This window comes from Peromyscus eremicus, chromosome 11 (assembly GCF_949786415.1).
Source record: "Peromyscus eremicus chromosome 11, PerEre_H2_v1, whole genome shotgun sequence".
NCBI lineage: Eukaryota > Metazoa > Chordata > Mammalia > Rodentia > Cricetidae > Peromyscus > Peromyscus eremicus.
In genome coordinates, this window is record NC_081427.1 from 38,201,696 (window position 1) to 38,273,784 (window position 72,089).

Sequence of the window (72,089 nt, forward strand, 5' to 3'; positions counted from 1 at the left end):
GCCATGTTTGGAATTACTGTACACATCTCCTTCCTGGCCTCTGGCAGGGGACTGTGATCTAAATAAGTTCATATGGCTGGCTGGAAAGGAAGAAGGTGTGTGTTACTAGAGCCAGTACATCAAAGGGTGTGCATGGTTTCAAGCAAAATTAAGAACAGGAGTACCTTTGAGAGACACTCCTGAGATTTTTCTGCAGATCGCAGCCTGCCTTGAGGAATGCTTTCTCTCCGGTTCATCCTCTTCCTTCTGGCCTCTGTCTCCTCCCAAGCCCATTCCAAGAATGTAGTGAAACCAGTGTTCACTATGACAACAGTCAGGATAAAGTTTAAATAAGAGGACTATTTCAGCAAATGTGCTTGCCCACAATTCAGACAAAACGCCAGCAGATGCTGATTTATAGATGCCTCCACGTGCCGCTGCCTTGTGAACTTGTCTCGCAGACACCTTCATGCCTCCCAACTCTGCTTTCTGTTTTTCTCAGCTATGAGACTAAGGCTTATAGAACGCTTTCGTCAACTCCTTCAGAGCTGACATGATGTGTGGTCTGGTTTGGGTGCCTGCATTTAAATTACTTTTTGTTTGTACAAGAAATTATCCATTTAAAAAATTCTATCTTTACAGAAAAATTGGACATGGAAGATGAAAATGTCCTCATCTTCATCATGATAGACAACCCTCAGCTTCATTACAACTCACTGTGTCCCCCAGAAAATATTTTCTACACATGTACCAAAGTGTATTATTATAGACTTTTTCTACAAAAAAATAATTTTGATCAAAATTAATTTTTTTTTAAATTCACCAAAAAAAGATAGAAGTCAGATACTATTTTTTACCCTTCTCATTCAATTTCCAAAGGCAAAAGAAAGAGAGAAAGAAAGAAAGAAAGAAAGAAAGAAAGAAAGAAAGAAAGAAAGAAAGAGAGAGAGAGAGAAAGAGAAATAAAGGAAGGAAGGAAGAAGGGAAGGAGGGAGGGAGAAAGGAGGAAGGAAAGAAAGAAAGAAAGAAAGAAAGAAAGAAAGAAAGAAAGAAAGAAAGAAAGAAAGAAAGAGAAAGAAAGAAAAGGAGTTCTAACATTCCAATATAAGGACACACCAACTGATCTCTCTTCTAAACTCAGAAGGTACCTAGCATTGTGCCTATTACAGTACTTGGTTGGGGAGGGCAAAAATTCATGCAATTCTTTCTTTTTGTGCTCTTTTCTCTGCTTTAAATCTTTTGTTTGAAAGCACTGAGCTGTTGAAAATAGGGTTTGCAGAAATTTCTCTAAAAGTGCTATTCATCTTTAAATTATAACATCCATAACTGGCATTTATTTTCATTTGGAAGAATTTAATAAATATATTCTAACATGCAAAACAAAAGATTAAAATTTTATGAAACCTTTCAAATTACTTTTTAAAAGGAAAAGATTAATTTGGTGATGGTGGCACATCCTTTAATCCCAGTATTCAGGAGGCAGAGGCAAGTGGATCTCTGAGTTTAAAGCCAGCCTGGTCTACAGAGTGAGTTCAAGGACAGCCAGGACTGCACAGAGAAACCCATTCTCAAAAAACAACAACAGTAAGAAATAACTGTATAGTTAACATAAAACAAAGTAATATAAAAATTATATATTGATTAGCTTAATACTATTAGAAAATTTAAGATTATTGTTGCCATTTTCTATGTAGTAATATTTCTGAAAGCATGACAAATAAAAATATTTAGAGGAAGAATGCCCTTTAAAATTAATCACCAACAGAAGAGAATTAAGCCAAAAGACAGAGCCTGCAAAACCTATTTACATGTGTGCATGAAAGTAATTTAACTTATAAGACCTTGATTTCTTCATCTATAAAATTTGATATATATGTTAAAATTTTTAAGAATATTTTAAAGACTTTAGCCTGCCTATTAACTGATCTTTATGAGAGCTATTATCCAGTTCTCACAACAACAAATATCTCCAGTATTAGAAAATTAAAGGTTAACACAGGAATTTATCTTGCTGAATCACTCTGCATTCAAGTCTAGTCGGCACATTATGGGAAACCCTCTTCCGGGTGTCCCCAGAGAGAGCGGTTTCCTCCATCTGTGTGTCCCCATTTCCCTAAATTTTAAGTTTCTTTAAACTTCACTCACAAGTGAGTGATAACAAAGGAAGACAACAGCCACTACGTTTTTGTTTTTGTCTTTGTTTTGCTTTGTTATTTTGTTTTTTCGAGACAGGGTTTCTCTGTGTAGTCTTGGTGCCTGTCCTGGATCTCGCTCTGTAGCCCAGGCTGGCCTCGAACTCACAGAGATCCACCTGCCTCTGCCTCCTGAGTGCTGGGATTAAAGGCGTACGCCTCCACTGCCCGGCTAACAGCCACTTCTTAACAAACCCTGCCAAGAAATATCACATCAATTTTCTGTATTAGTTTCTATTAACTGGAACTAACATCACAATCCCACCTATTGCAAGCAGCACTGGAAAAATCTAGTTCCACACTGGTCAGCCTCTTTGGAGTGACTGCTCCACCTTCTACAAGGTAGAACACATGTATTGGCAGATGGCCCCACAAACACCATCTCACTGAGAGTCTGTTGCTATGAAGGGAAGTGAAAGTCTTAGGGAAACTGAGTAGCACACCAATGTATCAAATGACCTCTAGTATCAGGGACTGTCTCTGCTGGAATTAAAAAAGTAGTTTATGCCCAGGAAAAGTGAAGGTGCATGAATAAATTGCAGAAATACAATTTGAGCAATATCCTTCCCTGCTCATATTCTAAGAGCAATCCTCTGTTCTGCCTCAGCTTACCCATCCAAAGGCCCCACCCCATCATCATTTCCAACAGCAGAGCCTGTTGACTTCATTTTCGTCCAACACTCTCATCATATGGCAACTATGATTTACAAGTTTCATTCCTCAAGGTAACATACATAATTTGTTAGCACCAGGGCAAAATGAAAAACTGGGGCCCCTTGTTTACAAAATGTTTTCTTCTGAAGATTTTTAAAGTTGATATTTATTATTTAATGTTAATCAAAGTAAAGAATATATTTTTAAAATGGAGTTAGTAACAAAGATTTTCACATCTATCTGTGCATTTTCTGGTGGCAATTTTAAATACAAACCGAAGGCTTAGCTAATAATTCTAAATTATTAGAATTGCCCAGTTAACACTGATAGTGCTTCATCCATGAAGAGCCTCTGAGCCAAGCAGAAGAGAGAGGGACAAGCTAGATTCTGGAAGGTCGGAAGAAGAAGGAGTGGGTCCCCACAAACACAAATGGACAAGAAAGCGACGCAAGCCACTGGGCTCTTCTCCAAGAACAAATACATCTACCTGCCTTCCTCTTCCTGGCTTCCAGGCTCTGGGAACCCAACCTTGCAATATAGAAGGTTTTGTGCACTCCCACAGGTCCGCTTTGCCGGGTTTCCCTCTCACCGGTTGCTGTGGGGTAATTCTTCAAGCATCTCTCCTGTGACTTGTCCAATTCAGACTAGATAGGCACCCACGTACCAGTAATCATTTGGTGTCTGGATCCAGGGCTGGCAAGAGGTTCCACCTTGCAGTACCGCTCCCTATTGACCCTCTACTGTGTCCTGCCACCAATCATCATCTGTCCCCAAGCACTAGTCTTCTTTGCCCAGCCTAAGACTGCAAAGCATGCTCCCTTGATCCATGAGATTTATTTTTATTTTTACAAACCATAAATTCACAGATACAGTTCTCAAGAGTTTTATCCCTGATCTACAGCATGTGACATGTTTCTAATCTTAAGACCCTCTCTGCCACTGTACTGGCCACACACCTGTTAGTCTCATACTCACACTTCTTAACAAGAATCAGCCTAAAGAACAGCACATCTTTCCTTTAACCTGGATCCAAATAAACCACAGTGTAGGTAGACTTTTCTTTCCTACCCACCAGTTTCCAAATAACCAACACAGAGACTTAATATTCATTGTAAATACTTGGCTGATAGCTCAGGCTTATTACTAACTAGCTCTTAAAACTTAAATTAACCCATTTCTATTAATCTGCATTCTGCCACATGGCATTACCTCTCTTTCAATTTGCATCTCCCGTTTCTGCTCTGTGTCTTGCTGGTGACTCCTCTGACTCCACCCTTCTTTTTCCCAGTGTCCTTAGTCTGGTTTTCCTGCCTAACCTTATCCTGTCCAGCTATTGGCCAGTCAGCTTCTTTATTAAACCAACCACAGCATATTTTACACAGTGTACAGAAGGATTATTCCACAGCACCGCAGAGCTCCAGTATCCCAGCCTTCCCAGAATGTTTCACTCAACTTAACAGTCCAGTAACCTAGCCAGAAATTATTGCAGAGAATGTTGGTCTTTGCTTGTCTGATTCATCATTCATAGCAACTCAATTCCCTGTTATCCCTAAAATTCTGTTTCATCAAGTCTCCTCTGGAATCCTTCATTCTTTGCTCCTGACTTACCAATTTGTAGCAAAATATGTTCTCCCTCATACCAAGCCCATCACCATCTCTCTTCCTTCATACTTTCTCAGCTCTTGAGTAAATCAACTAACTCAGGCTCTTAGATTTCTTTCATTTTTATCTGACTTGCCCATTAATTAAAGTCTCTGACCCAAAATGGAGGCCAGAAATTGATGAAAACTGCAAAGATCTGCCCTTTCCCTATCCCAGTGGGAGCACTGAGCAAACCATATGTAGTGGTGATATAGATCTGGATTACACATCGATAATTTTATCCCTCTTATTAGACAAGAGCCATCTAACCCACATTGATTTCACTCATCTTCCAGAATTCCTCTTGAATAGTATCAAAGCTGCTGTGGAAGCAATAAGAAATAAAAGCTGATAGAAACTCAAGCAAACTGAGCTCTAGGACCATGGGACACTGAGTCATGTAACCAGAGCCCTGCATCTCCTTTATGTTATATACAAACCATGATTTGATGTGATTTTAGAAGTCTAAGAAGTAGACTCTTTCTCACTTCCATGAATTAACGATTAATTATATATAAATCATGAATATTAATTGATCTTTTAAAAATGTGAGTGAAAGGAAAAAGGGTGATCTGAACTGAAAAATATCTTTTTATATAGGACATTGGGAAAGCCAAAATCTGTCAGAATTTTCTGAACAGAGGTAAAATATCTCTAAAAAAAATACACCCTACAGTTTGCTATTACATATTTCTAAATAATTATTTGGCTCTCAAACTTTTTGATGACTAATTTGACTCTCAACTTCCTCAATTCCAGGATGATGAACATAATTTTCAACTACCAAGTACACAGATGTTTTGGCAATTGGGAATAGGGATATAGCCTATGATTAATTAAAATGTCAGCATTCTTGATTTTATATATAATTGAAATACATATATACAATTCAGTTTGAGGTTTTATAGACTCTTGTGTTTATCCTGTTGGCACACAGTTGCTCCCATTGTATCATAAAGACTATAAGATCATATTTGGTTTGTACATCCAGAGGAAAGAACACAAAACACCCCTTGTCCTGTATGCTATCCAGGGAGAGGACGTCTGATCTAAATCACTGATCATGTCTATCTCTATGTCTTAATTTTCATTTAATTTTTTCAAAATGCAATTTTGAGTTCCTACTGGTTTTTTTTTTTTGCTTGTTCGCTTTGTTTTGGCACTTTTTTTCAGTGATAAGTCTCACACCAATGGTAGACTGCCTTCTAGACAAGGAGAGACAGGTCTGCAAAACATCAGTGCATTGAGGCAGCACTGACCCACAGCAGAAAACATTTTCGGTTAAAACATGCTCTATGATGTGATGAGTTAAAACCAGAAGATAAGGTGTTAAATTATACTATGATAAAAAGCAAATGGGTTTTGGGAGCACCAGAGGCTGGCAGGTGGAGTGGGGCCAGGGACAAGACAAAGGCCTGGCCCAAGGTAAGGAAGCTGTAGAGCCAGCAAATAATGTGGACAGACTGCAACTGTTCATGGATGTCAAAGAAACTATGGTTGAAGTTCTCTTTATTGATTTGACTCTTCATTAGTGCTGTGCAGTCACAGCCTTAGTGTGAGCAGAGAGTGGATGATTTAAACAAAATTTTCTTTTATGTGACTTTGGGTTTTTTTTAATATTTTTATTTTATAATTAACTTAATTTCACATATCAGCCACGGATTCCCCCATCCTCCCTCTTCCCACCCCCAGCCCTCCCCCCGAATCCAACCCCCATTCCCACCTCCTCCAAGGCAAGGTCTCTCCTGGGGAGTCAGTCCAGCCTGGTAGACTCAGCTGAGGCGGGTCCAGTCCCTTCCTCCCTACACCAAGGCTGAGCAAAGTGTCCCAGCATAGGCCCCAGGCTATGGTTTGGAGGCTTGAAGTCCAAGATGAGAGTTCCACATGGTTGGGGATTTGATGAGGATGCTCTCTACTCCCTCACTATGTCAACACATGGCCTCTCCCTAGAGCATGTACAAAGAGAAGCAAGCTGTCCTGTGTCTCTACTTTTAAAGACATAGTTCTATTGTGAAGGCTCCCGCCCCTGACTTAATCATCTCCTCGAAGCCTCATCTCTCCAAACTATCACATGAGGGCGTAGGGTTCCAACATTTGAAAGGTGGGCAGACATAAGCATTCAATCTATAGCAATCATCCTCAAAATCTGAGTTCACACCACACCCAAACTCAGGTCATTAGCATTTTCCTAAAAAGAAACAATCAGGGCAAGTGGGGAACACTGGGAGCATGTGGTTTGGAGAATGGAGAGAACAGTCACACAGGAGAAAATCCAGGGCAGAGACTGGGGACGATGAGAAGAAATAACTCGGAGACACCCGAGAGGCAGAGGACCCAAGCTTCTGAGTTAGCACTGAAGCCAGAGATGATTTCAATCACTGAGAAAGATTTCAATAGTTGAGAAGATTAAGAAAGCATCCAAGCAGCTGAGATTTGTATCCCATCATGGAACTCAACATCCCAAAGGGCACAGTTCCTTGGCTGTATGTTGGTAGTGCTTGTCCTAACAATGAAAGTGATAGAGCCACTATCTTATCTATGTGTCCACCTCTCCAGGACCTTTGGTCCTAAACCATAAATGCACACACACACACTAGTGCGGACACTTCTAGTATATCCTAAGAAATACTCTGTTGTCCATCATCTTTCTGACATATAAAAACTGATTAAAAAAAACAACCTATTCTTGTCACTTTTTTTTTCTGAGAACTTAATGCACAGTACTACACAGCAATGTGCTATAAGGCTTCTCCATGTTGAATGTTAGGAACCATGTTTCGGTATGTCCCCTTCCTCAAAGCTCTCTTGCTTTTAATTTAGATCTGAAATGTTTGTTAGCATGGTATGGTGCCTATTATAACGAATGTCACCCAAACTGAATGAGTCCATGTGCCAGACGTTGTCTCTTCTCTGGCCTCCTTCTTACCCTTCAGATAGCTTCCCTGCCACTCATGTTTTCCAAATGATATCTAATGATTTTCCAGGCTTCTGCATTTCACTCTTGGTTAGCTGTTCTTTCAAACTCCAATCTTAATCTTTTCACCAAACGCAGTTCTCAATATGTAGAGCTTGGTGCAAATAGTTATCTAAACTTAGACTAGCTGGCCTGATAGATCAAATAGAGAACAAAAGAGACTGTCCCAACCAGTGTGGAATATCACCTGAAGTTGTTCTCTGACACCACATGCATGTGCACATGCTTACACACACACACACACACACACACACACACACACACACACACACCCTCCCCCTCTCCACTTACTTCCCCCTCTCTCCCTTCGCATCCGTGACTCCTCCTCCTCTTCCACTCCTCCTTCTCCTCCTCCTTTCCTTCCTCCTTCTTCCATCCTCCTCTTCTCCTTGTCCTGCATTTAATTTTTTCTTATAAAAGGGATGAAAAGGATCATGTTGGGCAGGGTAGAAATTAAACCCTTATTTTTTTCTTAAGAAATTTTGTATCCATTTTTACATACCAATCACAGATCCCCCTCTTCTCTCCTCCCACCCCTCCAGCTTTCCCTCCCCCCCAACCTATCCTCCATTCCCTCCTACAGAAAGGTAAAGCCTCCCATGGGGAGTCAGCAAGCCTGGTACATTCAGTAGAGGCAGGACCAAGCCCCTCCCCCTGCCTCAAGGTTGTTCGAGGTGCCCCACCATAGGTGGTGGGCTCCAAAAAGTCAGCTCATGCACCAGGGATGGATTCTGATCCTATTGCCAAGGGGCCCCTTAAGTAGATCAAGCCACACAACTGTCTTGCCTATGCAGAGGGCCCTCAGGATTAAAAAAAAAAAAAAAAAGTTAAAATTCTTTACATAATGTACTAGAAATCTTTTTAAAGATAATCTATACACCTGAAGTTTCAAAAATGATCTTAAAAGAGAGTAGAAAGTTGGGTACTAAAGTATTCAACTCTGACATTTAAATTTTTTCTCAAAAAAAAAATCCATTCATTTGATGGAAAACAAAAGGCTACCCTTAACGTACCAAAGCAACTCATAGAATAGAAGACATGGATTTACTATAGATAGAGTAGTATTATTTTTGGTTTCTCGTTATCTTTACTGTTACCTAGGGTACATTTCTGTCTCTGTGTATGAATCTTTATTACTATACATACCTACCTACATTTTCTCTCAGATCTTCTCTCCCCCAAGTCATCTAATCACTTGAGATGACTAAAACATGCTTACTGTGTAACCAGATCAAGACAACGGTAACATGAAACAAAATGCTTAATGACCTGCCTGTCCACAGCTGAAATGCTTGTGTGAATATTTACACATACACACACCCACCATACACACGGTGGGGTGAGGGACTTTTTGCATCCTAGTCTTCCCCTGCACTAAGACCTAAAACTTTATTCTTTTGAGTAGGCTATGGGAAGTGAGGACATTCTGAGACGACTTAGAAATAAAGTTCCAAATCATAATCTCTGGCTCTTTGTGCCCTGGGCTTGGCTAGACTAATCAGCACAAATTAACACAATTTTTCAGTGTCTAGGCAAAATTATAACAGTTATAAGGTGCAGATTTCTATGAAATTATCACTAAAATTGCACATCTTACATTAAAGTGTTTGGCTTCCAGCAAGTGCATGTAGACACATGTCCCTCTGGAATTCAATTCTGTCTTCCTTTTATATTATCACGATATTTGAAATACTCCCTTGTTTAGTTACTTTAGATACTCAGGCTGTTCCTCCAACAATCTTTGTGAACATGGCCAGCTCCATGATCTATGAGGCCCACTACAAATGAAAATTCAGGTCCCTGGCTCCAATATTGTAAGAATGTTAAGACAATAGCACCTGAGAATTAAGTCACTAGTGACGCCTGATATTTTAAGTGGTGCATTTTGTGGGGATTGCTGTATCCGTATCCAGGAGTCCTGCACTCATTTGAGAGCATCCATCTACTTCCTGTTCATATTTGTGACTCCAGAGAATCATAGTACCTGATAATAAACTGTCATTAAATAAATACCAAAAGACTGAAAGAATGATTAGGCCCTCAGTCTTTACAATATTCTATAGGGGAAAAAGGTAGAACTTGTCCAGTGCCAAAGAAGAGTGTGCCCTCATTAGAAAGCTGTTTACTTGATTCATGTTAGATAAAATAAAGGATGTGGTGGTTTAAATGAGAAATGTCCCCCACAGGCTCACATATTTGGACACTTGGTCCCCCATTGGTGACATTGTTTGGGGGAGGTGTAGGAGATAAAGTCTTGTTGAGGAAGTACATCCCCGGGGGCGGGGTTTGAGAGTTCATAGCCTCGGCCCACTTCCAGTTCACTCTGCTTCATGATTGCAGTTGTGGATGTGATCTCTCAGCTTCCAGCTCCTGTTGCCATACCTGCCTCTTGTTGTCTGCCATACCTCCCATGTATGATGGACTCTTAGTCCTCAGGAACTGTAAGTCAAAATAAATTCTCTCTTCCATTAGTCATTTTGGGTCATGGTAAGTTATCACAGTAACAGAAAAGTAACCAATACAAAGGCTGATTCGATTAGAGGATATTTTCTCTCTTCACAATTCTATTTCTTTTCTTGAGATGTGTTTCTTTAGAGATTCTTAGAAAGATTAAAGTGGCAAAGGAAATCCCAACAGGTGCTGATCTCTAGAGAATGGAATCTGGTATTTTTCTAGGAATCCAGAGGCTGATGATCAGTATAGATGCGCTTCACACACACACGCACACACACACACACACCCTCCCCACCAGCATGGTCTCTGCATTCCCAGACATATCTCCCTACTCAGCAAAATGTTCCACCATCTTGCCTTGGTTCATTTTATTATTATTATTATTATTATTATTATTATTATTATTATTATTATTGTTATTGTTACTATTGCAAAGTTCCACACTGCAGACTTGGTGATTGCCTCCTACTCTGAGAGACAATGTCATCTTCAGCTATGGGTTTGTATTAAACTAAGGATGTGCAAATGTCTCGGTCAGGTGAGATTCTAGCACCAAGCTTCTAACCTTGTCCAGTGGAGACTTACTTCTCAACAGATGGGCAACCCTAGCAGAGGCTGTCAGTCAGATGTTCATTAGAGCTATCACTTCGGTTGCTAGAGGAACTAGAGAACTCATAAGTTGTAACAACCTCAGCATCTCCTGGACCAGATCCCCCTGGAGCTTTCTGGACTCCTCTGATACAGCAATTACCTTCTCTTCTGCCAGTGCTTTACCCTCTGGAATTTTTGTCTTTGGGACTCGGCCATAATTAGAACTAGCAATCCTAAAATATGGGGTTTTTTTTTCCAATTCTGTTGTCATGGCATTTATGACCTGGTGGGAAACATACAGTACAGTACCAGACACTTCATGGGAAATCATCTCATTGTAAGATTTCCAGTTCAGATTGGCTGGCATTGGAGAACACATGGGGTTTAGAGAAGTGTCTGTCCAACTAGGTGCTTCCATAGACCTGAGCACCAAACCTTTTGATGTCAGCTTATCGTTTGCCTAGATCAGTCCTTGACCGGGTTCCAAACCTCCAGCTCATGCTGCATGACTCAGAGAACAGGACCCGGGTGAAGCAAATAGCCCTGTGAGCCATAGGGAAAGCCTGCAGCAACCATCTTCCAAAATGACATTTTCTTGGTCAGGTCAGAGAGTACCACTCCAGCAGGAAGAAATCTCGGGCCAGTTACGTATAGCTGAACTTGGTAGGGTCAGAGCTGCTGCTGGATACAAGGTTCCAAAGGCCTGAAAGAAACCCCAAGGGTGCTTAAGGAAGGGGGGAACCTATGAAAATGCAGCCCGCTGCTTCTTATTTGTGTTTCAATTTTTTTCACCTGTCCAGAACAAACAGTCAGATATTATTGTAGCTCCCCTTTCTCCCGTGAAGTCTTATTTATATTCCAAATCAGCCCTTTTTTAAATTCTTGTCCTCACCCAAAGTCACTTGATAGGTAATCCCTTCAAGGGATTTAGAATATCCCTGGTTTCACAAAAAAACTGCTGGAGCAAACTTTTATTTATTATTAGATAATATCAATTTTCTAAGTTTTCTTTTGATATTTTTAGCATTTCAGAGGTCACTGACAAGGCCAACTTCAAAATTAAATCGTTAATGAAACTAAACCAAATGTACTAAAATGTTGGGCCAGAGTCACTCTGACATTTATCAAATATTTCAATAACTACACATGTGGCTCCAGGAAGGCTTCTAGCAGACAAATAAAGTGGGCTTTTAAATTTTTATTTGGGGGTGCTCTGTGGTCCAGATCTTCTGATCTAGAAGTTTGTTCCTGTTCCAGTCGCGTTTCGTGTAAGTCATTGAACGGACTTTCTCATCACCATGACCTGCAAAGTGCACACACATCTCTGTCTACAGAGAAAATGATCTTATCTCTCCTTTTTCTCTTTCAGCTATTTGTAAATTATCATCCCAATGTAATATTTCTAACTGTAAAAATCCACTAATAGTCAAGTTCAAGGAATTAGAGCCAAGCCTAACTTAAAGGTCCCACTTTATTGCCTAAGATTAAAAAAAAAAAAAACTTCCTAAAATACATTTTTAATTCCAAAGTGTTTCACCTGTGATCTACGCAACAGCCTGTATGTCTACTGGTTCTTCTCCAAGGCATGTGACTGAGTCATACATTCATCCCAGGCACTCCCAGGCAGGCATACACCACATGCCTTTCCAATGAAATGCATGTACCCACAAGTCACTGAAGCAGGCATGTCCATCATGCAGGATTTGAAGCTTTATTTTTCCTGGTTGAAAAGATTTCCAGCCCATTGATGAGGATGGATGGCAGAAGTTGACTTACTCATTAAAATATACAATATATGTGTGGGCATGTATCTGCCTTTACTGAGAAATCCATTTGACTATAAATAGTTGTGTTTGGGATTCATACCCATCAAGATTCTTGGAAATTTGCTTCATGCCTCATCTTCACACAAGCTCCCTAGAAACAGAACCTGGGAATACTCTTGTGCAAGGACTTTTTGAGAAAACGACATGGGGGAGGAAAATAGGAGTATATGCAGCAGACGATTTTTATCTCTCCTTTTTGTTTTGGCTATTGGCAAATTATTATAGCATATAATATTTCTAATTGCAAAAGGCAAGGGTGGAGAGGGAACGTAAACAAAGATGCTATTGAGATCCGATACTAGTTTCTACCTGATCCCATGGGAAGCATGATAGTCAACACCAAGCCACAGTTTTTCCCATCTCTAGGCAAGCAAGCTGCAGTTCTTTACCCTGGGTCAGCTTCCAGATAATTAAAAAAACAAAAACAAAAACAAAAAACATCTCCCAGGAAAGAGGCCTTCCATTGGCTGAGCACAAGACTCCAGAGGAGAAGATGGCTATCTAACATGCACATTCGCTGTGAGTTAGGTACACCTTCCTTTAAGGTGGATTTGAGCAGGACCTCAGCAACTTCATGGCCGTCTAACTCCCATAGTGCTCTGAGTCACACAAATCTCACATTAAGTTCCCTCCTCCGAGGTATAGCTTCTCTCCAACACATAAAACATTCCAAAGTTCTCCCTCCCTCCAGCGGCATCCATGCTAATCTAGGTGGCTTATCATTTCATTTACCACTGAAAAGTCTGAGACCCTTGAAACTATACTATTGACTCCCCTACACCACTGGTTAATGTGCCCACCACATCCTGTATGATAGCACCATCACCTTGTAAGTGTTCTTTCAAGTTGGTGGGAAGAAATTCCATTCTGTTTTCTATCAGGTCATCTAGTTTGGGGATGATGTGTTGTGTAGCAAGACTAGTAGGTTCCATGGTTGTGAGATCATCATCCCATCTCTTCTGCCATAACACTGGTTCCTTTGTTTAGGCAATCTAGTGTGAATGCCCATGTTAGTAGATACTTTGTGAGCCCTTCAGCTAGCAATGCTAGCCAAGGCTCAGAATCTCAACCCTTTATGTAGTACAAGACAATCTTGTTAGAATGAATTACTTTTCCCTTTAGTGCAGAAAGGGAGCCAAAGTAAAATCTTGGTCTTCTTGAGAAATAGTTCTTGGTAGAGATGCAGCATTGGTTTGAGCACCAATACACTCAGTATCAGTAACACCAGTAGTTTGGTCAGCTTTTATGAATGAGAGAGAACCCATGTTGTTAGGCTCATACAAAGCCTCCTTCTCTCCTACCATGTCCACATCATTCAAAGGCCTAGTCATTGAATAAGCCTGAGTGGCTGGGGATAGAGGCAGGTTGAGATCATGTCCACATAGTTATTTAGCCTATTAGCAGCCTCATACAGCACAGAGTTATGTACATTTTATGCTAGGTGTTAGAGGCTACCCAAACATCTCTTTCATAGACCTCTTTATCCCTGGTCTTTCAGTATTGTTCATTTCGTGTTTCTAGACAACCAACTAAATCATTCACTGTTGTCTGTTAGTTTATGTATTTGCATTCAGCTAAGTTAATTCACCGTTGCACACAGGTCTCAAAATATCTATCTTCATCTACTACCCATTCCAACAAAATGACTAAAACGGATTATTGCCTGAAGAAAGGCCCACTTTTCCTTCAGTTTCCCTTTTCCACGTGATTAGTGGAGCAGCAAGCAGCCCTTTCCTAGCTTTCACAGAGGTACCAGGCTGACTAATAATGAATCAAGCCCAGGCTTTTGTCTCTCCCAGATCCCGTATCTGAGAGCCAAGGGAGCGGCACTAATGAAATCTTGGCATGTGAAATAAGAATAGGTGGTACTCACCTGACATTTGCTCTAGGCTCATGATGGATCTACTAATTCCACTTTGTAATGGATTTGCTGCTGGGCCTAAACTCACCACTTATTGTGGTGGCATCCAGCTCAGAATGGTAAGGTATGACTGACTGGTCACTTGGTGTTATACTAATAGATGCTCAAATTCTACCATGTGCTCGTGCTTTTAAAAAGTGTCTGATGTTCTGTACCACAGAGCAAGGTCTTGTTTCAGGTCTCCTTGGCACAGTTCTTTTATTGAAGCTTTTCAGAAAGAGTCCAAGCAGTTCTCTCTTCTAGGACTACCTCCAACATCATTGGCTTTGCAGGCTCAATAGCCCAAATGGTAGTGCTGCTTGTTACACAGCCTGAGCTTGCTACAACACCCTTTCTTGTTCATAGATCCACTTCTCACTAGTAGTCTTCTAAACTATCCATAAGTAGGCCACAGTGGTGCTCCCAAGTACAGAGATGTATGAGGGAAAGTATTTCTTTCTAAGGTTAGGAAGAGTTAAAGTTGAGTGAAGACTCCATGGTGTGCCTTCCAAAGCTGAGATCTGCTTTTCAAAATTACGAATGTAACAGGATCCTAAATCTGTTTGTAATTTGCCTCGTTTCATCTGGAATGTACGTGTCCGGTAAAGGAAGGCATTGGCTGCCTTGGCTTTCTATCACATCTAATTAACAGTGTTGTGATACAGAAAGAATTCTCACAGGCCAGGGCTGACTGTCCGATAAATACTATTGTCCAGCCCATGGGAGTGTGAACTTCTGATACTCGTTCCTGGTGGCTATTGAAAACAACGCGTTCATTGGTTCAGTAGCATCCTACCAGCTCGGGAGAGTGCTATTCTGTGCTGATATAGAGGCCACATTTGGCACAGCAGCTGTGACTAGTTAAGTTTTCATTAGCCGACTGTCATCCTGTCACACACCATCAGTTTTTGCAGCAACCAGACTGGTGCATTAATTGGGGATGTAATGAAGATTACCATCCCTGCACCACTTACATTTTTAACCCTCCACCATCTTCAAAAGTGGCATTGCTGTCTATTACTTTTGGAGACAATCTCACAGAGGCTTCTTTGATACAGTGGCTTTTGCACAAAGAGTAAATGAGTTTAAATTCACGAGCCCTGAATGTGCATTCACAAATAGAGGAGGAGACTGCTGGGTGAGTCTCTAAGCTCAAGGAACAGAAACAGACGTACCAAGACGTCATTTTCTTACCTAACAACAAATATCTCTGCTCTAACAGGGGGTGAGTGAAAGACTTTGAACTTTAAGTATTAGAATCGGTAAAGACAGATTCATTAGCCCCTTGAAATGTGAGGGTTTATCCTTTTGCAAAGAGTAAAGTTGGCCCTATGAATTTGTAGTAGGTCTCTAAGGGGAGGAATCAGCATATTTACTTGCTAATTGGTATTTACAAGTCTTTTCCTACAGATTTCTGGCCATAACTTCAGTTATCCTATAACTTCAGAAATCCCATGGATTTCTAGCTAAACTTCTGTTGCTGAGTTTTATGTTCAAGCATGACCTCCAAATGAAAACTCGACAAGGGGGTGTATGATTTTCCGTTAGGGCATTGCTCACACACTTAGGTTTCACTTTGATCATATAAGTTCATTAATAGACTTTCTGCACTCACAGTTAAAAATGTAAAGTTGTCTCTGCGTTTCTAAGTTTCCATACGTGGTAACTGGATGCATGCTGTAGTCACTACATATCAGCTGCTGGCACTGAAACAAATAAGCCCTCCCTTCCAAGGATGACTTACATCCTTGCAAACAAACAGACTTGCACTTCATTCTATATAATGCAGGTCACAAGGAACACTGGTAGGCTCTCCAGAGGGCAATCTAAGGCTCTCATCACATGCACTACATAGCCACTTTTTGTCTGGCCCCTGGATTTTCCACAGATTAAGTGGTCTGGAATGTCAGCTTTAATTCTACCTGAGCCACTGACCAAATTTGGGGAATGATGGGACAATCTTGTTACCACATGGTGTTTCCCGAAGTGTAAAATAAGATGAAAAATGCAGAGAAAATACATGATTGTACAAGATTTCTTATTGATTATCTAGAATTTTGACAATTGGGTGCCAAATCAGTTGCTTTTCGAGACCATAAAATACATTTCAATGCCTGTTTTGTTCCTTCTCATAAAAGAGCAAAAAATGGTTCAGTAGGCTTCTCTGTAACAAAGCAAATGTCTTCTGTCTGTACTGTACCACATGAAAGCCACTGGTCACATGGGCTACTGAGTACATGCAATGCATGTAATGCAGCTAGTGTGACTAGGCAACAGAAGTTTTATTTTACTTTTTAAAAAATTGTGTTGTGCATTTTCTTTCATGCACATCTGCATGTTTAAGTGTGTGTCTCTGTGTGTGCGTGTATATTGGGGAGGGGATGAAGTATATACACATGAATGCCAGAGGTCAATCTTGGATGTCATTCCTTAGATACCATCTGCCTTGGTATTTTTGTGTGTCTGTGTGTGTGTGTGTGTGTGTGTGTGTGTGTGTGTCTGTGTCTGTGTGTGTGTGTCTGTGTCTGTGTGTTTTTAGACAGTCTCTCATTGGCCAAAAGCTCAACAAGTAAGTTGGGCTGTCTGGCCAGCTAATATGCCTCGGGGTCCCACCTGTCTCTGCTAGTACAGTGCAAGGATTACATATATATACCTCCAGGCCCAGCTTTTTTTTTAATGGGAGTTCTGGGGATCAAGCTAAGGTTTTCATGCTCACATAGCAAGTACTTTACTGACTGGGCTGTACAAGCAACCCCCTTTACTTTATTTCAGAATTAGGAGGTCATACAGTAGAACTGGTAGTTACTGCTCCAGAATGTACAGGTGCATGGTTGGTTTATGTTTTGAAAACTGCAGTAGAAGCACAAAAATTTATTTGCTTACTATAAGTTCTTAATAAGGATCTGGATCATTCTTTGATATTTTTCAGAGGGGAATAATAATAACATAAAATACCGAGTCCAATTCAAACATTTCACAGAACAAACCAGAAAGATAACATGTGAGAAAGATAAAAGCTAGACAACATTCATGGAGTCATAATGGATATTACTAGGAGCAAAAACAAAACAAACAAAAAAAACACTGCTGTTTCAAACCAACAGACTGCTAAGAAAGGAGCAAAGTGCATTCAGAAGAACTTACTGTTTGTTGACAAAAAAATTTAGACAAATTTTTAGGACAGAAGCTATTGTTTTCCTTTTGGTCTCTTGAGAAGTATCAAGATTTTGTCTAGAAAGCATCTGGGACTAACAGAAAGGACTTTAGATGTTGGGTTTGCATTCTTGACTTTCAAATCCATGATGCACACATGAGCTGGCCTTTGATAAACAGGATTATAACTTCCTGAGGTTCCACTGTATCAAGAGAAAAACAGCAAATTACTTTTATGTGTTGAACCAGAAAACTGGGACAATGCCTAAGTGGGCAGCAGGGGCACTAAATTATGTTGTGATCAGCTAAGAGTCACGGCACTAGGAACACAGAGAGTAAGAAATAGTGTCACACTGGGGCAATTTGGGCCTGGACAGGTCCCCATCTCAGCTCTCCATTTTGTCTCCCTGCACATGAATGAATGAACTCATCTACGGCTTGCATGTGATATACCTGAAGAATCACACGTGAAGGAAAGTTTTAAAGGGTTTCTCTTCTGCTTTCTGCTTCTCTTTCAGCAAGAACTACCCACAACTACAAAACATCATTAAATTGATTATTCCCTAACCAAGAGAGGGTTCGAGCTCATTTGGCTGGCAAATATTTTGCTGAGGATAATACAATGTGGATAAGTCTGTGGATAAGTCTAAATTAAGAAGGTACTCTTTCTACATTTTCCAAAATATTGCCAATCATTTCTATTGGAGAAAGAGTCTCATGGTTAGTGTCTAAAGTGCAGCCCCTGATATTTTTAACTAACTCTCAAATGGAGCAGCTAAGTCATTATTCTACGGCATGCAGATGGCTATCTGAACACCACAAAGTACTTTCTCTTTGAGATTTAGTTCCTTGTAGTCAGGTTGTGGTACTTCCCAAATTAGGTTGGCAATCTTTTCGAGTAAAATTATTCAATTCAGGAAGAAGTCTGTTTCCAAGAGTTAGTCATTTGCTGCTTGTTCAATTATATTGGTTCAGCTTAGACAATTGTATCATATGTTGTCTCCATTTGTATTCCCAGAGATGCAGACATTGTTAGGATTGGATTCTTATTTTCACTCAAACCCAACTAAATCAATCCTCTGAAAACCCTCAGACCAAAGGGATTGCCCAGTCACATTCCTGAGACATTGAAGACGATGCTCCCAATTGTGACATGTGTTGGAAGACGATGCTTTATCAACTGGAATAATTGGATCACAGAAAAGCTCTTAAAGAACTGTTGACTTGTCTGAAATACTTTTCACCCACTTCTAAATCTTTAATAAAAGTAAAATCTGTGGTCCAGGTCAGGAGATCAGCAGGAATGCAGAGGGAATTCAAGGGAATGTGGTGAGGGATGATAAAGAATGCAGCTTTAGGATCTCTGTATTGGGGAATGTGCCTATATGTGAATCTTTTGGCCAGAGGTACATGGCAATGTAAGCCAGATTCATTAGTGAATTCCAAAGGTAGGGGAAATGTCTCTGTTTTATATTGAATGATGCTTGAAACAAATGGGCCATCAGCCAGGGGTGTGGACATCTCTTTCACTACAAACCTTTCCCTTTTAATGACATATTTTGTAATGGGATTTGACGTGTAATACAAACATCGTTCCCAACGCATGTATTATCCATCTCAGTTCCTAACAATACTAAAATTAGTTTCTCTGTTTTTCCCATTTTAAATCTGTACTGTCTTACCAATAGCCACCCACTGATTTTCAAATGTTAACGATATGTGTTGGCTGACTGTATAATATCAATTTTCATTTTTAGTACCTAGGGACATTTTCATTGGAGTGTAGATTGCTCAAAAATACTTGATGGACAATAAAACTAGATGTCTACACATAAGATTTGGCAAGCTTTTCCTGAATGCATAAAACAATGCAGATGGAAAATTTTAAGTTCTACTTGATTCATTTAAGAAAATGGGGTAGTGGAATAGTTTACACATACATTTAGGATGTTCGAATTCTTCCATTTGTTTGTTTATTTACTTTGGATTTTTGGTCTAGCTCTATAAACCAGGTGGGCCTCAGACTTCTGCCTCTGCCTTCCAACTGATGGAATTACAGGTGTGTACCACCTTGCTTGCTCCAGAACTTGCGTATTCTGACTCGAATTTTGAATGAAGGCTTTGAGTAGACAAAAACCCTAAAACCCTAATTCATAAATTACTGAGCTGATATTCTTATGATTTTATTCAAGAACACAATTTATTAGCATACATGATTTATCCACAATGAGAATGGATTTTATCGTACTACCTTCCTGCATGTATACCATATATCTTGATTGAGTTCCTCTCCTATTACCCTCTTGTTCGCCTCCTACTTCGGCTGATCCCTTTCCTCTTCCCAACCAGTCTCCCTTCCACTTGTATATCTAGTTTTGCACATGGGACACAATGAGGCTCATTAGGTTTGCTTACAGGAGCCTGGGTACTTTACCTGCCACTGGAGGCAATATTCCCCTTTTCCCTGTAACATGAATCTTAAAATGTCTTATTAATAAAAAGACCCAGAGCCAGATATTGGGGTAAATTCCGAAAGATCAGAGAGATAGAACAAGCCACAGCCAACCTCACCTCGCCAATTCCTCAGCTGATCTTGTTTCCTGAGACTGGAAGCCTCTGAGTCCTCGCCTGAATGGATCTCAGCTGAACTGCTGCTCAAAAGCTTCTAGTTCCTGGTCCTCACACCTTATCTACCTTTCTGCTTCCTGCCATCACTTCCTGGGATTAAAGGCGTGTGTTTTTCCCAAGCAAAGACATGAGATCCTCAAGTGCTGAGATTAAAGGTATGTGCCACCACTGCCTGGCTCTGTTCCCAGTTTGGCCTTGAACTCACAGAAATCAGGATGGATCCCTGCCTCCAAAGTGGTTGGATTAAAGGCATATGTGCCACCACTGTCTGGCCTCGATGTCTAATCTAGTGGCTGTTCTGTTTTCTGATCTCTAGATAAGTTTTCTTTGTTAGAAAACAAATAAAATATCACCAAAGTTCCCCAGAAACCACTGATTTCTAGTAAATCCTAAGGGAGCAGTGGAGACTTCTGAGTCTCCCTGCTCCATGACAGCATATAGTTGGATACAATCTTGTGGAGGTAAAAAGAACAGCTGCTATCAAAGAACATAATTTTTGAACATGGATGCATTGAATTATATATACTTTTTACACAAAGGTCATAATTTTGTAAGGAAATAAACTGGTATTACTATGTAGCCCTGGCTGGCCTGGAATTCACAGAAATTCACCAGTCTCTGCCTCCTGAGTGCTGGCATTAATGGTGTACACCATCACACCCAGCCTCAGAAAACTTTTTGAAGGGACCAAGCACATAGCTTTACTTACCCTGTCATTTCAATGTTTTAACATATGAAAAGAGGAGATGATTAGCCATGCAGATACTATGAAAGTCAAATCTTAGACATAAAGCCTTTCACTCTTTTGTAGTCATAAGAACTTACATTAAAATCACCAAGTAGAGGTGATGATGTTCTGTTACCATTATCTGCCTTCAATAGTTCCTAAAATGAGATCCGGGGCTCACATTGGTATGGAATAGTCACCTTCAACAGATACTCAACCAAGAAGACCTACAAGGCTGGAAAGTTCATGGTTCTACACATCCTACATGGAGACTAATCTATGTACTATGCCAGGGTTTGAGGAGATAACTCCATAAACTCTCAGCTCGGCATAGGCGCCCAAAGCCAACTAAAAGAAATCAGAGGAGATGCAGAGGAAAAGCAACATGGAAGCGGATGCTGGAGAACATGACTTCCCTATGCCACCACATCAGCTTCTTAGTCTGAACTCCAGAATTTCACAGACTGTAAACCTGCATATCTGATCATAAGACAAATGGCCTTTACATCAAATGGATAAAGGGTAGAGGAAGGTGTATTCTCTGCAGATAGGCGGTTCTCAAGACAGATGGCCAGCTACTTCATCCAAATTCACCAGTCAGATTAGATAGGCATTTCTCCTTCCTTGGGGAACCAATGATTAAAAGGGAAAAAAAGGACTAACATTATTTTAATAGATGATTCTTTAATATGAAAAAAAGTAGCAAGAATTAGTAGATCACCCGTAATGAATCCCAATGCAGACTCCCCAGTCTCTTTTACTGAAGGATTATGTATAATATCAATGGATGAACTCAGTTGAAAAGGGGGCTGGGGGATAAAGGAGACACAATACAGGTAAAGTAAGATTGCCAAAACTCAATTCATAAGTCATTTGCGTGTGACTTTGAGGTGGAACATGAGGGCTGGAGAGATAGCTCAGTAGTAAAGAGCACTTCCTGCTCTTGCAGAGGACCTGAGTTAGGGTTTCAGTAATGATATCAGAAGTTAATAACTACCTGAAAACACAGATCAGGGAGAATTCAGTGATATTCTGTCTTCTTCAGGCACCAGCACACATAACATACACTCACATAGACTTGTAAGTAAAAAAGAAAAAGTAAATAAATATGTTTTAGCAGAGTCTTGGGCCAGAGGATATAGCCCAGTAGCAGAGTGACAGACCAGCATATATGAAGTCCTAGGCTCAGTTCCCAGTCTCAGCAAAATAATGATAATAAAGACTTGGACTGGAATTTATGGCTCACTAAGTAAACTTTCCCAGCACACACAGGGCCTGGGTTCAATTTTAGCACAAACAAAAACAAATATGAAAAGTAAGATTATAATATTTTACATGGATCTCTTTTCCCTTGCTAATGCTTGTATTAAATGGTTAATGGTAGTGGTTACATAAGAATGTGAATGTTCTTAATTTCAAAGAAATATGCACTTTAAATTTTAAAACTGATAAATTTTATGTTTTGTATACGCTACTTCAGTAAAAATAACTTTGAAAATAAATGAAATGAAAAATGATTAATAAACAAACAAAACTGTCTTCATTCTACTGGCTAAACACTCAACAAATACCCCAGCTTCAACAAGCAATGACTGTAAAAGCAATAAATGGAAAAAGTGATATTCTAATGATAATTTTGTGTATACCTTGGCTTGTGCCTGGATATTTGTTAAAACGTTATTCTGAAAGTTTCTGCAAGATCGCTTCTGGATAAGATTGACATTTAAATTGGTGGAATCTGAGCAAGGCAGATTGCCCTCCAAAATGTTGAGTGGCCTTGTCCAATCGGTCAGCATTAAGTAGAACAAAAGGTTGCCCACCCTTCTGTATGAGGGCATTCTCTTGCAGCGAGACACTAGCCTCAACTACAATCTCTGGTCATCATGGTTCCACAGCAGACTGTCTTTGAAAGAGAACTACAGTTCTTTCATTCTTACAGTCTGTTGGCTCCCCCATCATATGTGAGACTCACCAAGCCTCCATAGTCAATTCCTTAATGTAAGTGAATGAAATACATAAGCCAGTATATATCACATTAGTTCTGTTTCTCCAAAGAACACCAACAAATACATGTACATGTATGTGTCAATAGACACAGATAAAAACATACTTCATAGTTTATGCACAGATTGTCTATTCTACATCGTGTGTGTTTGTGTGTGTTTGTTTATACATATTCATGTGTAATAACAATTAACTGGAAAAGAAGTCATAGATTTGAGAAAGAGCATGAAGGGTTGGAGGGAGGAAAGTGAAGGGAAAATTATATAATTATTGTAATTATTATTATAATCTCAAGAAGAACAAAACATAAGTTAAGGAAAGCTTTGTTTTAACTCACAGTTTGAGCATACAGGCCTTCACTGGAGAAGTCATGGCAACGGGAACTTGAGGCAGCTAGTCATATTTGCATCTGCAATCAGGAAGCCAACAATGATGAAGTCTCATGCTCAGATTGCTTCCCCCTTTTTTTTTAATGCAATCTGAGACCCAAGAACAGTGAATGGTGCTGGCCTCCTTAAGGTGAGGTCTTCCACTTTAGTTAACCCAGTCAAGCAGGTGTGCACAGAGCCTAATATAATCTAAATAACTCTTCACACTGTACCCAGAAGCTTGTCTTCTAGGTGATTCCAGATTCTGTCAGGTTGAAAATAGCACTAATCATCATGATGAATATAAATTAAACTTGGTTTGCAAAGAATGTAGACTATAGCAATAAACACATTTTGGCATTTTTAAAGCAACTGTGGTTGTTTGTTTTTGCTCTCTTGGGGGGCTTGCCACCAGCTCCCATATAAATCACTCATGGAAGCTTTTTTTAAATTATAAATCCTGGGCCTTAGCTTGCCTTGTTTCTTGCCACCTTTTCTTAACTTTAAATTAATCCATCTACCTTTTGCCCCTGGGCTTTTTCCTTTTCTTACTTGTGTATATCTTCCTTTCACTCCTGTCCTTGGCTGGCTGTGTAGCTGGGTGACTGACCCCTGGAAGCCTTTCTTCTCTGGCTACTTCTTTTTTTCCTTTCCTCCCAGATTTTTCCTTCCATATATTCTCTCTGCCTGTCACCCCTGTCTATCCTTTCTCCTGCTTTGCTATTGCATGTTCAGCTCTTTATTAGACCATCAGGTGTTTTACACAGGAATAGTAACACAGCTTCATAGAGTTAAACAAATGCAACATAAGCAAAAGTAACACACCTTAAAATAATATTCTACAAGGAGCAACCGTCCAACCTCTTGTGATATAGTCTGAGAAAATTTTATTTCAATGGTTACTCAGCTTTAATTGCTTTGATCAAATGTATAGATATATTATTTGCATATACAATGTACCATTTTAAGTGTATGGATTAAGTATGACCAACATACTTTGACAGATACATTCATATAACTACTACTATAATCAAGATACAAAATGCATTAAATATAAAGTTCTTCTATAATAATTTACAGTCAACCTCACCTCATCACTGATCTGTCTATATTAATCTCATTTCCTTTTCCTAGAATTTCATAGACATGGACTCCTACACATGTACTCTTTTGAATCTAACTTCTTTCACTCAGCACAGTTTTGTCATACAACTACATTATTATATTTGTCAGTAGCTCCTTTATTCTTTCCACTTATTCCTACTCCATAAAATTAATGTACACAATGTTCATGCATCCATTTACCTTGCTATGGAAATCTGAGTCACTTCCAGATTGAGCCATTACTCAAAAATGTATTTGCTCATATGGAAATCTTTGTATACTGTCTTAGCCAAGTTTCTATTATTCTGATAAAACACCATAACCAAAAGCAACTTGGTATAATAAACCCCCAGACCTTATCACAACTGACATGTTGAAGGCACCATTCTGACCTTAAAACCTAGCTTATAGGCCCCAACGCTTGTCAAAACTCAAATAAATACCTAATCCATCAAAGACCTAGTCCATGGTTCCAGGATCAAGGAAACTCCCTACATGTACTAAGCTTGCTTCTAGGCTTCTGTATTGCTACCTGATCTTGCTAACTGAAGTGTGCCAACCAGGACATAGTTTTGCACATTAAAGACAAAAAAAAAATAGGCTCAGGCAGCATGACTTGGGCAAGTTCCCTTTACAGGCTAGAGTCAGCAGTAAAAACTTTCTATTCTGCTTTAACAGTTTCTGTGTGTGTTCTCTGGTGGAGTCACCACATGACATTGGGAAGGAAATGGTTCATTTCAGATTACAGTTTCATATCACAGCCCATCACTGAAGAAAGTCAGATCACGAATTCAAACAGGGCAGGAACCTGGATGCGGGAGCTAATGGAGAGGCTATGGAGGGGTGCTGCTTATTGGCTTGCTCCTCATGGCAAGCTTGCTCAGTCTCAGTGAGCTGGATCCTTCCACATCAATCATTAAGCAAGTAAATGCCTCACAGGTTTGCCCGCAAGCCAATCTGATGGGGGCATTTTCTCAATTGAGGTTCCCTCTTCCAAAATGACTCTAGCTTGTGTTAACTTGACATAAGAACTAGCCAGCATATATATGAATAAATGTTTACTCCTGTTCAGTAACTATATTGGAATGTAATTACTAGAGTAATAATGAGCCATTAGTTGTATACTAATCAGTCAAACACTTCCATTTTGCAAATGAGTTTTCCATTTTGCATTCCCATCAAAATGTGAGAACTTTTGCTCATTATGCCCTCACCAACAGGAGGTTTGTCAGCCTTTTCCATTTTAAACATTCTTTGATGATATAGCATCTACTGGTATTTTATTATGCCTTTACTTGGTATTTTTATGACACATAATATTACTTAACTTTTTTTCTCATACTACTTGTTCATTTCCCCCATCTTTTCAATTAAGAAGTTTGTGTACTAGCATTTGTTACATATTCTGGAAACAAGCCCTTTGGGGGGGAAAAAATGTGTGCTCTGTAAATGTTGTCTTCCCAATCTTACCGTTTTATTAGTTTTGAAAATCATATCTTTCAGAAACCAGAAATTTTAAATTTTGATATCTAATTAGATATCTGTTACAAATAACAGAATATGCTTTTGATATTCTATTTAAGAAATTTGGGGCCAGAGAGATGTCTCAGTAGAAAAGTGAGTACCTATAGATGCCTGGGTTCAGGTCCCCAGTAGTCACATAACAGCCTGGTACGGCTGAATGTAGCTCCAGAGATGTGGTGGGAAGTAGAGCAGGGGAGGCAGAGACAGGAGGATTGCTGAGCTTCACTGGCCAGCTAGCCAGATTTACTCAGCAAGCTCCAGGCCCATCAGGAAGTCTGTCTCTAATATTAGTCAGTTTTTATTTTCTATGTTCTAAAAACTTTCTTATTAGGCAAATACACATTTGGAATTATGTCTTCCTGATCATTTTATCATTAGTAAGAGGTTTTTTTTATACGTCTCTGGTAATAACAATATTCTGAAGTCAGTTTTTTTATTAATATGATCTCAGTGATAACTTATGTATGGCTAATGTTTACATACTGCATAGTTTTTATTTTTTAGTTACAACCTGTTTCTTTACATTTAAAATATAACTTTTATAGAGTGAATGATTCAGTCTTGTATTCAATATTTAGTCGACAGTCCCAGTATTTTAAAAGAATGCTTAAACCACTTAAATTAAATGAAGTCGTTTTGATTGAACTTAGTAGTTTTGTTGTTGTTTGGTTTTTGTTGTCGTTGTTGTTGTTCTGATTTTAGTTTTGGTTTTGTTGTTGTTGTAGTTGTTCGGGGGTTTATTTTTTGGTTTTTTTGTTTGTTTGCTTGCTTGCTTTTGTTGTTTTGAGACAAGGTCTACCTATGTAGCCCAGAATGATCTAGGGCTAATGATGTGGAACAAGCTACCCTCAAACTCTATAGCCTCCTGCCTCAGCCTCCTGAGTACTGGGATCATCATGAGACACCATCCCAGCCTTTTGGGTTCAAAGCTAACATTTGGTTTCATTCATGGTTCTGGTTTGCTCCTTCTCGTCTGTCTTTGTAGCCTGGTCTCTGATTCCCTTTGTTTTCAGTGTTTAACCACCACCAGCTGGCTTACCTATTACATATTCAACTTGATCATGGTGTGTGTCCATGGCTGCTCCATGGTTTCTATTCTATATTAAGACTGTGACATCGACCTTCTCATATTCTACTTCATGTAAAACGTAAGAAATGAGAAGATAATGCTTTCATTTCACCCTTCAATCCACTATGTAAATTTAGTGCTCTAATTTTCTACATATTAAAAGAATAAATTTTGTTCTTTCATCTTAAAATATCATTTGTAAAAAATTTTAAGAAAAAAATATATACATATATATATACATACTTTATTTTCCTTTATATTTACAATTTGTGACCTTTTTTTCCTTCACATAGATCCAAATTTCCATCTACTGCTATTTTCCCTTGTTCTGAAAACCTTTCTTTCTCTTAGTAAAAACATAATAGTGATGGATTCCTTTCTTTGCCTCAAAAAACTATATGCATTACTTTAATTTTTAAAATATGCTTTCACTAGGTTGGAATTGTAAATTTCATAAAGATTTATTTATTGTCTCTACATCTTCAGAACATTATTCCATTTCCCCATCTACACTGCAGAGACACTGCCCTTGCTTTTGGATGATTTCTGATGAAAATTTTATACTAATTCTAGCCTTCTCAATAAGGTATCATTGACCACTACTACGTGATCTTCAGATTTGACTGCTTTCATCAATGTGGGTGTGATACACATCACAGTGACTCACTTCTATGTTTATTTTGTTTAAATGTCATTGAGGGCCTTGGACTTACAGGTGTGTGGCTTTCATCAAGCTTTCTTTTTTCAATTATTAACCTATTTAATTGACATTCTTTGTTTTTTTTTCCTCTGAGACCCCAAGTGCACACAGGTTAGACTACAAGTGTCCACTCTCAGGAACACGGTGAAAATCTCCATTATTCTCAGCCATTTTACTGAGCACTTAGCTCAGGTATTATCTATTGATGACTCAAAATTATTTATATATCTTTATGCACTATAGTCAGAGGTAAACATGCATGAATTATTAGTCCAATATTATGTTTTTGATTTCTTAAAGTTCCATTTGGTTTTTATTATCTCCTCCATGTTTCTCCTCATGATCCTCCAGTCTTTTAAGTCCATCATCTTCAATAGTTCTGACATCTACAATTTCTAGGTAACTTTTCTAGACTTGATTTTTTTTTTTACTCCTGGCTATTAATCACATGTACATTCTTCTTTACAAAAATTACAAGTTTACAAAATTTCTTTGCAAAAATTACAAATAATTTTGGTTTGGATACTAGGTGTTATGATTTTGTATCATGAATGTCTGAATTTTGTTATTTTACTTTAAAGACTGTCAAAGTTTGGGACAGTGAACAGGGCTTAGTATGTAAAACACTTGCCAAACCCAAGGACTGAGTTCAGATAGCCAGAACCCATGTAAAAAGCCAGACACAGTTGCAGACATCTATGATCCCAGCCCTTTACTGCAGGATGCAAAGTAGAGAGAGAAGAATTCCTGGAAGTTCATGGGCCAGCTACAATGGCATATAGGTGAAGAACAAGAGACTTTGTCTCCAGCAAGGCAGAATACTAGAGGTTGTCTTCTGACTGTCACATATGTTCTGTAGCATGCACATGCTAGTACCCAAACACAGAAACATGCAAACATACGCATATACATATCACCCATACACACACATAAAGAACCCAAAATTAAACAAAAATAGGCAACTCAATTATTTGCAGATAAACTAGATTCCTTCAAGGCTTGATTTTTTTACGTGTGCTAAAATACAGTGAACGTGTTTTTCGGCCCTCTGAGAGTCATGCACTGTCTACCCTTATCATTCATCAGTAGCTCTGTGCTCAGGCCCATGCAATTTTGTCATATGCATGAATGCCTCAACCTTCAGCAGTGAGATCATTACAGAAATGCCTCTGCAAGCCTGGAGTTTTTCTCCTCTGGTCCTCTGTGCTACAAATTCCTACTGCTTAAAGGGCCATAAACTTTTTGGCCAGTGGGAGGGAATGCTGGGGATTAAACCCAAGGCCTTGTGCATGCTAGTCATGTACTCTACCACACCTAGATCCTCAGCCTTCTTTTAATTCTTCCTTTGGAGACATGGTATCTGTAAGTTGCCTGAACTGCTTTTGAACTCATTCTGTAGCCAAGATAGACTTTGAATATATGATCCTTCCTGCTCTTGTCTTCCTGAGTAGCTGGAATCACAAACCTATGTCATCAGGTGCTTGGCCTGCTATAAACTCCTATCTGGTTTCTCAGTTCAGGCAATGGCATATATTTTGGGGGTTCTTCTCCCTGAGAAACCATCCACAAAGTCCCACCAGACAAACACCACAAAGTCCCCCCACCAAGTAATTCCTTGAGTTTTGCACAATAAGCATCTCCCTTTCCTCATCTAGTTCCACTCTTGATAAGTACAGTTTGGAAACAAAGTAAATCTATACAAATATTTTTAGAATGTGAGAAATCAGAGGCTAGTATTCATTATATAGTTTCCTAAAAATTTAAAAGAAAAATGAGACAATGTAAAAGACTGCAATAACTATTATTCAACGTGGTCAAAACGTTGTTATGGGGAGCTCACTAGAGGTGACCACTCAGACACAGTGTGTAGCCAATTGAAAGTTTTTATTCCAGCTGCCTGGGACAACACCTAAATATTTAAGGACCTAGGTATGGCCTTGAGTGTCCAGAACATGTGGACACATGTTTTTAAGGGCAGAGATTCATCCAGGCATCTCACTCAGCAACTGCAGGTAGGGGGGTGGGGAATTCATCTAGTAAGCAGATTGAAGCAAGCAGTTTTAACAGAAGCCAAGATAAGCAGTTAGCCAGCCCGAGGGGGGCTCCACAAAAACAAGCAGTTGAGATAAGTAAGTGGTTCCTGGAGGAAGTTCCACACTAACAAGCAGTTTTAGCAAAGTCTAAGGTAGGTTAGCTGGGACATCCTAACCTTTGGTTCCTAGAATAGAGTTGGGTAGTTTTCTATGGGATTTTTCACCAAGGAGTCTAGATTCTAATTAAGCCTGAAATGGTCTCAGCAAGAATACAAGGTGGAGGAACATGTGTACTGTCTTGTCCCATCACAATATAACATTTTGAAAATGTACACCAGTATCCATCCCTCTCAAGAACTGTCATAGCCATTTGAAATCTTATTAGTTATTTATAGAAGTGTCTAATTCCCAACATTCTCACATACCATTTTCTCAACCTTTTAAATCTTCGTTCATTTGGCAGGAGGAATCAGTCTATTGTTTTAAGTGACACCTCTTCAGTTACTATATGAACAGCTTTTTCGAATATTTGTAAGCTAAGTCCATTGATTAGAGTTGTCTTTGTGTGTCATTGCCACTTTCACAGATCAGTGCCCTGCAGTAACAAAGGTCAACATTTTAGGACAAGATGGTTCAGAGGGAAAGCGAGTGAGCAGATCTGTGGCTGTGGGCACAAAGCACTGTCTATCAGAAATCTTGACAGCTTTAAGCATTCACTCATCTAATTGCGTGCTCTACTTTCCTTGATCCAACATCCTTAGTACTTGTTCTAATCTATACGCTTTCAAACTAGCTGTCATATATTCCTCAGTTCATTAGCATAATAATGCTCTCCCTTTATCAGACCACAGCCTGGCTATGCAGGTTTTTGGCACTTGTTACAAGACACCAGTTGCCCAACAGGGAATTTGATCTAGGCCCAACTCTTGCAAGTACCTGGCTCATTTCAGGCCTTTGCATGGCCTTAAAACAAGAAGGAATCCCTAATTATTAATGGGAATCCTGGACCAACTCTGTAAAACTTTAGGTTTCTGGGGACTTGGTTCTAAAGTGCATGTACTTGGATTTCGCCCTCCCAAATCCCAGGGTCACCTGCCTTCTTCATTCGTTCCCTGAGCTAGATCCAAAACATCTGCTGAAAGTAATTCAACCTTCTGTCAAGCCTTCCTACTTCAATGATTAACTCAGCCTGCTCTTTGATTCTGTCCTCTGGCTCTAGGACATTTAAAGGTTGCCTGGAATGCTCACAGGGGACAATCTAGCTTTTATCTTTCCTCTTGACTTAGTGAATAATACCTCTGCACATGCCACCATCTCTTTAACAGTTTAACAGTGCTCCAAAAAGCCAACCAATTCCATAGTTCTTATCCTTACCATTTCCTTCATACTCTTGAAATGCCTAAAGTGTTCCATTACCTGGTGTGTCTCCTTCCACCTATATGCTCTACTGGTTCATTTCTGGTTTAAAAAAAAAATCTAACAATTGCACTTTCTTTGCATGCCAAGGATTACCATCATTCCACTGACTGCTAGTAATTGTGTCTTCAGAGCCAAAGTATCTGTGAGTGATCCATCCACAAGATTCCATTCCAGAAGCCACTTCCCAGGATTAGTCCTGTTCCACTAGCTTGCATTCATTTTCATGAAAGTCAGTGGAAACTGTTAGGAGACTTCTCTTGTAAAATACAACTGAAAGGCCATGAGGAAGAGTGGTTAGGGAAGTAGACAGATGAGCTGACATTCAATCTGGTTTCAACAGAGACCTCAGATGCTCTTAAGAGTGTCAGGATGTCTGTCCAGGGCAATCTTAACCTGAAATAAAGACTTGGAACTTTCAGATGCCAGACATTGACTCTGAGCTACCCATGGTAGAATAACCTTGGGAGAAGCAATGTCCTCTGCTCAAGGACAATTTCCAGGCACAGTGCAGTTGTGAGCCTTTAAAAGTTGGGGTGCTGAGCAGATGAGGAATGGCCTCAAAGAAGAAATCTAATTGGAGAATCATTGTGTTCCATGTTTTTCCCCTAGAACTCACTATCTACTCTTCACTTAGGTCAGAGTCCATACAGTTTTGTTTCAAAGTTCATTGTTTTTGAAAGGACCAAGCAGATGCCATAACAGGCTGCTCAGTCTTCTCTCAGAGATCAGGCCTTAATTTCAGTTTCCTGAGACTTCAGCAAGCAGTTTCTGGGAGGGCTATGACATAGTCCTTGTAGTAGCTCCCTTTCTGTATGTGCTCTGACTACTCAAGGTTCAGCCAGTCGTTTATTGTCTGGGACCCCTCACCAACTTAGAGCTATGTGCATGGGTCAATGTGAATGTGCGAGGCCAGCCAGCCTCCATGGCAGCTCAAGGACAGAGCCACTGAGTCAGCCCCCACAGTCAATACGTGCAAGGCCAGCCAGTCCCCATGGAAGCTCAAGGACAAAGCCTGGGACTTGTCCAGGCCTGCCCCAAAATGATAACTGTAACCTCCAACCAGTAAATTCAAAGGTTACACACCCTCACCCAATCATATGATGCCAAGGCTTGTACCACCCTGATTGCAGTTTTTCCTTTTAAAAGCCCCTCACCCTGAGAGCTCAGGGCCGTCCTCCTTCACCTGGCTAGCCAGGACGAGGACCAAGCCCAAGTTTGTAATAAACCCCTGTGTCTTTTGCATCGGATATCAGCTCTGTGGTGGTCTTGCCTGCGGGTCTCTTGATGCAGCCACAACATTTTCAAGAGAACAGGCTAAGATATGGACCAAAGTGATAGATTGTCCCAGTTATTATGCTACTGACTTTCTGAATGGTGCTTTTTACACTGTGTTCTTACCATGATGACACTAAGCTCTGCAAACTCATTTCTCCAGACTCCTTTGTCAGCTTCTTGTGGCACCTTCCTCAGTCTGTTAGATCCTTCAACACTACAGCAGCATCCTGGTCAGACTCTCTCCTCAGGGGTCTGAACTCTACAGATGCCCTGTCAGCAAGCTTCAGCAATATCCCCAACTTGTCCTCTACTGTCACCAGCTTTAAGAGAGAGGAAATATTTCTTGCGGTCACTTTCACTGGGTTAGCTCCAGGTTCCCATTCTGTTTGGGGGTTTTGTTTTTTGTTTTTCCATTTTTCTGTAATCAATGTCCTACGCTCCACATCCTCCGACAAACACCTAGTGCGGCGGCTTCTGTTTGCTTCTCGGGTTCTGTCAGAAACAGTCTTTTGATATAAGGAAAGAAGGTAGTGAGGGATGTGTCCTGTGTTTGTGAAGGATGGGGACGACATGGAGCAAGAACTGATCAGAGATGTGAAGATCCAGCTTGCGGCACCATGTTCTACACACTTCAAGTAGCATCATTCCTGCGAGGGTGTCACTTATGGCCACCAAGCTATAGGAGGAGTGAAGGCAAACATTTGAGTTGATTAAAGATTTGTTGAGAAGGTGGGTGTTAGAAGGGACATGGCCAAGGTTATCAAGGACACTGGGAAAGAATTTTAAGTCAAATCTCTCTGAACAGAGTTTAGAGCACATTAAAAGTTTTATTCCCAGAGAAATGTAACTGCTTCAGCATATAAATAGAACTAGATAAGAAAGTTGTTTTATACTAGGGCTTAGGAGGGATAAGACCACCCTACTCTTTCAAATTTGTCTCAGGTTTCAATGATGTAATGGTAAGTATTATCGTATGTCAACTACTTCATCAAATCTTTGCTAAGCAAAACTAGTCTGTGGCTTTTGAATCATCATTTGGAGTCTGTTTAGGTTACATTAACTAATAAAGAAATAAATAGCTGAACTCTGCTTTGCCTTTTTTAAAATCTCATTCTGTTTGCCAAATCCTCCAGGCCTAGGGAGGGTCAATTCAGCACAAATTGCTGCAGATTTCCAGAGCAAGTGTTGATTCTGTAATCTGTTGTGTAACAAGACTCTGGAGAGCCACCTTGTCAGAGCAAAGACTGCTCCCTGAGAGAGAAACAAAATATGTTGAAGACAAGTCATATTCTGAGGGTAGGCGGTCAGAGAATTTTTCAAAATGCTCCTGGTCCAAAGGTGATAGGTTTGTATAGCCACTATCGCCTACACCTGACATCCTGTGAAACCATCAAGTTACTCACAGATGGAGGAAGTAGTCTCTTCAAGACAGAACCAATTGTTCCTGCTCTAACGCAAACATTGGTGCCTCTGAGAGGTCTCCCTCTACCCCAGCCATTGCAGGCTCTTCCTCTTACACCCTTTGTTACTCCCAAACACAGATGGCGCTAGAGGTATTTCTAAATGTTGTTCAGTCATGCACACCAAGCTTCAGTGTGAAGGCAGTGTTGTTGTTGTTATTGTTTACCTCAGAGAGCCTCTTTGTTGGCATTAACACAGTATTCTAATCATGTAGAGACAGTTCTATTTGGCTGTGGCAATTCTGGTTGGAATGAAGCAAACTATATTCAAATAAAACCAAAAGGAAAACATTCCATTTGGGCTTGGGCTTTCTCCTGAGATCTCTCCCCGCCCCCAAAGTGTTTCAGACCAGTGTTTGCTGATACTTGGATGATACGAGGAAGCGCTGGAGAACAGCAAGAGTCCCTTGTCCCCACACCTCGGGCAGCTTGAAAGTATAAGAACGCAGCCTGCAGCCGGGCGGTGGTGGCACACGCCTTCAATCCCAGCACTCAGGAGGCAGAGGCAGGCGGATCTCTGTGAGTTTGAGGCCAGCTTGGTCTCCAAAGCAAGTTCCAGGAAAGGAGCAAAGCTACACAGAGAAACCCTGTCTCGAAAAAACCAAAAAAAAAAAAAACCAAACAAACAAACAAACAAAAAAAAAAACCATCCTGTAAAAACAGATTTTCTAGGCCAATGATACTGGGACCTTAGTTTGTAAAAGGACTTGTGCTTGGACGAATAATTAACCCAGGTGTTTGTCTTACCTATTACCATATAACAAATTACTCCCCAAAAATAACGACTAAAACAACCACCACCTATCAGTCTTCAATGACTCTGCAGTCTGAGGCTTTCACTGGGGTAGTGTTTGGCGAGTTCTAGCTGTAGCTCTCTGTCTCTTGTGTATCTGTCATTATCCGGAGAACAGATTGAGACTAGAAAATTGAAGATATTCATTATTAGTTGTGTCTAATCTCCATAGACTGTAACTGTTCATGCTTCCCCTAATTACTTTTCTCTTCTCTGGGATGTCTTTCTGTTATGTGCTCTTACAGCCCATGTATACTGTCCCCCAACTTCCCTCATTACAGTTCAGCCTCTGGGCCTTCACCTCCCCACCTGACATCTGCCTTTATCCGGGGGCCAACAGACACAAAGTGGATGTCAATGACTTGAGAACAGTCTTATTGTTTGTGGTTTTATCCATAGTGTTTGGCACTGTGTCTGCAGCTGAGGAAAAGATCAATATTACCTGTTGAGGAAATGTGATGTAATAGCCGAATTGTGAACAGGAAAAAAAAAATAATTCCACCACTGGAATTCCCACCAATAAATAACAGATATTGGGTAAAGGGAAGTAAAGTCCAGGGGTCCAAATGATGAGTCATTGCAATGAGGTAACGACAGTGTTTCATAAAATCTGTTCTTTCATGAGCACATTTGACTGAGGCAGGTTTTTCCCAAGAAGAATAGGAAAATAGTCCAAATCAGTTAATACAGAGGTAGGAAACAATAATATTAGTGTTTTCACCATTTCTGGATATATGAAACACCTAACAAAATCACTTAGGATAAAGATATTTTTTTTCTTATCTCAGTTTATTTTAACCCCTTGTGTGACGGCAGCCTAAACTCTACTTCTTCTTTCCTCAAAGTCATGATGTGTGCACCAAAGAATAGGAAAATGCACCCCGATGAGAGAAAGGTGTGGGAAAGACATCAGGGAGAGAGTTTTGGGGAATGCTAGTCACCAAGTGGATTAAGGGATCCTGATGGGGCAAAGAAGTGTTTAAATAAGATACCATGGCAGCAGATGCCTTTCATGATACCCTGGAGCCCACATAACCAATTAGAGTTGCCCCAAATACAGCAAAGGGCCAGGCGTTTGGCTTCACTGGAAAGTTACTGGGTGGATACTCATCCCATTGAGGAAGTACAGGACAGGACTCTGAATGGCTTCTCTTTGAAGAGGGACATTTCTGGAGAAGGGCTTCACTCTGGGCAATCAGCCAACACAGCAAGCGGCTGGAAGTGAGTGGATAGGCATCCCACGTCGTCCGCGAACACCCCTCTCTAGTAACAGAACAAGTCTGGACTTCTGTTTGACAGTCTCAGGGCTGGGAGATTCAAATCTCCATTTTAAAAAAAAAACATGCACAAAGCCGCTTTTTGAGGTAACTTTCAGAGATGACTCATGACCATTTCCATCACAATTCTAGTAAAGCACACTATTATAGGAACAGTGTGAGCTAACCACAACATGGAGGAAAGCTTCTTTTAGAAAGTAAAGCAGGCACAGTGACCATCTGCACCAAGTGTGAAGAAGGGTTTTGCTTCCCAGAAGGCTACCTTATGGAAGCTGCTGCTGCGAATCCCTGGAAATGAGAATGTGAGCAATAGGTGGAATGTATAAGAAGGAAGGAGATGGAGTTGCAGAGATCCCCTTAACTTCATCATCACCCAGGAGGGACATCCACTTGCTCTCATCACTTGGGGGCGTTAGGAGGTGAGATGAGACAAGACCGTCAGCAGGGTAATAACACTGTGTGCACTGCACCAGATAAATGGAAAAGAGTAAAAGGCGGAGGGATCTCCAAAGCAGCAGTTCTCAACCTGTGGGTCAAGACCCCTTAGGGGTCATTCAACTCTTTCACGTGGAGAAAACACAGAGATTTACATTACTATTTATAATGGTAGCAAAATTACAGTTATAAAGCAGCAATGAAAATAATTTTATGGTTGGGGGTCATCACAACATGAGGAACTGTATTAAAGGGTCACAGAATTAGGGAGGTTGAGAACCACTGCCTAAAGTGTGCAGAAATATGAACTTCTTCATTCAATCTATCCAAACAGAGTGCTTGTGAGAGACGCATGTTCTAGTACAGCATGTACTCATGTGGCTAATGGATAGGACACCAACGATACAAGAATAGATGTACCTAATTCAGATATTTGAATAAAATTTTAGAGTGAAGAAATTATAAAAGAATAGAATATCAGAGTAAATTCAATGTAACTACTGATGCAAACTGATTATACTATTTATTAAAAGTGGGATTATATATAACAATTGTGGCTTGAATTCCATAGATAACAAACAGGGATGAAAACCCAGGTTAACTTTATAGCCATGTACCAGCACTTTGCTTTGCTAATCAATGAAACTAGATTATTCTAAATTATATGTGTGTGTGTGTATTTAATATATATGTATTCAGTAAAAACACAGGAAAATAAATGATCATCATCCAACCCTCCTCTTTCCCATGTCTATGAAAGCACCAAAGAACTCAATATTTTGCTCTTAAACCCTTTTCTATCCACCTGGATAACTTCTAGGTTTTTCTTTCCTTCTTTTTCAAAATCCAGCTAATTTGCCATCTGTTCCAAGACTGTTTCCAGAAAAGCATCAGGTGACATTCCCACACTCCCCCTCTACTCATTGGCTCCACTATCATAGTGACACCTCAAGACTATACAATTGCTCACCCATTAAACAACAGCCTCTCTGAGTACAAGCAGACATCAACACATGCCTATAAGACCAAAGGCTGACTGGATGATTGCACACTATACGAGGAAACTGTTCATCTGGGACTCGTTCTTCCCTAAGCATGTTGTTTTGAATGCACTTCCACATTGTCTCATCTAAGCCTGGCCCAGGAATATCTATGTCCTTAACAAGTAAATTTACTGAGTAAAGAGAGCCAAACCAGAGGAAAGAGAGGAGTGTGGAAGAGCATATATGCTTCTGCATGAGAAGTACTCCCAAGCCTTAGGAATAATAACAAATTCGTATTTATTTGCTGAAGACTTTAATAGCATGCTCTGTGCTAAGCACATCTTATTATTTTGCCTTTCTCATCCCCATAACATGCTTATGTGTTAGACATGTATGAAGAAAATCACATCAATCATATACTGAAGCGAGAACAAAAGCTTGGAATGAGCTGAATTCTAGCTGACTCCATTGGTAACATTCCATATTAACCACTATGTTGTATGGTTCCAACATACACAACTGTGACAGTTGTTGTGGGATATTTGTACATTGTGTGAAGATATATTGTTGTGATTGGTTTGATAAAGAGCTGAATGGCCAATAGCTAGGCAGGAGGTATAGGCCAGACTTCCAGGCAGAGAAGGAGGGGAAATCAGAGATGAATCTAAGCGCATGAGAGAGACGCCAGGAGACACGGAAGAAACAGGATGGGTGGAACATGACAGAATGTAGATTAATAGAAATGGGTTAATTTAAGTTATAAGAGCTAGTTAAAAACAAGCCTAAGCTAATGCCAAGCTTTCATAATTAATAATAAATCTCAGTGTCATTATTTGGGAACTGGCTGGCAGGACTGAGAAAGACTCATTGCAGACAGTAATATATTTCTTCACGTCTTTCTACAAAAAATCTGCCTTCTGCATCTAGTAGTAAGTATAAAATCCCTTAGAGAAGACTAGGGTAGCTACAACGTTGTTTCCTAAGAATAAACAAATACATCCTCAGACTTCAAGGTCTGTTTGAGAAACAGAAATTAAAGTTCTCTACTGAAATTTTATTCTATTTCTATCTCAGGAAGCAACAACAGAGTCAGATGGTCATCCAACTGTCATTTTGTTATTGTACAGCTGGATTGAAGAGTGTGGCACAGAGTCAAGAATCTTCTCCTCTACCCTGGCACTGAATTACCACTCAGTCACTGGAAAAAAGATCAGTCAGGCAGCTCAGATCACGCCAAGTGATCTCCAAGTCTACCCTCACCATCTCATGTCATCCTGCTCCCCAAAAAGGGGAGTGCTATGTTTATTTAGTGGCACTTTTCTGAAAGAAAGAGAATTGTCTACACAGTTTGCAAAGGGATGGTATAAAGACAGCATAAAGAAAAGAGAATCAAGGATGGTGAAGTGTAAGCACCTAGCCACCACTTTCTCTACAAAGAACTATTTAAAAAAAAAGGAATAGTCACCTTTGAAGATGATGGTTGAGGGAGTGTGCTCGAACTCAGCAATGGGGAATAGAAATCCTGTAAGGTGCAAAGACCTGGCATGGTAAGCCGAACCCTGACTCCCTATTCTCAGGTCAAGGGGACTGGGGACTCTGGATTTCAGATAAACAGTAAATGGAAGAGTCCTTAAACCGTATTGATAGAGATGGCAGAAATCCTACACACAGGAGAGTTTCACAACTGACACAGGCATGGAGCCAAATGGAAGGCAATACCTAGAGTCCTCCAAGTAGCTTTGCTTCACAGTAGTTCAGAAGGGTCAACCCTTACAGACATAGCCGGAAGTCCATCTCCCAGCTGATTCTGGATTTTGGCACACTGATAGTTTTAACACCAACTATCATATAAATAAAAGCCAAAACAAAACAAATGCTACATTAGTAAATATATATATGTATATGTGTATATATATATATATATATATATATATATATATATATATAATAACAAAGAGCAGAGCAGAAATCAACAAAATAGACAAATACTAAAGAACAATGAAATAAGATTGACTTGGGGGGGGATGGAGTGAGTAAACACACAAACTAGCTAAACAAGTATAAAGGAAAAGATTCCAAAAAACTAGACGTGAAAAGAAGCCCTTACAACCAATATATTAAGTTATACCTAATATTTAAGATTTAACCTTTTTGACACAAAATACTATTAAGGGCTATCATAAACAACTATACACTAACCAGCTAAAAAACCTGTAAGAAATGGATAAATTTCAAAATTCATAAAGTCTATAAATAGGAAACTATGAAGAAATGCAAGTCGCAAGAAGACATAATATAGTAAAGACCAGGACCTGGTGGCTTTGACGGTTCATTCTACAAAAACATCTAAGGAAAGGTGATGCCAACTCTTTCTATACTATTTCAATAAACTGAAAAGGAGAGAACTTGGCCCCACTTAGCCTACAAAATAGGCATTACAATGATGTCAAAACCAAAGATGTAACAACAAAAGAAAACTAGAACCCAGCATTCTTGATAAACATAAATGCAAATATTATCAGCCAAGTACTAGTAAACTGAATCCAACAACACATCACAAATTTTATACGCCACCATCACATGGGGTTCATCCCAGCATGCAAAAATGGTTCAGCATATACAAAACAAACAGCATAATATAGCACTCCAACAGATCGAATAACACAATAATCTGTAGTCGATACAGAAAAGGCATTTGATAAAATTTAACAGACCTTTGTTTTAAACTCCTTCCACAAATTGTTTAAGAAGAACCACACCTCAGCATTAATAAGTGAGAAATGACAAACCCACAACTAACAACATGCTAAAGGGAGAAAACCTGAAGAGATTTTTTAAAAATATCTAGAATAAAATAAAGGTATCCATTTTCAACACTCCTATTCAACATAGTACCAGAACTTCTTTTGTAATTTTCATATATGTATATTCCATTTACATCATTTCCCGATCTCTTCTGCCCCTTCCATGTCTCCCTGGCTCCCTCTCAAATCATGGCTTCTTTTTCTTGATATTATATATGTATATATTATATAAACACATAATATATAAATATAATAAAATGTATAAATATAATTTATTTATAAATTATTTATATATTATATATGACATATTTGTGTATTATATATGACATATAATATATAAATGTTATATACACATATAGATGTACATATATGAATAAACATATAAATACAGCCTACCAAGTCTATACAGTGTTGCATATATATATATATATGTTTTTATGGCTGACCATTTGATAGTGGATAACCAGTTTGAGGGCTCATCTCTGGAGAAAAATCATTATCCCTCTCTTAGTAGTCATTAATTGCCTGTAGCTCTTGATCTAGGGGTGGGGCTTGTGAGATTTCCCTCTCCAGATTGGCATGTTAACTGGTATTGTCACTATTCAGGTCTTGTTTAGACAGACATACTGTTAAAATTTCATGAGCGCAGTTTCCCTGTAATGTACAGATGACACATTCTCACAGCACATGTCTTCTGGCTCTTACAATTTTTCTACCTCCTTTTCCTTGATGTTTCGTGAGTTATAGGGGCTAAGGGTTGTACTGAAGATTATCAGTTGGGGCTGGGAATCCATAATGAGTGGTTCTCTGCATTTAGATCACATGTGGCTTTCTCTAATGGTCTCCATCGCTACAAAAATAAGTTTCTTTGTTGCGTAGTGGGAGGTGCACTTATCTTTGGTTATAAGGATAAGTACTAAAGATATAGAATAAGTATTAAGAATGCAGTTAGAGGGGTTGGAGAGGTGGCTCAGTGGTTGAGAGCACTTGCTGCTCTTGCAGAGGACCAGGGTTCAGATCCCAGTACTAACATGGCTGCTTACATCTGAAAGTATCTCCATTTCCAAGGTATCTAATGCCCTCTCTGGCAGCAGTTCTCAACCTGTGCTTCACAACCCTTTGGAGGTTGCACATCAGATATCCTGCATATCAGATATGTACATTATGATTCGTAACAGTAGAAAAATTATTGTTATGAAGTAGCAATGAAATGATTTTATGGTTGGGGGTCACCACAACATGAGAAGTGTATTAAAGGGTCACAGCATTTGGAAGATTGAGAACCACTGCTCTCTAGCCTCCCTGGGCACAACTGGGTAGGACTATTGATTACTTTTCTTCCTTAACAGTTTGCATGGTACCTACGGTACCTTCCAGTACTACAAGACAAAGAAACAGAGGACACACAAATGAGAAAGGAATATGTCAAATTACTCCTGTTTTCCCATTACTTCATATGTAGAAACCATAAAATCTTCCTTTAAAAAAAAATAACTGGTAGAATTTATGAAGAAACAAGGTTAAAGGTCATAAAATCAAAATATAAAATAGAACAGCAATACAATGTTTATGCAACCATGGAAAAATTTGGCAGAGTGTGTGTGTGTGTGTGTGTGTGTGTGTGTGTGTGTGTGTGTGTGTGTTAGAGAGAGACAGAGACAGAGAGAGAGATGGAGACAGAGACAATTTACTGCAGGTTGAGCTCAGAGGTTCATACATGTTAAGAAAGTACTCTACCACTTAATTATATACCAAGCCTTCTTTTTCTTCTTCTTTTTTTTATTTTGAACCAGGGTCTCCTTAAAATGTCTTGTCAGGGCTTGAATTGCTAATAGTCTTGCCTCTAATAGTTGTGACCCACAGGTTGAGAACCACTGCCATGGAGGACATTAGATACCTTGGAAATGGGATTACACACCTTTGTAAGCTGCCATGTATGTGCTGGGGTCTGAACCCAGGTCCTCTGCAAGAGCAGCAAATGCTCTTAACCACTGAGCCATCTCTCTGGCCCCTCTAACTGCATTTTTAATACCTATCTTTTATTCTTAATACTTATTTTTATAACCAAAAATAAGTACACCTTTCACTATGCAATGAGATGCCTCCTGCATCATAAGTAAAGAGGAAATAATGTCTATGATAAAAAGTATAAGAAACTGATGAAACAAATTATAGAGGTGTCACACATATAGAGAAAGGGAGAGAGATTCTAACCTCATGGATTGTGTAAATTAAAATAGTTTAAATGCCCAATCTACCCAAAGCAGTCCACATATTCAATGAAATCTTCATCAAAATATGACATTTGCCGAAGAATGAAAAATGATTACAAAATTCATATGAAACCAAATGAAGCCAAGAATAGCAAAGCAATATTGGATAAAAACATCAAGGAGATCAGAGAGAGCAACATCACAATTCCTGACTTCAAAGTATCCTACCAAATCACCAGCATAAAGGCACATAGCTATACAGATTGATGGAACAGAATGGAAAATCCTAATGTTAACCCATATATTTATAGGCAGTGAATTCAGCAAGCTGATGCAAATACACACAAAAACCTTCCTCAATAAGCAATACTGAGAAATGCCATCGCCCTACTTCTTACCATATTTACACAAGACAATCAATATAAACAAGATTAAGGACCAGCATTCAAAATCTGAAACTATTATTTAAAATGGGATCTACTTCCAGGCATTGGAACAAAGAGTTTTGGATAAGTTCCTAAAACTCCTGGCAACAAAAGCAGAATTAGACTAATGGGATTATATCAAACTACAAAACTTCTTTCTGTTTAGCAAAAGATATAACCTATAGAGTGACAAAATGAAATATTTGTAAATTTCTCATCTGATTCATATCTAGAACATAGAAGAAACACAGACAGCATAACAGAAAAAAATGAATAAAGCAATAGCCAAGTGATCTGAATAGACATTTCTTTTAAAATGATAAAACAAATGGCCAACAACATATGAAAAACTACTAGCTTCACTCACTGATTATCAGGGTAAAACAAATCAAAAACCAGGAAATCATCTCATCAGAGTGAAAACAATTGTTACTATAAAAAATACAAAAATTAACAAATGTTGGTAAGGTTGTAGACAAAAGAGAGTTCTTGTACATTATTGGTAGGAATGTAAGTAAGTCCAGCCATTAGGGAAAACGGTGTGAAGGTTTATCAAAATATTGAAAATAAAATTGCTGTATAACTCGATAAACTTCATTGTTGTGTAGAATACAAAGGAAATAAGATCATGACATCAAACATGAATAGCATGTATATTGTAACACTATGAAGAATTGCAAAACGTAGTATCAACTGAGATGTAATAGACAGATGAACAGATTTTTAACATAGTATATGTATATCGTACAATGAAAAGACTAAAATATTATCTTTTTTGGTAATACGAAAGGAAGTGGAGGGTATTATGTTAACTGAAATAAAACAGGCACCAAAAACCAAGTACTGCATGCTCTCACTTGTAGAGACTAAAACAGTTCATTGACCACATAATATTAGAGAGCACAATAGAGGTCACTGATGGGTTAAAATGGGGACAGAAAGAGAGAGAGAGGGTGAACAGTGGGTATCAAAATACAGTAATAGTGGGGGAGGTAGTTCCACTGTTTTAGAGTATAGTAAGATACTGTAATCTGTGACAATTATACAACTCAAAACAATTAGGAGAAAGCGTGCAGATTCTTATTGCATAGAAATGATCACATTTGTGGAGATGGAAATATTGATACTTTCCTGTGCGCATACATCTAACTATATCTCTACACCATTTTCATGTAGGTTTTATATCAATTAATTTTTTAATTAAGCGTTTCATCCTTTTCCTGAGATTCTCTCTCCTTCCCTTAATTCCATGCTAAATCTGAGTTAAAACTTTTTATAAATAAACTCCCACTCTTCTTAGAGAAATAAATAAATATTATTTAGACACATACCCATTAAAAAAAAAGAATAATAAGTACAACCACTTTCTTTAAGATAGTGCTCTTGATTTGCCATAGTGCTTTTATTCACTGCTTAATGTCATTTTAACTAAGAAAAAAATTAAAATTTTAAACTCTTAGCAATGTCAAATATCTCATAGTGATCATTACTAAAAACTATTTTTGATATACCAGATGACAACCAGATTCCAATGTTTACAAAGAAAAGAACCGGGCACACTACATTTATGGATCTGCATTTAATGGCCATCAAATGCCTTTGCTTAAATGTTTAAAATGTCTTTAAACATTCTAGTATATTATTTTGTAAGGTCAGTTCTTAGCAGTGATAACCTGGTTGTTTACATTTGAGGTGTCAGGAAAAAAATACATTATTAGAAATAACCAAATGTTTTAGTTTCTTTTTCTGTTGCTGTGATAAAAACACTTGGCAAAAGCAACTTATGGGAAAAGGAGTTCACTTAGCTCATAGTCCAATATATACAGTGGGGACATCAAGACAATAGTAGACTGAAACAGGTGGCCTCATCGCATCCACAGTCAGAGGAGCAATGAGACTCTCTGGAATGTTGTACTGATGACAACAGTCAGATTTAGGAAGTTTGTAACCCGTATTCAATATTTAGCTGCCTGTTCTGCTTGTCTCCTGGAACTTCTACAGTGTCAGCTTGAAAGTGCTCCAAAGGTCTGTCAGGCTTGCTTTTCCGTTTTGTTCAATCTGATTTGTGTTCCTTGACTCAGTAGTTCCATTGTCCATCTTCAGATAGTGTTGATTCTTATTACCTTTGAATTCCTTTATAATATCTTCATCTGGTATTGTCATTTCTACTCCAGCCTTCTAGGGTGTTCATTTCTTTACTGATTTTCCATTTTTTCTCTTTAAATTATGTCTTGACTTACTCCACATCTTTAACTGTTCAAGTTTCTCCATAAAATTTATGTTCCTGGAATATGTCAGCAAGTTGAATTTGAAGAAACTTTCAACTGAGTTTTTTTTTTTAAAGAGAGATCACAATTCTCTGTCCCTTTATTGACCTCATGTTTATTGTTTCAGAAATTGCACACTGAAATTTAATATGTGATAACTATGGAAGTCATATATTCTTTTTCATATTTTGTCTTTTGTCTGTGTTTAGTTTGAGGTCCTTCATCACTTGAAGACGTCTACCATCGACACAGAAGAACTAAAACTTGTAGCTGCACCTGTTCCCAACCTAAATCTAAAGATAAAACGCAAGTGAACCTTCATAGGAGGTTGAGGGGTTACAGAGTATAAAAGGAAAGTGAAAGAAGCCAATGCAGTGTGGCAAAGACCAGAGGGGGGACAAACAAACTCAGGACTGATGGTCCCATCACATGGGAGGAAAAAGTCGGATGCTGGTCAGCTGTGGATTTTGTTGCACAGTTTAGCATGCCTGTAAAAAATACTTAAATTAACCACCGCAATTTATAACATATTACTCTTAAGTCAGTTGGAGGAAAAAAATGTACAAAGAATTTAATCATATAATAAAAATCTGTATTTATGTATGCATGTATGCATGTACGTTTGTATCCAAGAAAAAAGATAATAGCAAAAAGCACAGAAATAAGGAGCCACAAAATATGATTACAAAAACACAACCAAGTGTATCAGTAATTATTGTACTGTCTCTGGGGTAAGCCCATGCACAGCTTAACATACTTATTCCAAATGCATAGGACCAGCGCTGTTTCCAGTTTCAGATATTTTTATGTATAAGGAATACTTGCATATACATAATGAGATATATTGGGAATGAACTCCAAATACGAAATTAAAATTCATTTATATTTCATGTTCATGTATAAATTTTGCCTGGAGGTCATTTTATAAAAGATGTTACTAATTCATAATATAGACTTTTCCACCTATGGCATCGTAACAGCCCAAACGTTTCAAACTTTGGAGCAGTTCAGATTCAGGATTTTGGAGTCAGAGAGTCTCAACCTGGATTGAGAGGTAAAAATTTTTACACTGGGGGTGGAGGATGAAGACTGCAGTGTAGTGACTTCAGAAACCCAAGTGCAATGAACAACACAGAGAGAAGGCTTAAAAACAAAGGAAGATAAAAAGCTATTCAAAGCAAGTGCAAACAACAACATAGTAGGTACAGTAATAGTAAAGACAAAATAGAATTAAGAATAAAATTTCTTAAGAGGAAAGAAGGGTGTTGATGTTTCACATTAATGAACTATAAAATCCATTAAAACATTAGTATGGTCATGGATGTTCACACTCCTCACCATTTACCTTTGAAATCAAAATCTTATAAAACTTAAAATCTGACAGTACCACAATCAGTGAGAAAAATTTAACTCAAGTATTTTTAAAAACATTAACAAAAATATAGAAGATTTGTAATGTCTGTATTGTTTGAAACATAAGTTGTCATAGGACTCTGTTCTCTACACAGAATACAGGTTCATTACAAACACTTGGGGCATTTACAAATGTGCCATGTATTAGGAAATTAAAAATCAGTAGTGATAGTTTCAGAGCAGAAGTCAAGTGGACCATTTTAATGTGTTGGAATCCAGTATAATTATATTGAAATCCTATAAAATAAATCCAATTAAAACTCAAAGTTCACATCAGAATGTTAGCAATCCAAACAAGTCCAGAGCAGCAGAACCTTTGGGTAAAAAAAGAAATCAAATGGACCAGAAATACTAAAAGAGAATTAGTGCAAAAGCCCCATACATCTAGATATGGGATAGTTTACTAAGATCTTAGAAATTGGAAAGAAAAAAACAGCATGCAGATGTACACTGAATGGGCACATATGCTGTACAATCAAACCAATATTCATAAAAAATGTAGTGATTAGTATTAAGTTTTTCATAAAAATTAAATATACTTCACTCTTACCATGGGCATGGGAGAGCTGGCCCCGATGGTATGGGCATAGAAGATCTGCCCCTCACCTGAGGTAGGTCAGTGCTAGCACCTGGATTGACCAGCTCAACTACCACCCAGACCCACATACAGGGTTTTGAGTTGGCCCACCCCAACATCTATCCCTTCTATGACCTGCCCCAGTGTGTGTGCCCTCAGTATGTGAAGGGGCTATTCTTGCGGAACCACAGCCACAGAAGCTCCATGACTCTGGGAGTTTCGGTGAGGGTCCATTGTTGATGGTGTGCCAGAGGCCAGAGACCTTGAACCAGACCATCAGTTCATCGCAATGAACATTTGCAGGTAAGGATGAGTGGAAGTGGTGGTTTGAAAGAAAATGCCCCCCAAAGGGAGTGGCGCTATTAGGAAGCATGGCATTGTTGAAGTAGGTGTGGCCTTGTCAGAGGAAGTGTGTTACTGTAGGGCCGGGCTTTGAGGTCTCATATATGCTCAAGCCATACTCAGTGACACAGACCACTTCCTGTTGCCTGCATGTTAAGATGTAGGACTCTCTGTTACTTCTCTAGCACCACGTCTGCCTGCACACCACCATAGCACACTGTGAGAATGAACTAAATCTCCAAAAATTAAGAGTTAGCCACCTCAATTAAATGTTTCTCCTTTATAAGAGTTGCTGTGGTTATGGTGTCTCTTCACAGCAATAGAAACCCTAATTAAGACAGAGGACAAAAGGACGTACTGTGTGACACACTGCAGCTCCCAATGCCGCTAAGTCGAATAAGGCAATGTTGGAGAGGCGGGAAAGATAGAGGAGCCAAGTGTTTTTTTGTGTGTTTGTTTCATTTTGTTTTTCTTTTCTCCCCCCCCCCCAGCTGAGGACCAAACCCAGGGCCTTGCGCTTGCATCCCCAGCCCTCATTTTGTTTTTAATTAGTATTTTTTTTTTGAATTTTCTTTTGGAGATGCTATGAGGATGAGGGGTGGATATAGAGGAACTGAGAAATGAGTGGGATTGGGGTGCATGTTGTGAAATTCCCAAAGAATCAATTAAAAAAAAATATGTTTAAAAAAACCAAATACACTTTGAACTCTAGAAGCTAAGAAACAGCAAAGTAAACCAGAGAAAGAAGAAAATTACGACAGAAAAGGAGTGATGCTAACGGTGGTGAATTACCAATAAAACAGAAAACTGACTCTCAAAAGACTGATAAAATACTCAAGATAAGGGTCAGCAATTTGATCAAATAAAAGAGAGAGATGTAATACACACAGGTATGTATATGTGTGTATGTGTGTGTGTGTGTATTTGTGGGTACAGACCAGAGATGGTACATATATTCAAATACATAAATTTTAACAAATTCATAAAATATCGTGTCCAACTTAATGTCAGTAAACTTGACGTAGCATAAATTAATTTAGGCTTAAGTTGGAGTGTTAGAAGTGGAAGGGCTTTAGTGTCAGTTTCGGTAGAGTCCCCAAAACAATAAAAAAAAAAAAAAGCCAGATGTATATATAACTTTGGTCTCCAAAATGGATTCTCAATGCAGACCAGTGCAGACCTAGCAGCATCCCTGTCTCCTGCATGGCCTAACTTTAAGGGAGAGGCTATGAAAGGGTTGGTGGTTTTGGAAATGAGAGTTTGGTTCCCTTTGCCTGTGTGCCACCATAGTCGGGATGGTACCTGATGCACTCTTGAAGATAAACTCCAATGGCAAAGCTCAGAAGTTACTACTTTCTCACTATTAGCAGATTCGATTGCACAATACCTAAAGCAGCAGTTCTCAACCTGTGGGCTGAGACCCCTTTGGTGGGTCACATATCAGGTGTCCTGCACATCAGATATTTACATTATGATTCATAACAGTAGCAAAATTATGGTTATGACATAGTAACAAATAATTTTATGATTACAGGCCACCACACCATGAGGAACCGTGTTAAAGGGCTGCAACATTAGGAAGGGTGAGAACCACTGGCCTAGAGACCAGCTGGAAAAACTGCAGAGGAAATGTCATGATTTTCATCATCTCAAAGGGATTCCATCTATATCAATCTTCTGCAGCTACAACATGTAACACACCAGATACTTAACACAACAGAAATCTCCTTTTCCTGGGAGCTAGATCTCTTGAGTCAGATATTAACCTGGCCACACTCTCTGAGACTCTCCTTGTCTATTCTGGTACTGGTTATAAACAGATGTGGGCAGCTGTGTCATGGCAAGTACCAGAGTTAGGACTTCATATTATCATTTGAGCAAACACAACTCAATCCATAAAACCTCCCAAGAGTGTCCATTGTGGCAAGAAATTTTAATGGAAACAGATTTGGAATAGGTAGTCACATGACCAATCAAAAATGAGTTCTCTACTCTAGTCTAGAAATATACTCCTGGGAACCACAAACCTCAGGCCAAAGAGCCTGATTTAAACAGTTGCTTTAATCAGGGGGGAAAAAGCAGAGTACAGACTGTTGCCATGTCTTGCAAGTCTGACAAAGAACATGCTTTCTATGAGTCAGTGTGGACAACATGAAGCTAGTGACTAGTTTAAGCCAAACTTGTGGAATGAACTTAGATGGGGCATATCAAAACCATACCATTGTCTTGAATGTAAATTACAAGCCCCACTTTTTAGTACTCTGGCATCATAGGCTATTTTACCAAATTAGGTCTAGAGGATGTTGAAATCCCGTAGAGCTTTGTAATCACAAAGGAAATTATAATTATCGCCAAAAAAAAAAATTGGCACATCTGTCACATACTTTTTGAAATTAAAATAAAAATTAAGAAGCAATTATTTGTTCTGGGAAACAGAGTATTGGGCCAATGATGGTGAACAATGATATAGAAGGGTGTCGAATGCCTCCAAGTTCTCCTCTGACTAAATGTGTTACCTCCCTCATCTGGAGGCAGCGTATTGTGACACAGAAAATCAACTGAGATTATGCAGCCTTTGATTTCACAACTAGTAAAACACCCACCACAGAGCCTTCCAACAATCCATTCAGTTATTCAGTCAGCATTTTCTCTCACGGAGCCCAAACTGTTTCAAATCTTTTACTAGTATGTTTATAAAAACAAACATAACCCATGTTAAGATGGTTAGATAGGAAGATTAAAGGCTTTTAGCCTAAGAGGTTTTGACAACCAAGTTTTAGTCTACAAACAAACCCTGGAAGTTCAGCTTCTAATGATGTACAAATGAATCTGGAGCAGAAAAGGGAAAGTAGTTTTTAATGACCACTATAGAGTTTCTGTGTAAAAACTCATGTCTCAATCATATATTTAAATGCTTTGCTCATAAAAATCATGAGTAGTTAGATAGCATGATCTTCACGTACATGCAGTAGCTTTGAGAAACTGTCGGCACTAGAGAGAATGCACCTGTTAGTTACCTACAGGAGAACTGAAGATTGATTCCATTATTTACATGGGCCCAGGTTGGCAGCCAAGAATCTTATCAAAATATGCAGCCATGGCAAGAAGGTGTTTCCTAGAAGCGCTCTCATTTCCTAGTGGACGGATTTCCTTGTAACCCAGGACTCAGCAATGATTCAGAGTACTGTGGTTTCAAAATGATTAATATGTGAGGGTTGTAACAGTGTGAGTCAGATGAAGGGGGAAATGTGTGAGGAAATAAAAGCATTATAGGAAAGCTCACCACAACCTGTGGACATGGTTAGTCAGTGAACGAAAGTTCAGTGGAAGACACAACCCTCATCATTCACATTTTCTTCTTCTTTGGCAAATGCATATAACTGATTTCAGAGGATTCACGGAATGATTCACAAGTGAAAATCAACATGAACTGTACTTTGCATTACCTCAACAGACAATCGTTGAACTTCCCAGCTGCACCGGAGATTACACAATGTGCTCAACTGGATGGATAGACAGACCGGCAGACAGATGGTAGGTAAGTAGATAGATAGACATAGAGATACAGAGATAGTAGATAGATAGATAGATAGATAGATAGATAGATAGATAGATAGATAGATAGATAGATAGATAGACAAATAGACAGACAGACAGACAGATAGATAGATAGATAGATAGATAGATAGATAGATAGATAGATAGATAGATAGATTTTACTCCTGTCCTTCTGAAACTTCTAGCTCAAGAAAGGCATCAGAAAAAATAAACTTTCTACCAACTGAAGTTCCAAAGACATAATTAAGCATTCAGGACCAGAACAGAGATTTTGAAACTCTCTCAGGGAATTGATGCTCCCACACCACTGAATTGGATTGGTATTTAGATATATTTATAGTACACAATGTTAATTTTTCCTCTTGTGCCCAAAATAATATTAATGTTAAGTCCCCTTGGGATAACTTACTGCAAGTTTGTAATATGAATTTAAAATATTCTCTTACTTCTCGGTCTTTAAAAACAATGTCATTTAGTGGAGTACACTTCTATGCAAGTTTTTTGGCATCCTTAAAATAGATTCCTAGGCAAATATACTTAACATTTTAGGCATACAACATCCTTGAGGACCAACCAGCATGCTGAGGTGTGTGCCCTTTTTCAAAGCTGGTCCCTGAAAAATGGCAAGTTTTCTCTAAATTAGGAGATCACTGACACAAAGACTGTTACAGCAATGGCAGTTTCTTTATTCAATATGTTGTGTCTTCTAGCATCATGCCTTATTGTAGGCACATAATCCTTTATTTATACAAATCTAAATACTTAATAAACTATTATTGAATGGAATAGTGGAAAGCCAATACTAAGAGTTGATAGGGCTATAAGCAGAATTTCATCAGTGGCAACTCATCAGTTTCACAGATTAAAAAAATAAAAACAGTTAACCTGGGTTTTCAGAGATTTTCATTATCCACTCATTTTCATGCTAATTGTATATACACTTATTTGTTCAACTCACTAATTGAATGTCTATTCTGTGAAAAAAAAATGTTCTGTGAATTGTGAAAAGAAAGGGGGCATCACATATGCATCCTGTCCTCAAAGAGTTCAGAGCAAATAGCACTCCTGTAACAATTAAATACAAATACTTGAAGACATACCTCAGTGCTGTATGCAAGATGGAGACATATACTGGCCCTGTAGCTACTACCCACATCTGGTCATTGAGCACTTGAAATGTCTCTTACCCAAAATTCGTGGCAAAATAGTTCAATAAGGAGACACTGTAGCTATTGTCTTAATCTTGCCCCCAAAACTATTTGCAATGACAGAGTGGGTCTGTGAGTGTGTGCCCATTTACATATAAAAAAAGCAAGTAAGCAGTTGTGGATTTCACCACAGCTAATGACAAAGATAGGATGTTATCATTCAGTCCCTAAGTTGGTGGTCTGCTGCTTAGCTCACAATACGCAGAGATCATACAGCAACACCTCTGTGTCTGACCCATCGTACGCTAGTCAGTCCTGACAATTTACTGTGGTTTCATGCCCCAGCTGTTCTTACATTACCATCATCTCTGGTGATTGTACAGGCAATGAATTCAGTGGTAATGATATGTTCCAGACCTGGGGTGGGATAAGTAATTCATACCACCCCGTGTGTGGGTTCTGACTTCATGGGCTAGCAGGGGAGTTAGCAGGCTTTATAGGATTCTGCATGCATTTCTGCTGACTCAGATGTGGATGTAGAATATAGAATGGCATGCTGGGACAGAGCAGTTTTTTTTTAAAACTCCTTCAGGGAGTCTTTGTTCCTAAATCAATAATTGGATACTGCATGTTCACACACAAGTGGGAGCTTGCTGTGTGTGTGCAAAATGAATTGGTTTAGGTGATCAGGTAAATCATTTGAAAAATCACTCTAGGATAATCCTATGTAATTGCTAACATGATATTAAAATAAGGCTGGTTTCATAATGTTCTTTATTTAACTTTGCTTTCACATTTCACTATGCTTTAAAAATACAGGCCTATTTAAATGTATGGCCACATATGGCTTCTTTCCTTGTATATCAGTTGAACAGAAATGCAATTCATGTTTACTTGGTCTCCTATGAAGCTGAATAGTTACCCAAACCTCTGCAGACCTGACCATTTTCTTAGAATAAATGTCCAGTAAAGATTGCCTTTATTGTAGTATACTAAAAGCGGTTTTAATTGAAATGAAAACAGTTTGTTTATCAAGTATTTCCTAGATACTGAGCATCTTGAAAGACACCATCAGGCTCCACAAAATAACACCATGCAAAAGGTGGTAGCCATGGTAGCCCCCTTGCTACAAATGAGAAAATCTTCTAAGTAAAGCTGGCAAAGTCAAGTCGTCTAACTTCAAAACCAAGAAACTCTTTAAAACATTACGCAAAAATTCAAAGGTTAAGAATGTGATGCTTAAATACAATTAAAAAGTTGGGAAGCTGAAATTCTAGACTTCAAATGTTGTTAAATGGGGTTGGCAATATAGTTCAATTGGTAGAGTGTCTGCTTAACACACACAGCACCCTGGGTTCAGTCCTCAGAGATGTATGCCTATAGTCTCAGTATTCAAGACATGGAGGTAGGAGGATCAAGGTCAGTCTCGGCTGCGTACCAAATGGAGGCTAGCACTGGCTATATTAACCCTTGTTTCAAAAAAATTAATGTTTTAAAATGCAGTCTAATGCAGCGTGATCCTAATTAGTCTTAACAATAAAAACCCAGAGTCAGATATCGAGGGTGAAAGCTGAAAGATCAGAGAAGCAGAGCAGCACACACTAGAAACTTCTTACTTCTACGAATCCTTAGACAAATGAGGGGGGGTGTACAGATCCTATCTCCACCTACCTTATATTTCTGTCTCTATCTCCCTAGTTTTGGGATTATGAGGCTCCCATATGCTGGGATCAAAGGTGTGAGCTTCCCAAGTGCTAGGATTAAAGGTGTGAGCCTCCACCATCCAGCTCTGTTTCTCTTTTAGACTGGTTCAGTCTCTTGCAGCCCAGGGTGGCCTTGAACTCCTGATCTTCCTGCTTTTCCTCCTCCCAAGTGCTGGGATTAAAGATGTGTGCCACCACTGCCTGGCCTTTATAGTTAACTAGTGGCTAGCTCTGCCCTCTGATCTCCAGGCAAGCTTTATTTGTCAGAACACAAACAAAGTATCATACAACAGTCTAAGGAATAAATCCCACTTGATCATGAGGTGTGCTCCATCTTGAAGACTCATAGTTGGAAGTACAGCCTAATGTAAGCATAGCTGTGTGGCTCCAACCAGACACTGAGCCCTCCCAATTGGAAAGTTCAGATCTTGCATCATATGCAGATGGCCTGTGTTGTCCCATAAATGATACCTGAACAAGTCTATAAGATCCAAGTGCTTAAGGATGCCACTTCAGGGCAATCTGCCTTGTTTGCATATGGCAGAAAAAGCTCTAGTCTATGTGAGAATTGTGATCCTATTTGTGGAAAGGCATCTATTAGGCATTTATGCTTATGTTTGAACTCACATGTGTATACAGCCTTACTTACAGTCATAGAAACCGATGGTCATGTTTTTCCAGATCTAGGACTAAGAAATGCAACCGCTCAACTAAAAACCAAATCTGCAGCACAGATGTGACCAAAAATTGGGCATAACAGCGTTAATCCTGAAGTCTCATTATCATGTAATATGTTTTTCTCTAAAAAAATAAATTTAATTCTGATTCCATCGTTTGTAGTCCTTGCCAAGGTTCTCTCAGTACAAACAGCTCCCAAACTAAATTATGCAAAATTTGGAACATCCCTGCCTACCTCCAATAAACATACCCCCAGGACACCATGAGGAGCATGCATACAGCAGTGTTCTTTCTCTCTCTCTCTCTCTCTCTCTCTCTCTCTCTCTCTCTTTTCTTTTCTGAATAGCTTTGTATACTTGAGTTCTATTGTATTAACTGTGGAAATTGCTAATGAGTATTTTACCCGTTCACAAAATAAATAAATTACATTTTCTGTGGATCATATCAAGAGTCAGTGGACTACTGTTCATTCCTAAGAGTAACTTTATATTTAGATTGGACAAGTCACTGGTCTCTAAAATTCTGCCAAAACATTCCTCTTGGACTCCTGCAATGGAAAAGAGGAGACAGAAGAGACTCTCTGCCTCAATTTCCTGACCCTGCCGGCTCCAATCTGAAGAGGTCTTTATATAAATAGGCCTGCACTCTCAAGGGATCTGTACCACTTCCATGTCTCCAAGACCCTATCATGCACTCTTACATCATGGTTTGGCCTCACACATTAAAGAACCACTTCTAAAAATATTCTTCCCCATCTAATCTTTACTGAATTGTTCATATATGTTTAAAAGTCACAAATATCATCGAAAAGCATCTACTTAATGGTATAAACCAACATTTTTATTACATTGGGAGATTTTCCCCAGATATCATAAAGTTTTTTTTTCTCTCCAAACAGATTTCTCAATATAATCTTCACAGTGACATCACAAAACCGACTATATATGTTTTCAAAGTCTGTTGATACTTCTAAAATCAAAACTCTTTGGAGTAGTTCAGAATTAGGGAAATTGTACTCAAGTAATTGCTTCATATTTTGTTCATTTATTCAACAAATATTCTTGAAAACATTAGTATATCAGATTAATTGGGCCATGTTCTGGAATCATGAACAGATGTTGTACTTTTATTCTACAGATAACATAGGCTAGAATAGAAATTGACATGTAAGTAAATGAACTGTGGTTATAACTGTGGGTGTTATAACTGATCTTCAGAGAACAGCGAGGTTGTTAGAGGGAAGAATTCACCCTAATCTCAAAGAAGGGCAAACACCGTTCAGATGTAACTGAAAGTGAAAATCAAGCAAACACCTAAGTTTTGCCACATCTCTTCTAAGTAGGAAAGGGGTGAGCGCTTGTTAGCTCTGACTTTTAAATTGCCAGTTCTTAGCATGAATAAACAAGGTAGTTAAGAGATAACTTATTGTCTATTCATTCTAGCAATTTAATTCCTAATGAATAATTTAAGATACAGTATGGAACCCAACACAGAAAAAGAATATGAAGGTGTTATGAAGGGTTATATAAAGTGCTGTGGACAGATAATATCTACTGGAGGAAAACTTTTCTTTGCTGTTAAAGAGAGACACAGCTCAGAAGTGTGTGTGTGTGTGTGTGTGTGTGTGTGTGTGTGTGTGTGTGTGTATCCTATCTTAAGTTGTAAATAGATTAATTATTAACATAGAATGCATTGAAACACCTAACTACAATTGTGGATTACCTCTTTCTCTTTAAGTCAGTTAGTTTTTGTTTTCTGTGTTTTCAACATAGGTTTTAAGCACATGAACATTTGTGTCCCTTGGACTCATTTATCACAATTAAATGCCTCTCTTCATTCCTGATATTAATTGCTTTGATGTCTACATTCTTTGACAGTGGCTTTCTTATGCTTCACATCTGTATGCATTTCTCTATCCTTTTACTTTTGTTTGAGTTTTTATATATGGAGCAATCTTCTTGAAAACAGTTTGCAGCTGGGTTTTCCCTCTTCATCATAGTGCATAGATTTGCCATTTATATTGAGTATTTATAGCAATAGCAATTGATCTGACCACTGCTACCGTTCTGTTTCAATAGACCTTCTTTACATTTGTTTTCTATTAAGCCTGTATAATTTCTGTTTCTATTTCAACCTTCCTTTTGACATGAGTATGCCAGGTGACTAAACTTCAAAATTCAAAAGCTTTGCTCAGGACAGCGTCCTTTGCAGTTCCCAAGATCACTCTCAAGTGAGTTTACTATGAGCTAAGTTCTATCTTCCCATCTTTTAATTAGGTAATTGAATCTCAGAGACAGGGAATGAAAGAGATATGAAGGAAGAATATAGTCGAAGCTAGGGAGAGCAAATATACCAATGATTAAGGAATAGGCAGAAAGGAGGATAGATAATATATTGAAAAAAAAAAAGACCACAAAGGAAGGGCATGAAGGAAGGGATGACTGGATGGTTGGAGGGATGTAATAAAGTATAATAAAATATTAAATACATGATGTAAATACTTGGTGGCTAGATATTTACCATTCTTTCAGCTTTTTCCTGTAATAGAATTGTTGTAAAGAATTTGAGGAAAGGAATATTATTCACAGATTTTGACATTGGGTAATTATTGACTTTTGCAGAACAGTTGTAGTCCAAGGGTAAATGCAAGAGACAGAATGTGGTAAGTTTAAAAATAATAGAAAACAAACTATCTTAAAATTCAAATGGCTGAGCAGTGGTGGCGCACGCCTTTAATCCTAGCACTCAGGAGGCAGAGAGCCAGGTGAATCTCTATGAGTTCGAGGCTAGCCTGGGCTACAGAGTGAGTTCCAGGAAGGGTGCAAAGCTACACAGAGAAACCCTGTCTCAAGATAAAGGAAGAAAGAAAGAAAGAAAGAAAGAAAGAAAGAAAGAAAGAAAGAAAGAAAGAAAGAAAGAAAGAAAATTCAAATGGAAGCACAAAAGACACCCAAAGCAGTCCTGAACAAAAAGAACAACACTGGAACTATCACCATACTTGATTCCAAAACATACTACAGAGCTATAATAACAAAAACAGAATGGTACTGGCACAAACAGGGACATGCAGCTCAATGGAATGGAATAGAAGGCCCAGACACACAGCAACAGAGCTAAAGCCATCTGACTGTTAACAAAGATGTCAAGATATCCATGGGAAAAATGATGGACTCCTCAACAAGAGCTGCTGGGCAGCAACGTGTATATTCATGTGTGGAAGCATGAAATTATATCCAGACTTCTCACTGGGAGTGAAAATCCACTCAAAACAAATGAGATGTCTTAATGTAAGATCTAAAACAGAGGAAAAATAAAAACACTTCAAGATACAGGCACAGGCAAGGACTTTCTTTAAAGGACTCCAATTGCAAAGGAAATAATGCCAACAAGTCACAAATAGGATTTTATGAAATTAAGAACTTCTGCACAGCAAAGGAGACAATTAATTGATCAAAGAGACTGCTCACAGAATGGCAGAAAATACTTGCTCATATATGACAGGAGGTTAATATTCTAAGACACATAAGAAATTCAGAAATATAAATTAAAACTACATTGAGATTTTTTTCTTATCCAGTCATTAAGTCACATAGTCATTAAGTTTTGTCTTATAGTCACTGAGAAAACAAATAACAACAGGTACTGACAAGGATGTAAGGAAAAAGGGAAACTTTATCCACTATTTGTAAGAATATAAATTAGCCCAGCTATGGAAACTAGTATAGCGGTCCCCACAAAACCAAAATGAAATCTATCATCTGTCCTTGCTAGACCACTCCTGGGTGTTTACCTGAAAGCATCATGGGGATACTTGAACTTCAGTGTTTATTGTACCAATGTTCGCCATAACTAACTCATAAAACCAAACTGGGTGTCCACCAACAGAGGAATGAAGAATGAAAATACAGTATACATGCAACAGAATTTCATTCAACTGTAAAGAAAAATTAAATTTTGCCACTTGAAGGAAAATAGATGCAACTGAAGACTGTCATAATAAATTAAGTCAGTCTCAGAAAGGTAAATATCATATGCTTTCTCTCATTTGTGGATCCCAGGTTCTATGCAGATACATAAACCCATGTGTCTATATATGACATGAAAGCAAAAGCAAAACCATTTAGGATAATAAGGGCACTAGGAGGAGGATGAGAAAGGGGGGAAGGGGGTTATAGTAGAACATGCTCCAAGTATATTGTGTACTTGTGTACTTGCCCTTAGGTAACTCAGTACCATGTACAATGAGTAGGCACCATTTTTTTTAAAAAGTAATCACTCAATAAAAACGAGTTAAGAAACCAAAAGTTGGAAACTCTTGACTTTTTTCTAAGAGTGACAGATAAAGAAGACCAAGAAGATGAGAGCTGGGAGAGGCTACAGAACTGAGAGGAGTGTCTTTACTAAGAATAACCCACAACCAGAGTAGGGGCTGAAAGGTAGGATGTATTCCCCACTCTTTACAAAAGCCATGACCAATACTCCTCTTACAGAAAACAGACAACAACAGAAATGTACCAGAAGTTATTGAATGATAATTTTGCCTAACTTAGGAATAGCAACCCAGACAACTAAATAAAAGTCTATTGTGTGTGCTTAGATTTGATTTAAAATGGACAGCCTTGGATAAATGCATTTGGACGAAGGAGGATGATCTGGTCATAGTAAAATGAGGAAGGTGATGTCCAGCACAGTCCATTTGCTCAAATTCATCTCAGCCATTCCGTGCATCACTCCCCGTCTCAGTGCTGTGGTGGGAAATCCTTCACATGAGGGCTTTTCAGGGGAGATGAGAGTTCAGAGAGTTACATGGTCATGTTTGGTGGCTTTAGGAAAAAGAAGTTCTTGGTCCTGTGACCTGCCCTGGGGAAAGAAGGTGCTAGTTTTTGTTGCCTACTGTGTTGCCAACCTTTTGTTGCCATAGCAAATACCTTGGGCAATCGACTTAATATGAAAAAAAGATTTAATTTGTCTCATATTTTCCATTCCACGGTCAGTTGCCTCCGTTTCTTTGGTATGGCAATTCATCACAGCAGGCGTGTGTGGTAGAGGAAGCTACCTATCTGAGGATGACTGAGAAACAGAAGAGGGAAGATTAATATCCCACAATGCTCTTGGAGGAAACACTCTCAGTGGGGCTAAGGTCTCCACTGGGTTCCATTTGTTCAAAATTTCACCACCTGCCAATATCAGTATGAAGCTTTTAACATAGGGGCCTTGGAAGGTGCTCCAGGTTCAAGCTATTACATCTGCCTCAGGAAGGAAGTGAGAGAAGTGGGCAGGAGGGCAGAAGTTCAGAATGAACTTTGTGCTTCTAAGTCCCTTACTGTCTCCTCAATTCCAAGTGCTCAGTATACCACAATGCCATACTTTGGGGCATCATGGTCTAAGATCCAGCATGAGTAACATTTACCAATAAGTGTAGAAAGTTAAACAGAGACTAGAAGTTCTGTATTTGGCATCAACAAACTGTATTTCTCAGAAAATATTCCTAAATTAAAGCTGATTATGATATCAAGACTAATTATTAGCCACCCTCTAATTCAAAAGGGGTGTGTGTGTGTTGCTGATAGAATTTTACCAAGGTCTGTGAGTCTTTCAGCTTGCTACTCTTAATTTCAAGGTCTAGTTCCATGTTATTTAGTCAGATGATTTGGGGCAAGATATTGTGTAAGCCCCCCCCCCCATTCTCTCCACTGCTAGGTATGAGCAATAAATTTGCGTCCCTCACCGGGTTGTTATGAAGATTAAATGACAGGATGCATGCACAGCACTTAATCAGCCCTGGCACACACGACGTTCTCAGTAAACAGAGACAATTACACAGACGTTTATAAACTCAGTGTTCCCATTGTCTAACACGAAACCAGGAAGGGACTTTGTGAAGAGCCATGTGAATGGCTCGGTAGAACAGTTGGCACAGGAAAACAAGGTACCAAATTGAAAATTGCAGGTGCCCAGACACTATTCTTCTTCTCAGACATAATTAACTTGGGCTGGGTTGTGGCTTCTGCCAAGAAAAATGACTACAAGTTTCTCCCTGTCTGTTCATCCTGAAGGTGTCAACTAAAGCGTTACCTGCCCGGACTAGCACCCAGCGGCTGAGATGGGACACCCTGAAGGCAAAAGTAGCCTTCTAACCTCCTTCAGCCTGGCAAGTCTGGTGAGGATCTTTGTTTCCAAGAAAAACGGCATTTTCCAAACCATCCTCCTCCCGCTTCAGGAATGTTACAGCTGAGCAGATTCCTTCAAAGCAGCCTCCACTTCACAGGCCGTTTACATGAAGCTCCCGAATCAGACATGCTTTTACAGCTATGAAGTGGCAAGAAAAGCCCTTTATTCCCCCAGACTCCCAGAATATGAACTCCAGATGAGATCAAAGGTAGCTCTTTGGGTGGGAATTGAAAATATGAGACGTGCATCCTTCGTGCTATGCCCTTAATGCTCCAGGAGCATGAAGCCCCACGTGGAAAAACAAACGCTCCATTAAAACAAAAGACCCTCGCCTGTTGCTCTCTCTGGATCAGCCCACCAGTGTCCGCTCCCTTTCGCCCCTGGTGCGACTCCTGCAAGAGGCTCAGAGAAAACAGGATTATGTGTCCATTTTAATTTGATACTCGAGAAAGCAAAAACTTGTTATGATCTATTATTGACTGAGCAGCATTGTTTCTGGCGGTTCAGCAAACTGAACATGCATGCCCTTGCCCGCAAACATGGTTTCACAAAAAAAAAAAAAAAAAAAAAAAAAAAAAAAAAAAAGAATATAGGGTTTTCCCCAGAACAGTGAAAAAGGGGAGACTAGACTAAGCCATGGTGGGAGAAAGGCAAAACATAATCTATAGACCTTGGCTTACAACCAAAAAAGGGACCCTCTGGCTTGAAAACTCACTGAAGGCTTCCCCAATTCCTGAGGAGATTTTACACATATTTCTTCTGACTTAGGTCAAGGTATTAGAAGGACTTTTTGAGGGGTTGCAACTGATTAACTCAAGCTCTTCCCAGTCTGATGCAGACAAAGGATAACGAGGCAAAGGAACAGGTTATGGTGCTGAGGAAAAGGAGAGGAATAGGTTTATGCTTATAAAACAGTTGCAAGTGGGATTGTTTTACTCATTGTTGCCTCTGGGCATATAGTTTTCTAGGTAAAAGAAAATCCCCTGCATCCACCAGACCCTTTCCCCTAACATGTTCCTCTACGACTTCCCTATGAATGAAGGCATTGTTTTACATAACCACAGTATGGTTATTATTATTATATTATTTATTATTATTTTCCTATTCAGATCATCTTATTTTCTAAGAACCCACAATTCAGCGGTTCCATTTATGCCAAGGGCATCCTTTATGCGTCTGTTTCTCTTCTAAATTTCAAGTCTTATCAAATTTGTCTTTAATTAAGGTGTCTCCAACCCTGCTCCTCTCCACCTAAGAATCTAGTACAGTCCAGTGTAAGAAGTCGGCCAAATCAGACCTGATTTGACCTGATTTGGCCGAGCCTGGGTGTCCACAGCTAGAGTATGTGCCCCATGGCTGCAAATGCCTGGCAGTATTCAAAGACCCGGAGTCCTTATCCTCTACAGACGCTCGCTGAACAAAATCTTCCTCCTTGCAGTCATCCAAGAACCATTCGTCTTAATCAGTCACGGTCTGTTATAGTCACAAAAGTGCTGACCCGTAAAAAAACAATCTGCCCAAAAATCAGATTGTTTTCCTTTCAGACACCATCAACACCCTTGCTATGTAAAACAACATGCCGGCTGATCTGGCCAGAAAGGAAAGGAAAGGGAACAAAGGCGTGATTAAGACAACACGAAAATATCGGGAAGTAAAATGCCCGCCCTTGAATAAAATTAAAGTAACTCCCAGTTTCCTGTACCCAAGGATTCTCCATGTGTGTGTTAGACAGATCCATAGACAAGCGCAGTACGTGCTTCTTCAAGAAATCCTTGAAGCCATACACTTGCCCCTTAAGGAAAAAAAACTGACCTTAAGATACATTTCCCAAGTTCTCCCCAGCACAGAATGTTCTGTACCACAACATTCTAGGAAACAATTCACAAGGAATCATTCAGAGTGATAGTATGCATGAAATAGTGTGACAATAAACGGAAATCATTGGTGTGGGGTTGTTTGTGGGGATTTTTTTTTCTAAGAAACCAAACAGTACACCATGAGATCACCGAACTTTAAACATGGCAGAAGCTGTAAAGCTTCAAGGAGTCAAATCTCTTCATTTACAAATAATGACCATGAAATTCAGAGAGGTTAGAAGAGGGACACACGGACAGGCAGCTACCAGATGAGAGAGTCAAGCAAATATTCTAACATTCAAGACAATAACCTTGCGACACTGGATGCCTAGAGGAAGGTAGGACCTGTTGAAGACAGATGGCAAGTTCTTGAAAAGGAAGTACCATTCTGGTGCACTAGGACATCTCAAATAAAATGAGGCAGATGTTGATTTTTTATTCAGAGCACATGTCTATATGGTGACTTCTCAGTTAGTTTTGGTTTTTTTTTTTTTAATGTTTATATTTTCAGGTTATTTTTGTTTTGGCTTGGTTTGGTTTGGTTTTTCGAGACAGGGTTTCTCTGTGTAGCTTTGCGCCTTTCCTGGAACTCGCTTTGTAGACCAGTCTGGCCTCAAACTCACAGAGATCCGCCTGCCTCCGCCTCCCAAGTGCTGAGATTAAAGGCGTGCGCCACCACCGCCCGGCCAGGTTATGTATTTCTTCAGAAATGTGATTTTTACATTTTAGAGTAAGTCACACTAGATCAAAAACCCATGATGATTTAGAAAGCCTTAAAAAGAGGTCCTTGACAATTCTTAGGTTCACCACTCCTTTGAAACAGTGCTTTACTCCACTAAGTTGGACCCAGGAATTCTTCTCCAAAAACAAAAAATCAAAAAACTCCTTCCATCACATACTTGAGAAGACACAGGCAAGGGATCCTGAAGACACTGCACACACCTACAGAGAGGAGACAAGACTGTACCTGCTGAATAACGTACAATAAAATGTTTTAGTGCTGATAGACCAATATTATACAGACCAAGTTATAGCGTCCCTAGTGGCAGTCTACTCGGCTCCCTGCATACTGCTTTGTCGCATGCGCAGTGGACAACTGGGCCTTCACCTGAGAACGGACTCACTCGCAGAGAATGGACCCCTGGAAAGCCTCTTAAGCCCCTTCCCACAGTAACTGAATTCCGCTCCTTTGAGTTATTGACACCCGTCCATAGATAGACCTCTGACAGTGGTTGAATCTTGATGCTAGAGCTGTACCAAAGAATCTTATAAATTAACCTGTAGAATAAAATGAGAGCAAGACAATTTGGGGTGGAAATCGATGTTGAAGATGGTAAAATGTCCTAATTCCATACACTCGGTTATGAAGTCACAGCAAAGAACAGTCTTTTTACTCCTACCTGTTTTTCCCACTCCCTGGTGAGAATTATGCTACTTGAGTTTTGAAGCTGCGCAAAAAAAAAAAAAAAAGTTCCTTACTGTTAACTATATAATATTGGAAGATCATTTATTCTAATGATTAGATATTTTTTAAGAGGCAGTGAAATTTTCTGTCCAATAGAGTCAGGAGGAGAAAAATAAATCCCATGTTCTTTGAAGATGCTTAACAAATAGTTTCCCTGATAAGTTTGTCTCAAAGATGAGAAGGAGAAATAAAAGAATGTCTTCAACATCACTGGAATCAAAATTATGGAACCGATTGGTACTAGGCTAATGTACTTTGCCATGTAGTCTTTAATTTTACTTCATATTGAAAACAAGATCTCTTTTCATTTAAGAAAAAAAATCTCCTATACATTTATATTACTGAATTTCAGTCCTGATAAGAAAATTGTAAACTTTCATAAAATCAAAGTTAACTCACTTGGGATTTGAACATAAAGTGTCCCATCAAAAGGCCTATGAGTTTAAAGCTTGGTTATATACTGGTGGTTTGGGGGAGAGATTGAATCCTAAGAGAGATGATATAATCAATGGATTCACCACTGATGGATTCATAATTGAATAGACTATTGGAATGTGTATCTGATTGGAGGAAGTGGGTGACTGGGGTCATATCCATAAATGGTGTATCTCGTCCTCAGCCTCTTCCTCTGTATCCTATCCACCATGAGGTGATTCACTTAACCACACATCCCCCTATTACATTCTGCCTCGCCCTACACAGGTCCTGAAGCAGTGGGGTGAAATGCCCATGGACTAAAGCAATGAGCCAAAACACACTCTTCCTCCCTTGCATTGTTTTCTCAGGTATTTCTCCAGTGAAAAGTGACTAATGCGTCTTCACTAGCCATAGAACTTTAATAGGGGTTAGTGAGTTCAGGCAGTCAAAATACTGACTGAGATTTCCATGGAAGGAAAGGACAAAGTTGTAGAGGAAAGGAGAAGAACTGTCCTTCATATCGTTTTTACTATGTTAAGCATTTACTATCCCTCAAGTTCAAAGATCAGCATCTCATGCTGCCTACAGGGCCCATTGGCTAGAAGCCAACAGGGAAATTTTCAAGTTACTACAGCGGTTGGCAAGTACTCGGAACCTGTTAGCTTGCTGAATACCTATGATTCATACTTGTCTTCTCAGAATATGCAAAATTAGACCACAAACAAAGAGAAATTTTATGTAATATTATCTGATTCTAGCTAGTGTCGGTTAGTAACCAACGTGATAGAAATGCAAGCCAGGTCAGGAAAAGCTTGATAACTGTCTATGGAAATTTATCTTCACTCAGAAGTATTCTTCCAGTTATGTGTTCCAAAGGCAATGGAATGAATAACTTTGGGAGTTTTCCTCCTAGGATCTAGGGCTCAATAGAAGAAAAGAAAACAAAAAGTACTTCTCAGAGGACAAACTTTCAATTAGTCTTGCCCAGACAGCATAGTGATATGTTAAGTCACATCCCATCCAAGCTTCCTGATTAGACCTTTGAGGATGCTGAGTTTTCTCTCTACAGGATGTGGTCTGGTGACTGGATTTTAGGTCAAAGTTCAGTTTTCCCCATGGTTGTATCAACCAGCCTCAGAGGATTCTCTTCAGCACGGTAATCTTCAGTTTCACGGTCTACCAACTGTCATTTCTGACCTGTTGGTTCAGATTCTTCCTGTCCTCCTGTCTGAGATTCAGGTTAGTCTGTCACGAGCCTCCAGCATCGACCACATACTCTTTGCCAAGACACTCCTTCCTTGGCCTGTCCCAGCCCCGTCTCACCCCTCCAGCTAAGGTAACACCTAGTTATAAACTAAGTGTCAAACTATTACCTGTCTGAAAGGAAGATGCCTTTGCTTGTTGGGACACACCTTTTTTAGCCACCCTGAGGCCCAGCAACCAGGTGGAAGAATCACCGCCACTAAAATCTTGGTGGTCCAATCAATGATACTCATGTGTAAGGCATCTAAAACAATATACACACCTATTGAGGGTTGAATAGATTGTACTTACTGTATAAAGCCTAAAGAAGGATTTTGATCCTAAGCGAAAGATATTACACAAATACAAGTTATAGTATTACTTACGTGACTATACACTCAGCTCTGCAAATGCTGATTGGTGCAGAAAGATCTTCCTACCAAAATCCAAAGGCACTGGGTAATAGCCTTCTAGGTAGGTATTCCATTCAAGCTGATGTTATTTATCCAGATAATATGAAGATGCTAAAATATGGTGAGCAAGAAGGAGGAATATGTACACCATTTTGGAAAATAATGAAGAAATAAATAACAGAGATACCAGTGAAGTTCAAATGATACCAAGAAATGAGTCCTCCCAGAAAGGCTATCAGTGAAGATGTCTGCTACTCTGTATCCCAGACATTTCTTCTGCATCTCTTACATGCCTAGCACTATGCTAAACACTAATTACTGTCATAAACACAACAAGATCCCTGTGTAAAATGAGTTTATACTCTTGTTTATTCATACTTATCTAAGTATCTTTTGATACTTAGGTGATTCTTCACCTGGACACTTAATAAAACCAGACCTCCCATGCTCACATCCAAGCTCATGTACTTAAAGGTCCAAGGAAGATGTGTAGAAATCTTTATGATTACCATGTATATCTGATGATTTGTTGGTTAGCCACCTTCAGAGAAACACTAGATCAGTGAAATGATTAAGCATCTAATGGACATGAGAACAATTTTCTCCTTGATTATAAGTAGTAAACTATGAATTTCTCACCAAAATGAAGATCACACAACTAATTTCCCACACGTGATGGCTAAAGGCACATGGTTTCTTAAAACTTCCTGAATGTAGCACTACACTGTGCAGAGAGTGTAAACAATGATCAGTTGACAAATAAACACCTAAATTGAGATGGAAGATAAATAGATAGATAGATAGATAGATAGATAGATAGATAGATAGATAGATAGATAGATAGATAGATGGATAGATGTATAGATAGATAGATAGATAGATAGATAGATAGATAGATAGATAGATAGATAGATAGATAGATAGGCAGGCAGGTAGGTAGGTAGATAGGTAGATAGATAGATAGATAGATAGATAGATAGATAGATAGATAGATAGATAGATAGATGAATTTACATTCAAATTATTCTTTTCTAAAATTTCATATCGAGTTCAAAATCAGTTTCTAAACAAGATACTTTGGGTGTTTTTCTGGAAAAAAAAACTTTTTTAAATCTATCCAGAATATCCTCTTGGTTGTCTCAAAGCTTAGTGTAAGGTATAAATCAATGTATGAAACAACAAGAAGAACGTTTCCAATACTTCCTATGACTGTCATCTTCTATGAAGTTTTAATTGATGATTTTTAGCCATGGAGAGTCCCATGGTAGCTTACAGAGGAAGCAAACAAGCCTTCTCTAAATGATCAAAATTGAAATGTAATTTTCTATTTCATTTTTGTCTCTTGAGCTCAAAGCCTTGGTTCCTTCCAGAATTAAGCAGATATTTTTGCCAATAATTAAAAAGATATTTCCTAATGACTTTTTATTTCCTTCAAAATATCATAATTATATTACAGGGAAAGTGTAAGAAATGCATCCAAACATTGTTCAGGAGAAAATTGATAATCTGCCATGGCTTAATGGTACAATGCAAGAAACATACTTTGTTTACATGGACTTGGGGATAGGGGAGAAATATTCAAAATGCATAAGAGGCCTTTTGTGAAATGTATTACATTTGAAATCTTTGCAACCTTCAGAAAGCAAATGATGTGTTAATCCCTAGCTTGGTTCAGCTTCTAATTGATTGAATTCACAATAAACATATAAGGGAAAAATTAGGCTCTAAAAGTATTCCTCGCCAATATCTATTCTTGCATTTATTGCTGAAGCAACCCATTTATCATTCCTGAGAAATGGGGTCAGTAACATCATTTCATCTTTCTTGGGACAATTAAGAGGCAGCCTTTTCAGGAGCCAAGAAAGATAGCTGTCTCATGAATTTAACTTTTCTCTAAGTCCCTTGTTGCTACAATGTTAGAAAAAAAAATGTTCAGGGTCACTCAATGTTCGTGGAAAAACAAGAGCAAGTGTCAAGGAAATGAGCGAGCGTCCCCATCGTGAGCCATGGTTCCACCCAAACTGGTGTTTGCATTTGGTGATACACTCATTGCCTAGGATTACATAGAAATGAAGTTTAAGCAAATTAAAGTCAAGTGAGAGATAGAACTCTCAGGTCTCTTCAAGTATTTTTTTCTTTGGCTCACTCTCTGACTATAAAAGCATCTTGCTCTCTTGGATCCACAAGTTTGCTGTCTTACTGATTTCACAATGTTCTTCTTCCCCGGGCACTAAACTTGTGTTTGGCTCTTGCCCAGAAACATGTCCCAGGAGACCAGTTAGCTGCCAATGGAGAACCAAAAGACTTGTACATATAGTGGAGGGAAAGAAACAAGTGTATTTCCATATATTTGCTTTTGTCTGTGTTTGGTTTGATACACAAAACACCTAGTGAACTAAGAGTTTTAGAAATTCGTGAAGCTTCACCATTAGACACCCCATCATTGTGAGATGCCAGATTAGCAGTGCACCCAAGGTTGGCCATACCCTTTCCCTATGCAAACCGATTAAATAAAGTCGGCGTCAACAATAAATTTGTCTCCATTTGTTCCAACCTAAAAGAAGAAGGAAGAGAAATACATAAATTCTAGAAACTCATAGCCCTCTAGAGAAAAAAAAAAGACTTAAAAAAGAAAATATGCCAATATGTACATTAATGTCAAAGTGTCCCTTTTTTTTAAAAAAGCAATGGCGTAACATGGTTTGATATATCTATCTACACTCTTTCCTGGATATCTCCTTGCCACTGCTTTGGAGATTATTGGTATATTTTTTAAATTATGGCAAGGTTGCCCCTCTCTGAGATTTCTTATGAGAGATTTTTCAAGTGAGTTACCAGCTATACTTTTCAAAAGAGTTACCAACTATCCACTCATCATCAATCACTCCCCTAGTTACATCTCGCCCTTGGTATCATTAACAGTGGTATTGCCAATTAATAACAGACATCTTTTTGTGAATGAACCCAGCCTCATGTTTCAGTGCCAAATTCTGGAAGTATACTCATTGACAACTGGGACTTTGCTTGGAACCACTTCCTTCTTGGTGTCCAGCTTCAACCTCCTCAACATTTATGTTCCCAGAGCTTTCGTCCTTTCTTTATCTTGCACACCTGCCTGTGGTGACTCCATCCACACTAACTTCACCTCAGTAAACACTGATGATAGATAATTGTATTCCACGTACAAACCATTATTCAACGTCAAATGCCCTACACAAGGCTCTCTCTGCTGAAACTTCTAGATTCTCCACTCCCTATATTTCCAAATCCTGCTGCGTTGCCATGACTCACCAACTTCTCACTGTAACAAGTTCGACAGTTCCACCCCTACCCACATCATCAGTCACCAAAGTTCCATAAATTTCGTACCTTAAATACCTCTCACATGAGCCTTCCTCCCTTTGTCCTGTTCTGTCATTTACATAATCCTCATCTCTTCCCTGCGTTGTTGCAATAGCCTTCCCTTTAGTATTCCACTACAGAAATCACATGCAGAGTAAACTTGCATCAATCAATAAAATCAGCCAACATGAGTACATCAAATGTTTAGTGAGCACCAAGCAGAGATTCAGATAAATTTGTCCACAAAAAAGCTTGGATCCCAGTGGGCAAGCCAGATAACACATGTTGCGATTTCATCACGCTGCTTTGTCCATGTATGCCTGTCTCAATCTTTGTGCATTTCCCTCACTAGATTGAAAGTTTCTTGAGGGCAGAAACTATGACTCATGCACTTTGTATCCCTAACATCTCACACACTGCCAGCAGATAACATCATCCCCCTCTTGGTTGTGCCTTATCTTCACTAGAGTTACAATGACAGACCCATCCCTTGCTCATAACGAGCTGAAATATCCACCTATGTCTCCCACGTTGGTTTTAATTCAGCCCCTTGCAGTGCAAGAGGTGAGTCTGGTCTCTTACTCAGATGACAGCTCTCCAGTACTTGGAGAGACAACTGCCCCTGGTCCTTTGCTTCTCTTCTTCAGTCTTCACAGTCACAGTCCTCTCAATTGCTTCTTTGCTCTGAAATTTCAAGTTTCTCCTTCCTCCCTGGTATGTTTGGATTCTGACTGTGGCCTTCAATTTGTCTTGAGATAGCATAAAGTGATTTGAAAGAGCTGTTGAAGTCTTATTAAACAGTGTTAAGTATTTGAGGATCACCCAGCAAGTAGTCATAACAGTTGGGGTGGGATGCATAATTATTTCAAGAAACAGTGTTTTCTAAACACCAGGTGTGGATTAAATCTCCATAATCTTGCTGAGAAGCTACGTGGGCTAGTGTTTCTCTAAGTAGGCACCAGGTATTGGGATAGAGTTTACACTAAAAGAATATCTCCCAAATGCAATTTCAAAGTTCTTGGGAATCAGGTTATATCCACAAGGAAGGCTTGTCTTGGCCCTCACGTTGCTGGTTAGATTAATGGCTAGAGATGAATCAGTATAAGCAAGCCTTCAATTCTTTCAAAAGGACCCTTTGGGTCAAATTAAAGGTTTTGACATGTGATGTCACAAAGGTGACAAGTTAATAGAAAACAACAACAAAAAATGATCACAAATAGGATTTGAAGGACTTGAAGAGGGTAACTTGAAATGGTCCAACAGCAATGAAGATGGATTTGTGGGGCTAAAACAGTATTTCTACAGCTAAACAACCATGCTTAGCATGACCACAGCCACAACAGCTCTCTGTGGATTATACCAAAACCCAACTCAGCAAATTGCACATAGAGCCACATACACCCTCTGACGATCATTTGATATCTGAATATATCATCATAGAACAGTGTATGTGGCAACTTGTTCATGGTTTTATACCTCTAAACATGCCATTGAATTGGTTTGAAATGCTATTTTACTTATGTGCTGTTAGTTCACCCTGTAGGAAAAATCCACATTATAACTTCACTGAGGCTGATACTAGGTGAAACTAGATGACAACAAAGAATATTCCACAGCTACAAAAAGCCAAAGACCCTTCAGGATGCCAAGGGTTAAATCTTGGAAAGCCAAAGTTGCCATCAACTTCAAATTAGAGACTTAGTAACAAATACTACAAAAATAAAAAATAAAAGAGATCCATGGCTAGACCCCGGGTGGAGCTCTGGGAGTCCAATTAGTGAGAAAGAGGAGGGTTTATATGAGCGAGAATTGTTGAGACCAAGGTTGGATAAAGCACAGGGACAAACAGCCAAACAAATGGAAACACATGAACTATGAACCAGTGGCTGAGGGGTCCCCAACTGGATCAGGCCCTCGGAATGAGTGAGACAGTTGATTGGCTTGATCTGTTTGGGAGGCATCCAGGCAGTGGGACCGGGTCCTGTGCTCATTGCATGAGTTGGCTGTTTGAAACCTGGGGCCTATGCAGGGTCGCTTGGCTCGGCCTGGGAGGACAGGACTGGACCTGCCAAGACTGAGTCTACCAGGTTGATCTCAGTCCGCAGGGGAGGCTTTGCCCTGGAGGAGGTGGGAATGGGGGTGGGCTGGGGGGGGGAAGGTGAGGGGGGCGGGAGGGGGGAGAACAAGGGAATCCGTGGCTGATATGTAGAACTGAACTGTATTGCAAAAGAAAAAAGAAAAAAGATAGGAGCAAGTAGGAAGTCATGAAAAATGACCCCCCAAAAAATGGAAATAAGGAAGAAAACAACTGTGGCCTAGATGGCTGCCACAGAGACAGTGAGGGAGCTGTGCTTACTGTTTCCACTGGGTAGAGGTTCCACAGTTAGCTATGCGGAGATGTGCAGCAACAAGGTATATTCTGTGCTATAACATCTTTACCATCACCCTCCCATAGAAACATAATAATAAAGAAGCTGTAGGAAGAATACTTTTCTTTACACTTTTCTCTTTAGTACCACTTCTGTGAATTTAGTCATGTCGAATCACTCTGACTGTGAATGAGTACATAGCATCCAATTGTATCCTGAGAACATCCCTAAGGCTTACCTACCCTGGCTCTCATAGAATAGAGATGCTAGGACTGATCTTCTGTCACCTAGCCTTCAAGTAATTGTCTTGATCACCTACCCAGTAATTAACTATGCCCTATCTGCAACAGACTAAACCTCTTTCTGTTTAACTCCTTATATGTCTATGTCTTAACTGACAGGTCTAATTATAATCTTATGAGTAGTGTCTGCACATGAGTTTAGCTTGGTCTAAATTCATTTCAAGTGATCCAAAAAATTGGAGGCAGAAATAAAAGAAAAATATAAGCTTTTTTTTTTTAAC